Genomic DNA, 65,676 nt, shown 5'->3' with positions numbered 1-65,676 from the left:
CTATCCAATCACGGAGAATCACATCTGTTGTTGTAACTATCTATTGTGTTTTGCAAGCACTGGTTGAGTATGGCGAATACTCTGCCTATTGCGAACAACTGAAGGGATATGCTGTTTGATACGATCCACCAGTTGTTGAGATATACGGCCTACATACCTGGCATCACACCAATGTTTTTTACCATGGGATCCCCTCTAGGGTCAGCTCTCACTTTTCATCAGTTTCGACAAGAAACACAGTTTCATTGAATGACCCCTAGCTTCCTACCTCTTGTATATTTCCAATACTTGTATGATACATTTGCTACTATTGGGTCTGCAGCTACATGTAAGGATTTCCTTACACACCTTAATGGGCTCCATCCTGCACTCAAATTCACCTCCGAAATGGAGCAGTCTATCAAGCTCCCTTTCCTCGATGAGCTAGTTGAGAAATCCACTAATGGGCCCTCTACTTCTGTCTACTGCAAGCTTACTTTCACTGGTCATTAAATGTATTGGAATTCTTTCAGCTCCACACAGCATAAGATTTGCCTTATCGGCAACCTTGTAAATAGGCCCTGAGCCATTCACTCGCCATGCAGGCTTGGTGGCAAAATAGGGCGCATCAAAGCTATCCTGTGGGAAAAGGTATAGCTGGAGCAGGTCATTGCTCATTATATATCAGATAAACTCATGAACAGCCTAAGGCTGACACTTTTGGTCCTGAAACGTGTAAGCCTACCTCAAATTACTTTAGAAGGGTAAGGTTTCTTAAAGATTTAAGCAACAAATGAAGCTAGCCATTTCACGCTACTACTATGCACAAGTGGTATTCTTCACTAACAGGGTGCTGCCATCAAGCCAAAGAGATGTTCTGCCTACCACACAAATGAGTAATGTGGTATATGAATTTCAGTGTCAGTTTTAGTCCAGGTATGTAGGCTGTACATCCCAACAAATAGTGGATCGTCGTCAAATAATGTTCATAACAATCAGAGAACTGATCATATTTAACCAGCCCCTGCTGAACATAGGCCAGGATTTTCTGACTCTGTCGCAGGTGGGGCTTGCTGCGGGTGAGGCGGCGCCCCAGCCGGAAGTCCATTGGCTTGCAGCTGGACCAGAAGATTCTGACAACGGGCGGGTGTGGAAAATCCAGCCCGTAGTGTCTAACATTAGATGTGGTTCCCTAATTGGACAGCACTTCCTGAACAATCCAAAGTCTGCTAAGAATTACACTAACAATGAATTTAAGATTATCAGTCAGGCTTGCAATGTGGCTCACTTACGCTTGCTAGTGTTACATATATTAATATGTAGGGTCCTGTCCTCTGCAAGCAGAAGGAATATATCCAGGCATTGCACCTATTTCAATTAAACAAAAGCTTGGGGGAAAACTGCTCCCTGGTGCATTCCTCAGGGAATGTCCCAACCAATCAGAATTGGTTTGCCTTTTTTGAATTGAAACAAAAATTTGGGATAACCATTCCCTGGTGTGCTCTCCAGGGCAGCATCTTGACAAATCAGAGTCCACTTGCCAACCAATCAATATCTTTTTCTCATGCAGTACAAATTGTTGTTCCCTTTGAAATTTGGTATTATTGCATCTATCCTGATGAGTGCAAGACTAAAAGCTTTGACAGCATGTCTCTTTTTTCTTCAATACTCATGTTCTGTACGACCAACTTAGCATGGCTTCTGAGATATTGGTTGAGTTAGCATGGAAGTCCTAAGACCAAAGGGTGGTGGAAGGGGGGCATGAGTTGGCATAAGTTAACATTAACTTGTCATAGGAACCAAAGGGAGCTTTGGGGATGAGGGAGCTCATGAGTTGACATGATTTGGCACTAAGTTGACAAAGAGACTAAAAGGGGCCATGGGGTGGGTAGACAGGCATTGGTTAGCATGGAGGGTATGGAGGCTAAGGGGTTGGGTAGAGGGACATCGGTTGGCATGGAGGATATGAAAGGACATGGAGAGTGGGTAGAAGGGCTTAGATTAGAATTGAGGATATGAGAGGGGACAGGGGGTAGGTAGAGGGACATAGGTTGACGTTGAGGGTATGAGGGGCCATGGGGGCGGGTGGGACATGAGTTGGCCTGGGTGAGGCATGGGGCCTGTGTGAGGGGTGATGGTCTAACTACTTTTATTACAAATGGGACAAAGTCCTGGGGCACCGAGGTGAATCTTTTAAACATTCTGTCTTGACACTCAGCAGTGCCTGTGGCAGCTCCACACAGTTTCAGAGGATGGCGATCCAAAGTTCAGCATACACCCATGCTGCTGGATTGAAAATCGGGCCATTCGGGCTGTGTCTCCCGAGCCAGGAGATTTCCCCACCTTGGGAGTGAAAATTTGTGCTTTCCCATCTCTCCCCCATACCCAGGTTCCCCCTGGGAAAGGAGCCAGAATGCTTGTGGCCTTCAGCGACTGGAGGCCCCAGAGGAACTGGACTGCTCATCACAAACAGGAACCTCATCTTAATTTGATTGGCTGAGTTTCTTTCACAGATTTCAGTTTTTGTTAGAGTACATTAGTGGCGTATGCACTTCCTCTTATTTGGCAACCTTCTGGTTGGATCAAAATGAAGCAGAAACAGAGGAGGATCCCCCGCTTTAAATTAGGGATTGTTCACAACTGGCAAGAAGTGGAACAGAAGGATCTAAAATTCCTCAAATTTGAAAGTCATGTCAATTCCCCTTTCCCAATGGCACTTTACATTATGTTATCACAGGGTCTGGGGGAAGGTGTGCAGACGATGCCAACCACCGGGCCCGGGGCTGGGGGTGGTTTAGGGGGGTGCGGAGGGGGTTGGTGGGGGGTGGTGCTTTGTGTTTTAAACAGAATTTCTCGTTGTCCAGACAGGGCAGCCAGAGTTGCAGACCGGCTTAAAAAAATTGGAACTGTACCCTTCGCTTCCCATTTTTAAAAAAGCCAGTCCGTCAGTCTCAGTGTCAGTTTCACTGAGTTGCTGAGCTGCTGCTTCTGACCTTTGGGCAGATTCATGGGTTTGATTTTTTTTTTGAAAATCCTGCCAGAAAACCGAAGCTGCCTGAAGGTCAACAGCAGTGCAGCAGCTGTCAGGAGAGTGTTCTTGATTGAAAAACGGTAAGCAAAATCCCTCCAATTTTAGTACCAATTGGATGCTTTGTGTGTGTGCCGGCAGTGGCGGATTGCTGGAGGGCTGTTGGGGGAAAGGTAGGGGGCAGGTTGGTGGTTGAGGGGAAGTTGGAGGGAGGTTGGAGTGTGGGTTGTGGGGAGATTGGGGGGGTTGGTAGGAGGTTGGAGTGGGAGTTAAGGGGCATTGGAGGGGAGGATAGAGGGGAAGTTGGGGGAAGGTTGGAGTGGCGGTTGTGGGGGTGGTCTAGGGGCTTTGGTGGTAGGTTGGAATGGGAGTTAGGGAGCATTGTGGGGTGGTTGGAATAGAGGTTTGGGTGTTTGGGGGGGAGGTTGGAGGGGAGGTTAGAGGAAAGGTTAGAGCGGAGGTTAATGGGAGTTGGGGGGTGTTGAGGAAAGGTTGGGGGGATTGGTGGAGGTTGGAGTGGGGTTGGAGGGGGTATTGGTTGCAGCGGCTAGTGGGAGATTGGGGGAAGGTTAGCTACAGAGTTGAATTGTTTTGTAAATGTAGTGATTTCTCTGTAGCCACTTTCTTAACATCAGTTGATTGTTCTGTCATTAATCATCCTTAGAAAATCAGCATTGGGCCTCTAATTTCACCATTGCTACAGTCACTCTGCCTACTGCAGGCAAGTGTAATGAAAGAAAGACTAAACCTACTTTTATACAGCACCTTTCACGATGTCCCAAATCACTTTACAGCCAATTAAGTACTGCCAAGTTGTAGGCTCCAGTATTATGTAAACAATGTTATCAAACAGTGGAGCAAGTTCAAGGGGCCCAATGACCTATTCCTGCACATAATATATTTGCTGGTATGTCATTCTGGGTGGATGAGATGAACTGGGCTAGATGGGCTTTGTCATCCATAATTATTTTGTGAATAGAGGGTGGAATCATGTTTGGAGTTCTGTTTATTTTATTGCTAATGAAAGTTTACTGTGAGTGGGATTTGTAGGTTGAGATTGCAGGCTTTGTGGGGTAAGAGTATGAGATTACAGACAAAAGTGTGTACTAGGCTCATAGTGAATCAGTGGCCTGTTTTACACTGCACATATTCTCAAGACAATATCCATTGTCTTCATTCTTTCCTATTGTCTACTTACCTATTATCCCCTCTACCTTGGTGCTTATTATGAATTTTTGAGGCATTGAAGTATTGTGATAAAGTTGTATTGCAGAGTAGGTGTTGAAGATATATTGTAGTGAGAAGCAGTAATTAGCAGTCTTCAGACTGGCTGATCAAGAAAACATAATTATGAACCGTTCAGTCTTTGTCTTCTGGACTCTTCAAAGTTGTGTTGCACAGAGACACCTGAGGGCTCCAATGCCTTTTACTATCAGTGAAGATCTATGTTGTTCAATCATCCCATTTTGTTGCTTAGGAGTCATTTGATCTTTTTATCCTGTGAGATTATTGATAAAATAGAATCCAATTACACCCCTTGTATGAAATAATTATATTGAATAATATCATGCATCCAGGCAGAAGAAAGTCTGCTTTTACTTCTCCACAACGGAAGAGAACTTGTGCAGCTTATCTGGGTTGCAAGTATTGAATCTTTTGCCCAAATATGAATTTACTGTTACCGTGTCCATATGGTGCAGTATGCAGAACATGTTAATGAGGGCTGAGGTAGTCACCCAAATCAGTGTTATCATTCAGTGAAATAACTAATGGGATATTTTCCTGTCAAATTAGCAATATTGCATGATGCTGTTAAAGTAAAATTTGTACTTTCTGGTTTGTTTAATAGTCATAGTGGGATCACCTATTGGATGCACACAAACTAACACTGAATTACATCGTTGCTGCTCTTAATATTATTGACCTATGCTACATATATACTGTACAATATTTGTTACTAGATACCAACAATGGACATCATTTTACTAGGACCTTTCTGTGATTCTTTGGTGAATTTTGAAAGGGGAAAAAGCATCGTGCATAGTTGAGGGGGAGGGGGGTGTTGAGATGGTGAGGAATAAGGGACCCAGAAACGATTTCCATGATTTTTCTCTCCCTGGTCCCTGTCTTATTGTTAGGTTGAAAAAAAATGAACAACTCAGAAAAATACTCTTAATGCCTAAGATCCCAGCATCAAGCCTAAGGGCACATCATTACCAATAACTTAAAGCTTGAAAGAAAGACACTTCAGAATTTAAGGGAAAGCTGTGCTTGGGAGACACACACCAGCAGAGTGCAGTCCTCCAGTATCCCACCGACCCAGCGGCTTGGACTTGCCCCGCCCCCTCGCAACAAAGTTACAAGCAGAGAGTTCAGGTATTGGAGTAGCAGAGCCGGGTAAGCAGCAGCGCTCAGAGGTAGGTTTAAAGTGGTTTATTTGTAAATCCTTACTCGATTTTCTTTTTAATTGCAATTTTTCTTCTCCACATTTTTCTAGTGTTCATTCCTGATTTGGAAATGCCCGAGTTGATGAACAACGAGGTTTTCCTCGCCTATTCCACCTACGGCACCATCGTTCTGTTGAAAATGTTGTTCATGGGACCCCTGACAGGCTATTTCAGGATGACTCGTAAGGTAAGATCCAATAGCCAGAGTTAGAGGAACTGAGTTAAAATGGTAGCTAACTCCGCCCTTTTGTTCCTTTTAGCTGTCTTTAGAGGCATGTATTTCACAACTTTGAGAGAAACCTCTTAAACCGTGTCAGTGATTCAGGGAAGCTGCGAATTGAGGGAGATGTATGTGCTTATAAATGCACTTAGTTTAAGTGCAATATTTCTGGACCTGATTCTGTCTTGCTGCATTTCTATCAAGGTTAAGCCGACCCCCTGCTTCTTCTGTGCAACTTTGATTATCTCATTCTGCCCATGTGACGGACTCTGAACTGTATCTGCTGTTATCTCTGCTGTTAACTGTGCCTCCCGTTTCAGCTGATGCTATGCTCAATAGCTCCACCCTCCTGATCTCTGAACTCTGGGTGTCTCATTCAAGTTGCTGCTCTGTACTCCCACTAACTAGCTCTTTCCCGTTTCTAGAATTAAGCCCCTGCTTTCCAAATTCTGACACTCTTCTCCACTGCCCCCCAGATGCAAAAACGTCTTTGCTTGTTGCTGCTAAACCCTGGAGCCTCCCTTCTCCTGGTTCCATGACCTCAGCTGCCATCAAATGACAGTTGTCACCTCTTTCCAGCTGTTCAAAAATTCGGTTGTGATTCTAGTCTAACTACCTCTCTGATAACTAGATAAAAGCAAAATACTGGGGATGCTGGAAATATGAAATAAAAACAGGAAATGCTGGAAAAAACTCAGCAGGTCTGACAGCATCTTTGAAGAGAGAAACAGGTTTCATGCTTCAAGTCTGTATGACTCTTCAGGGTTGTGTGGACTCAAAAATTTAACTCTGTTGCTCTTTCCACAGATGATAATTAGTTTTCTTAATTTTCCCACATACTTGAGCCCACTGTAATGTGCAATATTGTCCAACCGCAGCGAGCTTTTTCTACCGCATGTTGCCAGGCCAATGTGATTCTTTTCTTGCTACCAGCACCGCCTCATCCTCTTCTCTGTACACTTACCAAGTTTGGTAAACCTAATGACCCTAACCCATGAAGCTGTACATTCCTGAACAGTCTCAGCACTCCCAAACCAGTACTTCCAACTCAAAGCCCCACTTGTTAGACCAGTTTTACCAAGGAGGGTAATTATTCTCCGCACCCAACTTATCCCTGAACTCCTTATCCTCCTTTACTCCCCCTCTCCAGTCCTATTACGCACTGCCCACCTTTATGATCATATTCTGGATCCTTTGTTTTCAAAACAAATCTAAAAATTGCATACATGTGTAAACCTATCTACAATGTCACTTATTTATATTTTTCATAGAAAAATTGCAAATTCAGGGAATCTGTCAAAATGGGTGTGTACACAAAAACATGGCCTATTTGGTTGCTCTGTATATCTGAAGCATTCTTGCTGCTATTTAAGCACAGTCAGTATTTTGCTTTATATTGAGTGCTTGAGCTAAAACTCCCATCTGCTGCTAATGTTGTGAATAAGTTAACATGTCCCCTTTATTGGACTTGTGTATTGTTCATAGTAAGTCATGACATATGCTGTTTAATGTTGAACAATATCAATATATAGGGTCAATATTTACATCTTTATAAATCCCGTTCCAATAGAGATGAAGTGACTTCCTTGCTAAGAAAGAGCTGTGTTTGACTTGGCCTGCCCCTTTATAGCCATTGCTATACATTCCTTGTGGGGGAAAAGCAATACCTGGATGTCCAAGGCCAATTAGAGATGAATTGCAGGTGCTTACAAAAGTTTGTATCTCAATTGCAGCTGCTCTTAAATTTCCAGCTCTTTTGGGCCTGGAACATTAAATTAATAAGCTTATCAAGAAGCTTGTTTTTAGTTATATTCACTTTATGATTCACTTTTGAGTGATTAAGGTGCTTGTGTGATTTACAGGTACCAAGTAAGAAATGTAAGTGCATAAAATCAAATTTTTAGGGTCATGGCTCAGACAGTAAGCTGTCGATTTAGGAATAGATCCTGGTGTTTTTCTGTGTTCTATAAACTGAAAACTGGATTTCTTCCAAGAGACAACAGAAATTTAATGCCAATTAAGATTTGCACGTCACAGAAATGGTTTATGCCTTGGAGACCAGTTTACACTTGTATCAGCGTGGCCTAGTCCATTGATAAATAACAACTTTATAACCTATTTGTGAACAGGTGTTTGCCAATCCTGAAGATGCCAGGGCCCACGGTGCAAAGGATGAAGAAGCCAAGAAAAAATATTTGCGGACTGATCCCGATATTGAGCGTGTGAGAAGGTGAAGCTTGATATGGTGTTGAAAAAAATGACTTTTATTTCCATTATGATGCTTTCCTGTTTTTCATGCCCAATTAATCTCATTTTGTGGACATCAAGCTTATTGCAAATGAATAGTTGTTTAGTGTCTATTTAGTATATATTCAATGAATACTAATTGCTTTGATAACGCTATTCATCAAAAAATATTTGATTATAATCAAACCTGTAGCTTGCGTTGAGTTATAAGATTGAAGAGTTGATGTTTTCTGCATTCAGCACAGGCATTTCATGTGTTTTATACGTGACTGAATAATGGTTGCCATTTACCTGTTCAACTTTTGGCAAATAGTTTTGGTTTATGACAGGCTTATTGAATACTAGTGAGTTGAATTTAAATCCTGTTATACTAGGTGAGTTGACCTTGGTGTTATGTTGGTCTCCACTGTAAGTTATGGGGTTTGTTATTTATGTGGCAGAAACTTGTACGTGAAAAATGATCAGAATTTCTCCCTCTCGTGACACCAGATTCACAAGTGTACGGCTTGAACAGAATGACCAGCGAGGCAAGTTTCTTATAAATCAAAATTGCTTTAGTGAATCACCCACAACCCCACAGTACAAAACCCAAAATTTAAAACAACCTATTTCCAGTTCCTGACACAAAGTCACCACGACTCGGATAGAACACAGGCAAAACATCACATCTGTCCTGAAACCTTAAGGGAAAAAACTCTCAGACCAATATTACCAAGATATGCTGAAATAAGTTACAAGGTACTGGCAAAAAACACCAAATTTTCACCTCAAACCCTCACAAAGCCCTCAGACCAATATCACTATGATTTGGCTGAACTTACAATCCCTAACATGGTTGGTCTGTCCAGTGTTGACTGTAGGCCTGAGTCAAGGTGACCAAACTTGACACTTCTTCCCACTGTAGCCCAAATGCTCAAATTTGCTCTGCTTTTATAGTAATTTAACTCATTCATGTTGAAACATATTTCCTGTTGTTCCAATGTTCATTTAGTTGATTCCACGCAAAGTCCAGACAAATGTCATCAGCTCCTGCTGGTTGAAACAATACAGAGTTTTCCATGGAAGATGTGTCCAGGCGAATATTATCAGTTCTTATTGTATGAGCAATTCTTCTGCTGTTTGAGATGGCACAGTAACAGTACCTGGCTCCAAAGTTAATGAAGGTTTGAATAACCCTATTCCAGTACTATTGTTTGTGGTGGTTGAATGATTCCATGAGTGTATTGTATTGATGATATGTCCTTTGTGCCATTGTATTGGGTGATCAGACTTCTTGATTGTGTTAGTCAATGTCCAAACCCTTTTGATGAGTCACTGTGTTTTCACTAAATGTCCGAATTAACCCCTTGCTGCCCAGCCCTGTAGTGCTGACTGCAGCTTATCTTTTTGAAATTTATAGTTCCAATCATGGGGTCAAAACATGTCCCTGGGGTTCGAAATTATATTCCATAAATTTCCCAGTTAGAAGGGATTTCGATCCTACATCACCCCCCTTTACTATCTCTTTTATACCTTAAATGAGATATTAATGCTTATGAATCTTCTGCAGTGATGAGGTATTGCAGGTCCCAGCCAAACCTTACATATTTTACAGAATCTCTACATTTAAATCCATCAACCCAAATTCCCCTTTAAATATCTCTTCCAATTTTAACTGTTTTGCCTTATGTTTTAATTTACATGATAGTAAAGTAGATATAACACCATAACTAACTGTACAATTACTAATACATGTGATACAATTCAAATCCAAGGGGGGCTTCGATATTGAGACCAATATCCCACCAAGGTGGGGTAGTTATCTCCCTGATCTCATCACTCATTTTACTATTCTCCTGTTGGAGATTATTATATTTTTGTGAAAGCTCCACTTCTGTTAAATGCTTGGGTAAAGGCAGGATGTCATATCCAAAATGAGATATTAGTGCTTGGTCACCATGTCTTTTGTCAACCATGGGTGACTGTAAGTGTTTCTTCCCCCTTAACTAAGTTACTTACTTATTTATCTAAGCAGTTATAATATCCCTTCTCTTTCTTTGCAATTTCATATAATCATACAGACATCTGGTTTTCTTACATCTGTCTTCTCAAACCACACAGTAAATATAATACAATAATGAATTGCACAGTACAGATCCAGGGATGGATCTGAATATCAGTGCCAAAATCCATCCCTAGTATCACTGCTCTCTCTGGGTTGAAACAGCTTTTCCATTGTAACTTGAAAGTAATCTCTGAATAATATCAGCTTAGATATTATACTCCTTTCGGTATGACACTCCCGACCTGCAGATCACCTCACTTTTAATATCATTAAAATTACATTATGCACAGTCTTAAAAGATCCTCCAGCTCTCCCTTCATCTGTATCCATCTTGTGGTTCATCACTCAAGGTTCTTGCAATTTTTGTGCTTTTGCTCACTCATCTTATGGTTTTCCACTCGGGGGTGGGGTCTTGCAATTCTTGTGCTTTTCACGTCACATTGTCCTAAATCCAAATAACAGCGTTGTTGGGCAGACAGATTTCTTGTAATATGTAATTCACTTTGTCCTCAGAAGAAACCTCTTTTCTATATTCGTACAAACCACATAGTTGGTTTGTATATGCCTTTTTTTCCCCCTAGAATCCCTTTGAATTTCAGATAATTTTCCCTCAAAATGTTTAGAGTACCAACCCATACGAATTAAAATTAATTAATCAATTTCTTGTGCCCAGACTTAGTGGTTTTGAAAAGTCATAAACACATTGACCAATGAATGCCAATCAGATTTCCCATACTCAAGCACGCTGTTTTGGGAATAACCAATGGCCTGAATGGGTTAAGACCAAATTCCTGTTGGTTTTCCTTTGGTCTTTAGTCCATGACTATTTTGTCGAAGCTACTGCAGATCTTGTTACTTGCAGTTTACTTGTTGAGAAGAACACAAAAGATCCATTTTGCTCAGAGCAAAATGAGTTAATTTGTTCAAACATAACGGACAATTGAGAAACTTAAAAATTTTGTTATGCCCAATACAAATAAATTTTAAAAAACAGAAACTTTCTGTGTTTTGAATTCTCATGATATATTTTATACACTTGCTCAGATTTCTTAACATTCTCCTCAGGCAGTATTTTAAATTACCCTTCCAATTGTTTAAAATTCCAAGCTCTTTTTTTTTATTTCCCCTACCTTTGGCAGTCTGAACACGTTCTAATTAGCAGTATCCAATTTCAAAATGATCCCTTTTCTAGGGACAAAATTCCCAAATCCGTAAACTTTGTAACAAGTTTCTAACCCAAAACCAATCCAATTAGGATTAGCCATGATCACTTCAAATATCCCAGATTCCAATCAACCCTAGCAAACATTAAAACTACTCTCGCCCTCGCTTTCGTGTGAATTTGTATCCGGATTAAAATTCCCACATGTTTATCAAAATACCCTAGAATCATGATTCTGGCCAGTAATCATGACTGGGCTCAAACATTGAACATTTTACTTCACTAATTGTACCTCCCTTTTAAAGTAGATATCACAGTTTCAGGAGAAATTTTAAAATGTACTCATCCACGCAAAATCTTTATCTCACACACATTCTCTTGCAATATTACAACTTTTGAAACACATTAAACAACCATCTGTTTGAAAACCACAAACGAAAACAGACTGCAAGAGGTTAAGCAACTTTGAATTGACACAGACACTGGCTTGCAGACACACAGAGAAATCAGAGACAAAGACCCACTCTCTCTCTCACTCAGCACAAGCGTATAACACAATTATATTTAACTCTTCCAACATCCACTCATTGACAGGCACTGGAGCACAGACACACAAACTCAAACAAGACACTCTATTAAAACGCACAGAAACTGAATCCACTCACATACACACAAGGTTTCTTTTACCGTTCACACAGCATTTTAACTATACTGTGGGTGTAACAACTTAATTTATTTCTTTCCCCTAACCGTTTTCCATGACCCTAAAGTTTCTCTTATATCTCACTTTAGCAAACAGCTGGAACATGGTCTTGCTGACAGAGGAGCTCACCTCTTCTCATCTCAGCAGGGACCAGTAGCTGTTGCTTGCCCATTTTCCCTTTTAAGTTCCCAATTCCCTTGCTTGCCCTGCATCTTATTTTCTATGACTCCTGAAAAGCCTTGCCACATTTCTCAGCACAATAAACTGTTCTAACCAAAAGGTCTGTCGCCTTTTCAGTCTTAGCTGCTTCTCCTCCATCCATTTTTGAGTGAACAGAACTTCTGCAAAAGGGACACTGTCCCCCTCCTTCAGTGAGCAGTGTCTTGACCTCTTTATTAGACAACTTCTCTACTTCCAAAGGCACCTTGTTCCTGTTCTGTTCCTTTACGAAATGGTAAGCCACCTCTATACCCTCATACTTCATCTTCAAGTCCTGAGCCTGTGCCTTGACCTCATAATATAACCTCTGAAACTGGTTTCTCTCTTCCTCTACCTTACAGACTTGGCCCTGATAGTAACTCTCAGTCTGTTCATGCTCTGACTGTTCTGTGGCCCTTTCTGTCTTTAGCTCCTCAAGTTCCTTCATCAAACGGTTAACCACCGCTTCTCTGTCTGAGGCTCGTTCCTCAGGATCTCAACTTCTTCTCTGAGTTTAATATTCTCACACTGACCTTTACAGTGTTGATGGTTGCATCCATACAACCACACTGCCTTTTCTATCTTTTGCCTTTGAGATGACTCAGTCCAGCCCCTGACCCATCCTAATGGATCCTCTGAATTAGCTATTTCCCTTAACCAAGCCTCACTTGGCTTTAGCTTCTCACAGACTTCAGTAACCTAATTTCCCTTGTCTTGAGAAGATCATTCTTCCTCCCCCACTTTGTCCACAGTGCCGTCTGTTACTCCATATCACCTACTGGTGTCCTGCCATGGTCTCCAATTGTGTAGGGGTTCCCTTTTCCCTCAGAGAGATGCCCATTGACACTAGATTCACAAGTTTATGGCTTGAACAGAATGCCCAGCAAGACAAGTTTCTTATAATTCACAATATCCTTATTGAATCACCCACAACCCCACAGTACGAAACCCAAAATTTAAAACAACCTATTCCCAGTACCTGAGACACAGTCACCACGACTCAGTTAAAACTTACAAAAACACAGGCAAAACACCATGTCCTGTCCTGAAACCTTAAGAAAAGAACCCTCAGACTAATATCAACAAAATAGGGCTTTCTTCAGTTTGAGATTCCACTAGGGCAACAGTGGAATGAAAACTTTGCTTTATAGAATTACTACAAGCCTGTGGGCTGCCTCTCACTGAAAAGTCACTGCCATCATCTTGAAGATATCTGAACATTTACAGGCCATTTAAATCTCAGATAGCTTTGAATATGGAGACAAATTTATCTCTGCAACTCCATAAGGTGGCAAAACGTGCAACAGCTTTGTTTCATCATATATTTGTCGGCCTCAGGTGAAAGCATAGCCACACCTCCCTACATCACTTCCATGCAGCTGCTGCAAATGTGGCACTATTTAATACACATCCCGCACTTATATAAGATCTTTTTATTATGTTCAAGACGCTTCACATGGTGTGAATTTTTCTTTTGACACCCAAGACAAAAGAGACATTAGGACAGGTGACGGCAGGATCGAATTCCACTCCAACTGGGAAATTTTTGGAATATAATTTCAAACCCACGGATATATGTTTCGAACCCGTGATTGGAATTATAAATTTCAAAAAGATAAGCTGCAGTCAGTGCTACAGGGCTGGGCAGCAAGGGGTTAATTCGGACATTTAGTGAAAACACAGTGACTCATCAAAAGGGTTTGGACATTGACTAACACAATCAAGAAGTCTGATCACCCAATACAAAAGACACAAAGGTACAACAGACATATCATCAATACAATACACTCATGGAATCATTCAACCATCACAAACAATAGTACTGGAATAGGGTCATTCAAACCCTCATTAACTTTGGAGCCAGGTACTGTTACTGTGCCATCTCAAACAGCAGAAGAATTGCTCATACAATAAGAATTGATAATATTCGCCTGGATACATCTTCCATGGAAAACTCTGTATTGTTTCAACCAACAGGAGCTGATGACATTTGTCTGGACTTTGTGTGGAATCAACTAAATGAACATTGGAACAACAGGAAATATGTTTCAACATGTCTGAGTTAAATCATTATAAAAGCAGAGCAGATCTAAGCATTTGGGCTGCATTAGGAAGAAGGGTCAAGTTTGGTCACCTTGACTCAGACCTACAGTCGACACTGGACAGACCAGCCATGTTGGGATTGTAAGTTTCAGCCATATCTTGTTGATATTAGTCTGAGGGTTCTTTTCTTAAGGTTTTAGGACAGGACATGGTGTTTTGCCTGTGTTTTTGTAAGTTTTAACTGAGTCGTGGTGACTGTGTCTCAGGTACTGGGAATAGGTTGTTTTAAATTTTGGGTTTCGTACTGTGGGGTTGTGGGTGATTCAATAAGGATATTGTGAATTATAAGAAACTTGTCTTGCTGGGCATTCTGTTCAAGCCATAAACTTGTGAATCTAGTGTCAATGGGCATCTCTCTGAGGGAAAAGGGAACCCCTACATAATTGGAGACCATGGCAGGACACCAGTAGGTGATATGGAGTAACAGACGGCACTGTGGACAAAATGGGGGAGGAAGAATGATCTTCTCAAGACAAGGGAAATTAGGTTACTGAAGTCTGTGAGAAGCTAAAGCCAAGTGAGGCTTGGTTAAGGGAAATAGCTAATTCAGAGGATCCATTAGGATGGGTCAGGGGCTGGACTGAGTCATCTCAAAGGCAAAAGATAGAAAAGGCAGTGTGGTTGTATGGATGCAACCATCAACACTGTAAAGGTCAGTGTGAGAATATTAAACTCAGAGAAGAAGTTGAGATCCTGAGGAAACAAGCCTCAGACAGAGAAGCGGTGGTTAACCGTTTGATGAAGGAACTTGAGGAGCTAAAGACAGAAAGGGCCACAGAACAGTCAGAGCATGAACAGACTGAGAGTTACTATCAGGGCCAAGTCTGTAAGGTAGAGGAAAAGAGAAACCATTTTCAGAGGTTATATTATGAGGTCAAGGCACAGGCTCAGGACTTGAAGATGAAGTATGAGGGTATAGAGGTGGCTTACCATTTCGTAAAGGAACAGAACAGGAACAAGGTGCCTTTGGAAGTAGAGAAGTTGTCTAATAAAGAGGTCAAGACACTGCTCACTGAAGGAGGGGGACAGTGTCCCTTTTGCAGAAGTTCTGTTCATTCAAAAATGGATGGAGGAGAAGCAGCTAAGACTGAAAAGGTGACAGACCTTTTGGTTAGAACAGTTTGTGCTGAGAAATGTGGCAAGGCTTTTCAGGAGTCATAGAAAATAAGATGCAGGGCAAGCAAGGGAATTGGGAACTTAAAAGGGAAAATGGGCAAGCAACAGCTACTGGTCCCTGCTGAGATGAGAAGAGGTGAGCTCCTCTGTCAGCAAGACCATGTTCCAGCTGTTTGCTAAGGTGAGATATAAGAGAAACTTTGGGGTCATGGAAAACGGTTAGGGGAAAGAAATAAATTAAGTTGTTACACCCACAGTATAGTTAAAATGCTGTGTGAACGGTAAAAGAAACCTTGTGTGTATGTGAGTGGATTCAGTTTCTGTGCGTTTTAATAGAGTGTCTTGTTTGAGTTTGTGTGTCTGTGCTCCAGTGCCTGTCAATGAGTGGATGTTGGAAGAGTTAAATATAATTGTGTTATACGCTTGTGCTGAGTGAGAGAGAGAGTGGGTCTTTGTCTCTGATTTCTCTGTGTGTCTGCAAGCCAGTGTCTGTGTCATTTCAAAGTTGCTTAACCTCTTGCAGTCTGTTTTCGTTTGTGGTTTTCAAACAGATGGTTGTTTAATGTGTTTCAAAAGTTGTAATATTGCGAGAGAATGTGTGTGAGATAAAGATTTTGCGTGGATGAGTACATTTTAAAATTTCTCCTGAAACTGTGATATCTACTTTAAAAGGGAGGTACAATTAGTGAAGTAAAATGTTCAATGTTTGAGCCCAGTCATGATTACTGGCCAGAATCATGATTCTAGGGTATTTTGATAAACATGTGGGAATTTTAATCCGGATACAAATTCACACGAAAGCGAGGGCGAGGTAGTTTTAATGTTTGCTAGGGTTGATTGGAATCTGGGATATTTGAAGTGATCATGGCTAATCCTAATTGGATTGGTTTTGGGTTAGAAACTTGTTACAAAGTTTACGGATTTGGGAATTTTGTCCCTAGAAAAGGGATCATTTTGAAATTGGATACTGCTAATTAGAACGTGTTCAGACTGCCAAAGGTAGGGGAAATAAAAAAAAAAGAGCTTGGAATTTTAAACAATTGGAAGGGTAATTTAAAATACTGCCTGAGGAGAATGTTAAGAAATCTGAGCAAGTGTATAAAATATATCATGAGAATTCAAAACACAGAAAGTTTCTGTTTTTTAAAATTTATTTGTATTGGGCATAACAAAATTTTTAAGTTTCTCAATTGTCCGTTATGTTTGAACAAATTAACTCATTTTGCTCTGAGCAAAATGGATCTTTTGTGTTCTTCTCAACAAGTAAACTGCAAGTAACAAGATCTGCGCAGTTTACTTGTTGAGAAGAACACAAAAGATCCATTTTGCTCAGAGCAAAATGAGTTAATTTGTTCAAACATAACGGACAATTGAGAAACTTAAAAATTTTGTTATGCCCAATACAAATAAATTTTAAAAAACAGAAACTTTCTGTGTTTTGAATTCTCATGATATATTTTATACACTTGCTCAGATTTCTTAACATTCTCCTCAGGCAGTATTTTAAATTACCCTTCCAACTGTTTAAAATTCCAAGCTCTTTTTTTTATTTCCCCTACCTTTGGCAGTCTGAACACGTTCTAATTAGCAGTATCCAATTTCAAAATGATCCCTTTTCTAGGGACAAAATTCCCAAATCCGTAAACTTTGTAACAAGTTTCTAACCCAAAACCAATCCAATTAGGATTAGCCATGATCACTTCAAATATCCCAGATTCCAATCAACCCTAGCAAACATTAAAACTACCTCGCCCTCGCTTTCGTGTGAATTTGTATCTGGATTAAAATCCCCACATGTTTATCAAAATACCCTAGAATCATGATTCTGGCCAGTAATCATGACTGGGCTCAAACATTGAACATTTTACTTCACTAATTGTACCTCCCTTTTAAAGTAGATATCACAGTTTCAGGAGAAATTTTAAAATGTACTCATCCACGCAAAATCTTTATCTCACACACATTCTCTCGCAATATTACAACTTTTGAAACACATTAAACAACCATCTGTTTGAAAACCACAAACGAAAACAGGCTGCAAGAGGTTAAGCAACTTTGAAATGACACAGACACTGGCTTGCAGACACACAGAGAAATCAGAGACAAAGACCCACTCTCTCTCTCACTCAGCACAAGCGTATAACACAATTATATTTAACTCTTCCAACATCCACTCATTGACAGGCACTGGAGCACAGACACACAAACTCAAACAAGACACTCTATTAAAACGCACAGAAACTGAATCCACTCACATACACACAAGGTTTCTTTTACCGTTCACACAGCATTTTAACTATACTGTGGGTGTAACAACTTTAATTTATTTCTTTCCCCTAACCGTTTTCCATGACCCCAAAGTTTCTCTTATATCTCACCTTAGCAAACAGCTGGAACATGGTCTTGCTGACAGAGGAGCTCACCTCTTCTCATCTCAGCAGGGACCAGTAGCTGTTGCTTGCCCATTTTCCCTTTTAAGTTCCCAATTCCCTTGCTTGCCCTGCATCTTATTTTCTATGACTCCTGAAAAGCCTTGCCACATTTCTCAGCACAATAAACTGTTCTAACCAAAAGGTCTGTCGCCTTTTCAGTCTTAGCTGCTTCTCCTCCATCCATTTTTGAATGAACAGAACTTCTGCAAAAGGGACACTGTCCCCCTCCTTCAGTGAGCAGTGTCTTGACCTCTTTATTAGACAACTTCTCTACTTCCAAAGGCACCTTGTTCCTGTTCTGTTCCTTTACGAAATGGTAAGCCACCTCTATACCCTCATACTTCATCTTCAAGTCCTGAGCCTGTGCCTTGACCTCATAATATAACCTCTGAAACTGGTTTCTCTCTTCCTCTACCTTACAGACTTGGCCCTGATAGTAACTCTCAGTCTGTTCATGCTCTGACTGTTCTGTGGCCCTTTCTGTCTTTAGCTCCTCAAGTTCCTTCATCCAACGGTTAACCACCGCTTCTCTGTCTGAGGCTTGTTTCCTCAGGATCTCAACTTCTTCTCTGAGTTTAATATTCTCACACTGACCTTTACAGTGTTGATGGTTGCATCCATACAACCACACTGCCTTTTCTATCTTTTGCCTTTGAGATGACTCAGTCCAGCCCCTGACCCATCCTAATGGATCCTCTGAATTAGCTATTTCCCTTAACCAAGCCTCACTTGGCTTTAGCTTCTCACAGACTTCAGTAACCTAATTTCCCTTGTCTTGAGAAGATCATTCTTCCTCCCCCACTTTGTCCACAGTGCCGTCTGTTACTCCATATCACCTACTGGTGTCCTGCCATGGTCTCCAATTATGTAGGGGTTCCCTTTTCCCTCAGAGAGATGCCCATTGACACTAGATTCACAAGTTTATGGCTTGAACAGAATGCCCAGCAAGACAAGTTTCTTATAATTCACAATATCCTTATTGAATCACCCACAACCCCACAGTACGAAACCCAAAATTTAAAACAACCTATTCCCAGTACCTGAGACACAGTCACCACGACTCAGTTAAAACTTACAAAAACACAGGCAAAACACCATGTCCTGTCCTGAAACCTTAAGAAAAGAACCCTCAGACTAATATCAACAAAATAGGGCTTTCTTCAGTTTGAGATTCCACTAGGGCAACAGTGGAATGAAAACTTTGCTTTATAGAATTACTACAAGCCTGTGGGCTGCCTCTCACTGAAAAGTCACTGCCATCATCTTGAAGATATCTGAACATTTACAGGCCATTTAAATCTCAGATAGCTTTGAATATGGAGACAAATTTATCTCTGCAACTCCATAAGGTGGCAAAACGTGCAACAGCTTTGTTTCATCATATATTTGTCGGCCTCAGGTGAAAGCATAGCCACACCTCCCTACATCACTTCCATGCAGCTGCTGCAAATGTGGCACTATTTAATACACATCCCGCACTTATATAAGATCTTTTTATTATGTTCAAGACGCTTCACATGGTGTGAATTTTTCTTTTGACACCCAAGACAAAAGAGACATTAGGACAGGTGACGGCAGGATCGAATTCCACTCCAACTGGGAAATTTTTGGAATATAATTTCAAACCCACGGATATATGTTTCGAACCCGTGATTGGAATTATAAATTTCAAAAAGATAAGCTGCAGTCAGCGCTACAGGGCTGGGCAGCAAGGGGTTAATTCGGACATTTAGTGAAAACACAGTGACTCATCAAAAGGGTTTGGACATTGACTAACACAATCAAGAAGTCTGATCACCCAATACAAAAGACACAAAGGTACAACAGACATATCATCAATACAATACACTCATGGAATCATTCAACCATCACAAACAATAGTACTGGAATAGGGTCATTCAAACCCTCATTAACTTTGGAGCCAGGTACTGTTACTGTGCCATCTCAAACAGCAGAAGAATTGCTCATACAATAAGAATTGATAATATTCGCCTGGATACATCTTCCATGGAAAACTCTGTATTGTTTCAACCAACAGGAGCTGATGACATTTGTCTGGACTTTGTGTGGAATCAACTAAATGAACATTGGAACAACAGGAAATATGTTTCAACATGTCTGAGTTAAATCATTATAAAAGCAGAGCAGATCTAAGCATTTGGGCTGCATTAGGAAGAAGGGTCAAGTTTGGTCACCTTGACTCAGACCTACAGTCGACACTGGACAGACCAGCCATGTTGGGATTGTAAGTTTCAGCCATATCTTGTTGATATTAGTCTGAGGGTTCTTTTCTTAAGGTTTTAGGACAGGACATGGTGTTTTGCCTGTGTTTTTGTAAGTTTTAACTGAGTCGTGGTGACTGTGTCTCAGGTACTGGGAATAGGTTGTTTTAAATTTTGGGTTTCGTACTGTGGGGTTGTGGGTGATTCAATAAGGATATTGTGAATTATAAGAAACTTGTCTTGCTGGGCATTCTGTTCAAGCCATAAACTTGTGAATCTAGTGTCAATGGGCATCTCTCTGAGGGAAAAGGGAACCCCTACATAATTGGAGACCATGGCAGGACACCAGTAGGTGATATGGAGTAACAGACGGCACTGTGGACAAAATGGGGGAGGAAGAATGATCTTCTCAAGACAAGGGAAATTAGGTTACTGAAGTCTGTGAGAAGCTAAAGCCAAGTGAGGCTTGGTTAAGGGAAATAGCTAATTCAGAGGATCCATTAGGATGGGTCAGGGGCTGGACTGAGTCATCTCAAAGGCAAAAGATAGAAAAGGCAGTGTGGTTGTATGGATGCAACCATCAACACTGTAAAGGTCAGTGTGAGAATATTAAACTCAGAGAAGAAGTTGAGATCCTGAGGAAACAAGCCTCAGACAGAGAAGCGGTGGTTAACCGTTGGATGAAGGAACTTGAGGAGCTAAAGACAGAAAGGGCCACAGAACAGTCAGAGCATGAACAGACTGAGAGTTACTATCAGGGCCAAGTCTGTAAGGTAGAGGAAGAGAGAAACCAGTTTCAGAGGTTATATTATGAGGTCAAGGCACAGGCTCAGGACTTGAAGATGAAGTATGAGGGTATAGAGGTGGCTTACCATTTCGTAAAGGAACAGAACAGGAACAAGGTGCCTTTGGAAGTAGAGAAGTTGTCTAATAAAGAGGTCAAGACACTGCTCACTGAAGGAGGGGGACAGTGTCCCTTTTGCAGAAGTTCTGTTCATTCAAAAATGGATGGAGGAGAAGCAGCTAAGACTGAAAAGGCGACAGACCTTTTGGTTAGAACAGTTTATTGTGCTGAGAAATGTGGCAAGGCTTTTCAGGAGTCATAGAAAATAAGATGCAGGGCAAGCAAGGGAATTGGGAACTTAAAAGGGAAAATGGGCAAGCAACAGCTACTGGTCCCTGCTGAGATGAGAAGAGGTGAGCTCCTCTGTCAGCAAGACCATGTTCCAGCTGTTTGCTAAGGTGAGATATAAGAGAAACTTTGGGGTCATGGAAAACGGTTAGGGGAAAGAAATAAATTAAAGTTGTTACACCCACAGTATAGTTAAAATGCTGTGTGAACGGTAAAAGAAACCTTGTGTGTATGTGAGTGGATTCAGTTTCTGTGCGTTTTAATAGAGTGTCTTGTTTGAGTTTGTGTGTCTGTGCTCCAGTGCCTGTCAATGAGTGGATGTTGGAAGAGTTAAATATAATTGTGTTATACGCTTGTGCTGAGTGAGAGAGAGAGTGGGTCTTTGTCTCTGATTTCTCTGTGTGTCTGCAAGCCAGTGTCTGTGTCATTTCAAAGTTGCTTAACCTCTTGCAGCCTGTTTTCGTTTGTGGTTTTCAAACAGATGGTTGTTTAATGTGTTTCAAAAGTTGTAATATTGCGAGAGAATGTGTGTGAGATAAAGATTTTGCGTGGATGAGTACATTTTAAAATTTCTCCTGAAACTGTGATATCTACTTTAAAAGGGAGGTACAATTAGTGAAGTAAAATGTTCAATGTTTGAGCCCAGTCATGATTACTGGCCAGAATCATGATTCTAGGGTATTTTGATAAACATGTGGGGATTTTAATCCAGATACAAATTCACACGAAAGCGAGGGCGAGGTAGTTTTAATGTTTGCTAGGGTTGATTGGAATCTGGGATATTTGAAGTGATCATGGCTAATCCTAATTGGATTGGTTTTGGGTTAGAAACTTGTTACAAAGTTTACGGATTTGGGAATTTTGTCCCTAGAAAAGGGATCATTTTGAAATTGGATACTGCTAATTAGAACGTGTTCAGACTGCCAAAGGTAGGGGAAATAAAAAAAAGAGCTTGGAATTTTAAACAGTTGGAAGGGTAATTTAAAATACTGCCTGAGGAGAATGTTAAGAAATCTGAGCAAGTGTATAAAATATATCATGAGAATTCAAAACACAGAAAGTTTCTGTTTTTTAAAATTTATTTGTATTGGGCATAACAAAATTTTTAAGTTTCTCAATTGTCCGTTATGTTTGAACAAATTAACTCATTTTGCTCTGAGCAAAATGGATCTTTTGTGTTCTTCTCAACAAGTAAACTGCAAGTAACAAGATCTGCGCAGTTTACTTGTTGAGAAGAACACAAAAGATCCATTTTGCTCAGAGCAAAATGAGTTAATTTGTTCAAACATAACGGACAATTGAGAAACTTAAAAATTTTGTTATGCCCAATACAAATAAATTTTAAAAAACAGAAACTTTCTGTGTTTTGAATTCTCATGATATATTTTATACACTTGCTCAGATTTCTTAACATTCTCCTCAGGCAGTATTTTAAATTACCCTTCCAACTGTTTAAAATTCCAAGCTCTTTTTTTTATTTCCCCTACCTTTGGCAGTCTGAACACGTTCTAATTAGCAGTATCCAATTTCAAAATGATCCCTTTTCTAGGGACAAAATTCCCAAATCCGTAAACTTTGTAACAAGTTTCTAACCCAAAACCAATCCAATTAGGATTAGCCATGATCACTTCAAATATCCCAGATTCCAATCAACCCTAGCAAACATTAAAACTACCTCGCCCTCGCTTTCGTGTGAATTTGTATCTGGATTAAAATCCCCACATGTTTATCAAAATACCCTAGAATCATGATTCTGGCCAGTAATCATGACTGGGCTCAAACATTGAACATTTTACTTCACTAATTGTACCTCCCTTTTAAAGTAGATATCACAGTTTCAGGAGAAATTTTAAAATGTACTCATCCACGCAAAATCTTTATCTCACACACATTCTCTCGCAATATTACAACTTTTGAAACACATTAAACAACCATCTGTTTGAAAACCACAAACGAAAACAGGCTGCAAGAGGTTAAGCAACTTTGAAATGACACAGACACTGGCTTGCAGACACACAGAGAAATCAGAGACAAAGACCCACTCTCTCTCTCACTCAGCACAAGCGTATAACACAATTATATTTAACTCTTCCAACATCCACTCATTGACAGGCACTGGAGCACAGACACACAAACTCAAACAAGACACTCTATTAAAACGCACAGAAACTGAATCCACTCACATACACACAAGGTTTCTTTTACCGTTCACACAGCATTTTAACTATACTGTGGGTGTAACAACTTTAATTTATTTCTTTCCCCTAACCGTTTTCCATGACCCCAAAGTTTCTCTTATATCTCACCTTAGCAAACAGCTGGAACATGGTCTTGCTGACAGAGGAGCTCACCTCTTCTCATCTCAGCAGGGACCAGTAGCTGTTGCTTGCCCATTTTCCCTTTTAAGTTCCCAATTCCCTTGCTTGCCCTGCATCTTATTTTCTATGACTCCTGAAAAGCCTTGCCACATTTCTCAGCACAATAAACTGTTCTAACCAAAAGGTCTGTCGCCTTTTCAGTCTTAGCTGCTTCTCCTCCATCCATTTTTGAATGAACAGAACTTCTGCAAAAGGGACACTGTCCCCCTCCTTCAGTGAGCAGTGTCTTGACCTCTTTATTAGACAACTTCTCTACTTCCAAAGGCACCTTGTTCCTGTTCTGTTCCTTTACGAAATGGTAAGCCACCTCTATACCCTCATACTTCATCTTCAAGTCCTGAGCCTGTGCCTTGACCTCATAATATAACCTCTGAAACTGGTTTCTCTCTTCCTCTACCTTACAGACTTGGCCCTGATAGTAACTCTCAGTCTGTTCATGCTCTGACTGTTCTGTGGCCCTTTCTGTCTTTAGCTCCTCAAGTTCCTTCATCCAACGGTTAACCACCGCTTCTCTGTCTGAGGCTTGTTTCCTCAGGATCTCAACTTCTTCTCTGAGTTTAATATTCTCACACTGACCTTTACAGTGTTGATGGTTGCATCCATACAACCACACTGCCTTTTCTATCTTTTGCCTTTGAGATGACTCAGTCCAGCCCCTGACCCATCCTAATGGATCCTCTGAATTAGCTATTTCCCTTAACCAAGCCTCACTTGGCTTTAGCTTCTCACAGACTTCAGTAACCTAATTTCCCTTGTCTTGAGAAGATCATTCTTCCTCCCCCACTTTGTCCACAGTGCCGTCTGTTACTCCATATCACCTACTGGTGTCCTGCCATGGTCTCCAATTATGTAGGGGTTCCCTTTTCCCTCAGAGAGATGCCCATTGACACTAGATTCACAAGTTTATGGCTTGAACAGAATGCCCAGCAAGACAAGTTTCTTATAATTCACAATATCCTTATTGAATCACCCACAACCCCACAGTACGAAACCCAAAATTTAAAACAACCTATTCCCAGTACCTGAGACACAGTCACCACGACTCAGTTAAAACTTACAAAAACACAGGCAAAACACCATGTCCTGTCCTGAAACCTTAAGAAAAGAACCCTCAGACTAATATCAACAAAATAGGGCTTTCTTCAGTTTGAGATTCCACTAGGGCAACAGTGGAATGAAAACTTTGCTTTATAGAATTACTACAAGCCTGTGGGCTGCCTCTCACTGAAAAGTCACTGCCATCATCTTGAAGATATCTGAACATTTACAGGCCATTTAAATCTCAGATAGCTTTGAATATGGAGACAAATTTATCTCTGCAACTCCATAAGGTGGCAAAACGTGCAACAGCTTTGTTTCATCATATATTTGTCGGCCTCAGGTGAAAGCATAGCCACACCTCCCTACATCACTTCCATGCAGCTGCTGCAAATGTGGCACTATTTAATACACATCCCGCACTTATATAAGATCTTTTTATTATGTTCAAGACGCTTCACATGGTGTGAATTTTTCTTTTGACACCCAAGACAAAAGAGACATTAGGACAGGTGACGGCAGGATCGAATTCCACTCCAACTGGGAAATTTTTGGAATATAATTTCAAACCCACAGATATATGTTTCGAACCCGTGATTGGAATTATAAATTTCAAAAAGATAAGCTGCAGTCAGCGCTACAGGGCTGGGCAGCAAGGGGTTAATTCGGACATTTAGTGAAAACACAGTGACTCATCAAAAGGGTTTGGACATTGACTAACACAATCAAGAAGTCTGATCACCCAATACAAAAGACACAAAGGTACAACAGACATATCATCAATACAATACACTCATGGAATCATTCAACCATCACAAACAATAGTACTGGAATAGGGTCATTCAAACCCTCATTAACTTTGGAGCCAGGTACTGTTACTGTGCCATCTCAAACAGCAGAAGAATTGCTCATACAATAAGAATTGATAATATTCGCCTGGATACATCTTCCATGGAAAACTCTGTATTGTTTCAACCAACAGGAGCTGATGACATTTGTCTGGACTTTGTGTGGAATCAACTAAATGAACATTGGAACAACAGGAAATATGTTTCAACATGTCTGAGTTAAATCATTATAAAAGCAGAGCAGATCTAAGCATTTGGGCTGCATTAGGAAGAAGGGTCAAGTTTGGTCACCTTGACTCAGACCTACAGTCGACACTGGACAGACCAGCCATGTTGGGATTGTAAGTTTCAGCCATATCTTGTTGATATTAGTCTGAGGGTTCTTTTCTTAAGGTTTTAGGACAGGACATGGTGTTTTGCCTGTGTTTTTGTAAGTTTTAACTGAGTCGTGGTGACTGTGTCTCAGGTACTGGGAATAGGTTGTTTTAAATTTTGGGTTTCGTACTGTGGGGTTGTGGGTGATTCAATAAGGATATTGTGAATTATAAGAAACTTGTCTTGCTGGGCATTCTGTTCAAGCCATAAACTTGTGAATCTAGTGTCAATGGGCATCTCTCTGAGGGAAAAGGGAACCCCTACATAATTGGAGACCATGGCAGGACACCAGTAGGTGATATGGAGTAACAGACGGCACTGTGGACAAAATGGGGGAGGAAGAATGATCTTCTCAAGACAAGGGAAATTAGGTTACTGAAGTCTGTGAGAAGCTAAAGCCAAGTGAGGCTTGGTTAAGGGAAATAGCTAATTCAGAGGATCCATTAGGATGGGTCAGGGGCTGGACTGAGTCATCTCAAAGGCAAAAGATAGAAAAGGCAGTGTGGTTGTATGGATGCAACCATCAACACTGTAAAGGTCAGTGTGAGAATATTAAACTCAGAGAAGAAGTTGAGATCCTGAGGAAACAAGCCTCAGACAGAGAAGCGGTGGTTAACCGTTTGATGAAGGAACTTGAGGAGCTAAAGACAGAAAGGGCCACAGAACAGTCAGAGCATGAACAGACTGAGAGTTACTATCAGGGCCAAGTCTGTAAGGTAGAGGAAAAGAGAAACCATTTTCAGAGGTTATATTATGAGGTCAAGGCACAGGCTCAGGACTTGAAGATGAAGTATGAGGGTATAGAGGTGGCTTACCATTTCGTAAAGGAACAGAACAGGAACAAGGTGCCTTTGGAAGTAGAGAAGTTGTCTAATAAAGAGGTCAAGACACTGCTCACTGAAGGAGGGGGACAGTGTCCCTTTTGCAGAAGTTCTGTTCATTCAAAAATGGATGGAGGAGAAGCAGCTAAGACTGAAAAGGTGACAGACTTTTTGGTTAGAACAGTTTGTGCTGAGAAATGTGGCAAGGCTTTTCAGGAGTCATAGAAAATAAGATGCAGGGCAAGCAAGGGAATTGGGAACTTAAAAGGGAAAATGGGCAAGCAACAGCTACTGGTCCCTGCTGAGATGAGAAGAGGTGAGCTCCTCTGTCAGCAAGACCATGTTCCAGCTGTTTGCTAAGGTGAGATATAAGAGAAACTTTGGGGTCATGGAAAACGGTTAGGGGAAAGAAATAAATTAAGTTGTTACACCCACAGTATAGTTAAAATGCTGTGTGAACGGTAAAAGAAACCTTGTGTGTATGTGAGTGGATTCAGTTTCTGTGCGTTTTAATAGAGTGTCTTGTTTGAGTTTGTGTGTCTGTGCTCCAGTGCCTGTCAATGAGTGGATGTTGGAAGAGTTAAATATAATTGTGTTATACGCTTGTGCTGAGTGAGAGAGAGAGTGGGTCTTTGTCTCTGATTTCTCTGTGTGTCTGCAAGCCAGTGTCTGTGTCATTTCAAAGTTGCTTAACCTCTTGCAGTCTGTTTTCGTTTGTGGTTTTCAAACAGATGGTTGTTTAATGTGTTTCAAAAGTTGTAATATTGCGAGAGAATGTGTGTGAGATAAAGATTTTGCGTGGATGAGTACATTTTAAAATTTCTCCTGAAACTGTGATATCTACTTTAAAAGGGAGGTACAATTAGTGAAGTAAAATGTTCAATGTTTGAGCCCAGTCATGATTACTGGCCAGAATCATGATTCTAGGGTATTTTGATAAACATGTGGGAATTTTAATCCGGATACAAATTCACACGAAAGCGAGGGCGAGGTAGTTTTAATGTTTGCTAGGGTTGATTGGAATCTGGGATATTTGAAGTGATCATGGCTAATCCTAATTGGATTGGTTTTGGGTTAGAAACTTGTTACAAAGTTTACGGATTTGGGAATTTTGTCCCTAGAAAAGGGATCATTTTGAAATTGGATACTGCTAATTAGAACGTGTTCAGACTGCCAAAGGTAGGGGAAATAAAAAAAAAAGAGCTTGGAATTTTAAACAATTGGAAGGGTAATTTAAAATACTGCCTGAGGAGAATGTTAAGAAATCTGAGCAAGTGTATAAAATATATCATGAGAATTCAAAACACAGAAAGTTTCTGTTTTTTAAAATTTATTTGTATTGGGCATAACAAAATTTTTAAGTTTCTCAATTGTCCGTTATGTTTGAACAAATTAACTCATTTTGCTCTGAGCAAAATGGATCTTTTGTGTTCTTCTCAACAAGTAAACTGCAAGTAACAAGATCTGCGCAGTTTACTTGTTGAGAAGAACACAAAAGATCCATTTTGCTCAGAGCAAAATGAGTTAATTTGTTCAAACATAACGGACAATTGAGAAACTTAAAAATTTTGTTATGCCCAATACAAATAAATTTTAAAAAACAGAAACTTTCTGTGTTTTGAATTCTCATGATATATTTTATACACTTGCTCAGATTTCTTAACATTCTCCTCAGGCAGTATTTTAAATTACCCTTCCAACTGTTTAAAATTCCAAGCTCTTTTTTTTATTTCCCCTACCTTTGGCAGTCTGAACACGTTCTAATTAGCAGTATCCAATTTCAAAATGATCCCTTTTCTAGGGACAAAATTCCCAAATCCGTAAACTTTGTAACAAGTTTCTAACCCAAAACCAATCCAATTAGGATTAGCCATGATCACTTCAAATATCCCAGATTCCAATCAACCCTAGCAAACATTAAAACTACCTCGCCCTCGCTTTCGTGTGAATTTGTATCTGGATTAAAATCCCCACATGTTTATCAAAATACCCTAGAATCATGATTCTGGCCAGTAATCATGACTGGGCTCAAACATTGAACATTTTACTTCACTAATTGTACCTCCCTTTTAAAGTAGATATCACAGTTTCAGGAGAAATTTTAAAATGTACTCATCCACGCAAAATCTTTATCTCACACACATTCTCTCGCAATATTACAACTTTTGAAACACATTAAACAACCATCTGTTTGAAAACCACAAACGAAAACAGGCTGCAAGAGGTTAAGCAACTTTGAAATGACACAGACACTGGCTTGCAGACACACAGAGAAATCAGAGACAAAGACCCACTCTCTCTCTCACTCAGCACAAGCGTATAACACAATTATATTTAACTCTTCCAACATCCACTCATTGACAGGCACTGGAGCACAGACACACAAACTCAAACAAGACACTCTATTAAAACGCACAGAAACTGAATCCACTCACATACACACAAGGCTTCTTTTACCGTTCACACAGCATTTTAACTATACTGTGGGTGTAACAACTTTAATTTATTTCTTTCCCCTAACCGTTTTCCATGACCCCAAAGTTTCTCTTATATCTCACCTTAGCAAACAGCTGGAACATGGTCTTGCTGACAGAGGAGCTCACCTCTTCTCATCTCAGCAGGGACCAGTAGCTGTTGCTTGCCCATTTTCCCTTTTAAGTTCCCAATTCCCTTGCTTGCCCTGCATCTTATTTTCTATGACTCCTGAAAAGCCTTGCCACATTTCTCAGCACAATAAACTGTTCTAACCAAAAGGTCTGTCGCCTTTTCAGTCTTAGCTGCTTCTCCTCCATCCATTTTTGAATGAACAGAACTTCTGCAAAAGGGACACTGTCCCCCTCCTTCAGTGAGCAGTGTCTTGACCTCTTTATTAGACAACTTCTCTACTTCCAAAGGCACCTTGTTCCTGTTCTGTTCCTTTACGAAATGGTAAGCCACCTCTATACCCTCATACTTCATCTTCAAGTCCTGAGCCTGTGCCTTGACCTCATAATATAACCTCTGAAACTGGTTTCTCTCTTCCTCTACCTTACAGACTTGGCCCTGATAGTAACTCTCAGTCTGTTCATGCTCTGACTGTTCTGTGGCCCTTTCTGTCTTTAGCTCCTCAAGTTCCTTCATCCAACGGTTAACCACCGCTTCTCTGTCTGAGGCTTGTTTCCTCAGGATCTCAACTTCTTCTCTGAGTTTAATATTCTCACACTGACCTTTACAGTGTTGATGGTTGCATCCATACAACCACACTGCCTTTTCTATCTTTTGCCTTTGAGATGACTCAGTCCAGCCCCTGACCCATCCTAATGGATCCTCTGAATTAGCTATTTCCCTTAACCAAGCCTCACTTGGCTTTAGCTTCTCACAGACTTCAGTAACCTAATTTCCCTTGTCTTGAGAAGATCATTCTTCCTCCCCCACTTTGTCCACAGTGCCGTCTGTTACTCCATATCACCTACTGGTGTCCTGCCATGGTCTCCAATTATGTAGGGGTTCCCTTTTCCCTCAGAGAGATGCCCATTGACACTAGATTCACAAGTTTATGGCTTGAACAGAATGCCCAGCAAGACAAGTTTCTTATAATTCACAATATCCTTATTGAATCACCCACAACCCCACAGTACGAAACCCAAAATTTAAAACAACCTATTCCCAGTACCTGAGACACAGTCACCACGACTCAGTTAAAACTTACAAAAACACAGGCAAAACACCATGTCCTGTCCTGAAACCTTAAGAAAAGAACCCTCAGACTAATATCAACAAGATATGGCTGAAACTTACAATTCCAACATGGCTGGTCTGTCCAGTGTCGACTGTAGGTCTGAGTCAAGGTGACCAAACTTGACCCTTCTTCCTAATGCAGCCCAAATGCTTAGATCTGCTCTGCTTTTATAATGATTTAACTCAGACATGTTGAAACATATTTCCTGTTGTTCCAATGATCATTTCGTTGATTCCACACAAAGTCCAGACAAATGTCATCAGTTCCTGTTGGTTGAAACAATACAGAGTTTTCCATGGAAGATGTATCCAGGCGAATATTATCAATTCTTATTGTATGAGCATTTCTTCTGCTGTTTGAGATGGCATAGTAACAGTACCTGGCTCCAAAGTTAATGAGGGTTTGAATGACCCTATTCCAGTACTATTGTTTGTGATGGTTGAATGATTCCATGAGTGTATTGTATTGATGATATGTCTGTTGTACCTTTGTGTCTTTTGTATTGGGTGATCAGACTTCTTGATTGTGTTAGTCAATGTCCAAACCCTTTTGATGAGTCACTGTGTTTTCACTAAATGTCCGAATTAACCCCTTGCTGCCCAGCCCTGTAGCGCTGACTGCAGCTTATCTTTTTGAAATTTATAATTCCAATCACGGGTTCGAAACATATATCCGTGGGTTTGAAATTATATTCCAAAAATTTCCCAGTTGGAGTGGAATTCGATCCTGCCGTCACCTGTCCTAATGTCTCTTTTGTCTTGGGTGTCAAAAGAAAAATTCACACCATGTGAAGCGTCTTGAACATAATAAAAAGATCTTATATAAGTGCGGGATGTGTATTAAATAGTGCCACATTTGCAGCAGCTGCATGGAAGTGATGTAGGGAGGTGTGGCTATGCTTTCACCTGAGGCCGACAAATATATGATGAAACAAAGCTGTTGCACGTTTTGCCACCTTATGGAGTTGCAGAGATAAATTTGTCTCCATATTCAAAGCTATCTGAGATTTAAATGGTCTGTAAATGTTCAGATATCTTCAAGATGATGGCAGTGACTTTTCAGTGAGAGGCAGCCCACAGGCTTGTAGTAATTCTATTAAGCAAAGTTTTCATTCCACTGTTGCCCTAGTGGAATCTCAAACTGAAGAAAGCTCTTCCGGCTTGTGTTGTAGTCTGAGTATTGCATTAACTTTGCCGCCATTCTTTGCTGTTCAGTCCCATTAAGCACCTTGCTGATCTCCAGTTTGCAGGCTGGATGAAATAACTCCATCTGAAATTTGGAGCTGTCCTTTGTATTTTCAGACCCTGAGAATCCTGCTTGTTATTTTCTTTGCAGGATTTTCAATTTTAAAAGGTTCAGGTTAAGTTATTTTGAACTTGGTATTTTCAACCAGCATTTTTAAAACTGCGTTAATTTGCATAGATTGCCAAGTCAACCATTACTCGGTGCCTTAAGCATACATTAGCTGGATGAATGATATTGCATACCCTTGCCAATGGGTGCAGCTTGCAAGCATGCGGTCTATTCATCTCCTAATTGGCCACAACTGCAAAGTGAAATGTCACACAGGGCTTGCTTCTAGTCATTTTGCAGCTCATCTGATCATTCTGCAGCCAAAGTGATTGGACATTACCTATAAGTGACGTGGATGATCAAAGCCAGGGGTATGATCTTTTGGATCCATCACTAAATAGGCATTGGCTATGTTTGAAGCTCTTGCGAACAAGTATGTAAACAGGAGGTAACACAGGTTCCTTAGAGGAATTTTCCAAAGAGGGTTTCTTGAGCTCTATGGATTAGACACTGATTTTAAACCAGGCAGACATGGCAAGCCTTCCACTTTAAGGAGTAGGTTCCGCAAGGTGAACTTTGCCTAGTGTCAGGAGAGACAATTCTGGACAGGGCCAGCAGTTAGGCCTGATTAGTTGGTCTGATGGTGTATGTTAGACAACATTCATTCAACTGTGTGTCCACACGTCTTGCATGAACAAAAGTGAACCAGACTTGGAAGCAGTACTCTGCAATAGAATAATTCCAGAGTTTCTCGGTGTCTGTGTATTGGCTTCCCAAGTTGAACCAGCTAGTCTGCTGATCAAGTCCTTGTCCAACCAGGATTGAGAGCATTTGAAGGGATAATTTTAAGCAGGTTCATTACCTGGGCAGAGTTTAAATGCTTCATAATTGAAGGCAGTGGTTTGCATTTGTCTGTGATACATTTCACTAATACTAATAAGGGCAAAATTGATATTGTATTTTCTCCAATAAATGGGTAGTAGTAATGATAAAGAACAAAGGAGCTTCTTGAACTACTTTGGTTATTAATAGCTTTTTCATACTTGACAGGAACTTTAATTTTTGAATATAGGTGATGGAATTTATTAACTAATATTCAAATGTTTAACATAGGTAAACAAACTCCACTTTCTCTAAAACCAATTACCCAAGTATGATGTGTGCTAATATTCTAATTTATTTAAAAGAATATTTATACTTTGGTTTGGAACTTAGAATGAGTGGGTTGTCTTATGAGGAAAGGTTGGACAGACTGGGCTTGTTTCCACTGGAGTTTAGAAGAGTGAGGGATGGTTTGATTGAAGTATATTAGATTCTGAATGGTCTTGACAATGTGGAAGTCAAAAGGATGTTTCCTCTTGTGGGTGAGTCCAGAACTAGGGGGTGCTGCTTTAAAATTACAGGCTGTCCTTTTAGGACAGAGTTGAGGAGAGATTTTTTTTGATGGTTGTGGGACTTTGGAATTTTCTGTCTCAAGGTGGTGGTGGTCATTGAATATTTTTAAGGCAGAGAAAGATTCTTGTCAGGCAAGGGAATCAAAGGTTATTGGGGTTAGATGGGAATGTGGAACTCGACACACAAGGTCAGCCATGATCTTATTGAACTGTGGAGCAGGCTCGAGGGGCCGGTCTGTTCCTGTTCAGTTCTTATGTTCTTATGAAAGCATCACACAACATTGTCCTTTTTTAATGGACTTTATTAATGGTCCAACAGTGAAACAATCTATAGGCTTGTAAACAAGCTGTCTTGAACAAACCTGCTCCCAAAACACATCTTCTAACCTCGTCCAATACTATTTTGCCTAAATACTTTCTGGATATACTTTTAGGAATTACTCAGAGTCATAAAGTCCTATGTGTTTGTGATCACTATATGAAAGGAGTTTTTTTTTAAGAAGTCCATATAAAGCAAAGCCAACGACAAACAACTAGCTAAAAACAGTTGAGATGAATAACATAACATTCTTTATACCAGTTACCTTATTGCACAGTACATTCTTTCTGCAGTTGTTTAGGCTTCAAGCTTGAGAACCTGTCGACTCCCCAGACTATTTAAATCTACATTTTGCCAGTGTGATGATTCTGCAATCCAGTATTAAATCTAACTTTTCATTGATGTATCAATTCTATTTTCCAGTATTAAGTTGCACTTTGGTAATTGATTTCATATTTCTTCAGTGTTAAGAATGGAATTGTTAACTTCTGTTTGTACAAAGCAATTCTTAGTGTTTGATGCTTGTTTCTGCTCCCTGTAGATGTCATCAGAATGACCTGGAGAACATAGTTCCATTCATGGGAATCGGTCTGTTGTACACCCTCACTGGCCCTGACCTGAGTACAGCTTTACTGCACTTCAGAATCTTTGCTGGCTCTAGGATCTTCCACAGCATCGCTTATCTGGTTCCTCTTCCCCAGCCATCTCGAGGTTTGAGTTGGATGGTTGGTATGGGAGTGACCTTTTCAATGGCTTATAGAGTGTTGAAGATAGTAATGCACCTTTGAGTGGAAGTAACAGTTAGTAACACAGCATTCTATTTGGCAAACCTTCTTTGTTCATTCTGCTCTTATTCTTTTGATGTGTAACCTCACTAATCATGTTGAAGTAAAGAAAATATAAAATTTGTTTTTAATTGTTGAAAATGAAGGGGTGAGGGAAGTAAAAGCAAAAAACAAACTCTCCAAATTAGGTTTAATTTTATGTGCGTGTGTGGGAACAGCCAGTGACAAATGTTTGTCTTTTCAGTGGAAAAACTTGTTTGGGGACAGGTTTCAACCAGAACGATTTGAAGATTGTTAACCAAATACAAAAGACCCCACAGGAATTCAAATAGTAGAAAAAATCCAGCGCAAACTAACTTGAATGTGAAGTACCCCTTTTTATATGTGTAGCATTTTGCCTTCCTGTTCTTTAAAAGGGTTTTACTGTGCAAATGTGTAACTGACAGCGCAGTTTTCGTGGTAGTGTGTTGAACCAGTTTTTAACCCTTGCCTGTTACTGCTCAGTACTTTACAGGGGAGGTGGCCAGAAGCATTGACTGGCACCAAGAGATGGCAGCTGAGGGAATGATCATGGGTGTGGTGCTAGTCTGCAGGGGCTAGTCCTGATGGTGTTGATGGACAGCAGGAAGGGAGTGTCAAAAAACATGTACAGGACCTGGTGGATGGATAGGTAATGACAGACAGGTGGCCAGGCTCTTGGCAAAGGTGTCAAATAGCTTAGATATTTTTCAATCTTGCTTTCACAGTTGTCATTATATCTTAGAAACCATCAGTTAGCAAAGCTTTATGTCGTGAGTGCAGAGGTCTTAACTTTCAAGTTTAGTGGGTACAGAGGAGATTGTTTTGATCTGATGCTTGGAGAGTATGAATTTCGGATTAAATAGGCCTGTTTGTATAATGTGACGCAACAAGTATGATCCCAAAAATTGTGCTGTGGCTAGGCAGAGTTTTTTAAAATGTAACAAAAATCCTGCATGATGTTGTTTTAAAAAAACTGTTATACTCACATACATGTTGCTGCTGGTCTGTTCACACTTTGCATTCAAATGAAATCTATTTCATCTCTTAAATTTATGCATCGCTAATAAATAAATATGTACAGTGCACTAAATCTTCACGTTTCTTATGGGTGCATGACGATTACAAGATAATAGCTGGTCAAAATGTTTAAAGCATTGTAGTAAGTATGGGAGTTTGAGGGTTTCCATGGTAAAATCCTGTTCGTGAAGCTGTTGTCACAGGTTCATCTAATATGTATCTGAACCCAATGGTCTTGATGAATGGAGAGAGATCCCGCTAAGAAAAGTGTTCTGTATCTGCTACTAGTCGGTGGATTTACACAGTGTAGTTCAGGCCAACCAGATGATTCCAGCATCTGCTGTGCTTTTAGCTGGGGCTGGTTACCTACACTTGGCTTTAACCACACTCTTTTCCTGCCCCTTCCTCCATCATAACCCCATAGGGAATGAAAGATGGGGTGAGGATTCCTGGTGCTGCTTACCTCTGTTAGGAGTGCATGCATGCAAATGTTGGACAAGGACAGGATTGAATGTAATGTCCCTACTGTTGTACTGCTTACTCATGGGACTAATGGCCCACTTGTGCCAGCAAGACAACATCATTGATACAATCCCCCTGCAGGATGGCAAGGAATAAAAACAAATGCACTTAAAACATCTGTTCAGTTATAATTGACCAATTTTGTTTCAGGTCAAAGCTTGTTTATTGATTTTTGGGTTGGTAATGAGTTCTGCTAATTTTAATAGCTACTTGCATTTTTTTGCTTTAGAGGGGAATGCATATTTTGTACTTCTCTCAATTTTTCTTCCAGAAATACATCTCTCAATGTATTCCACTTTTTGTATTAATAAACACCTGAAGCAAACCTGTATTGTTCTTGTGTTTTAATAAACCAGGACCTACTTTTTAGTTGAATATACTTGGGTATCAGTGGGGAGAAAAAAGTCAGACTACCAATGCAGTTAATTTGACACACAAGATGTATTATGGGGTATAGAGGGGTGGGTGAAACAGATGGTTTATTATGAAGAGAGGTGATGGTGAATTATTAAAAAGCTGAAAGCATTGTCTGAATGAGTTTTGATTTGCTGAAGATGCCAGAATTTATCCTAATTTATTCTTTCACTTAAATTTGAATGTTTCCATGTCAATATTGTTAAGATATGGTGGTTGGCAGGGTTTATTCCCATTAAACAATTTGTGATAATGGTAACTTTTTTATCCCTCAATCAACATCTCAGGGGAAAAAAAAAACCCGGTCATTACCACATTGCTGTTTGTTGGAACCTACTGCCACCTTTTCATACATCACAACAGTGGCTACATTTCAAAAGTCCTTCTTTGGCTGTAAAGCACTTTGAGATGTCCAGTGGTCATGACTGGTGCATTATAAATGCAATTTTGTTTTTAAATGGAAAATGTTAAGATATAGAGATCAAAGATGCAGTTCCAGGAATGCCATCTGATGTTCAGTGAAGTATTGATAAGATTGCCTGTGAGCTGTTACTTAGTTTTATTTGTAAAGGTATTGAGGTTCAGTGAAAAGCATTAAGAATAATACAGGGTATGACTCTGAAGACTGGCTGAAAAAGCTGACAGAGTTTTAGAAAATTTGGTTCTAAAGTTTTTAAAAATCTTGCATTATTGGGTTAGAACTCAGCAGTTTAGTGTGCTGAGTTAGGAGAACAGCACAGAGTACAATTACAAACTGATGAAATGTGGAATTAATGCTACTTGAGTAGCCTCTTTGTTTTTGAACTGTACAGCCATAAGAATGTTGCTATCCCAGTCACCAGAGAAACCAACTGAGCAAGACAGGTGAGGAAAAAAATGAGCCAGAGTAAGAACAGAAGCAGAATGATATTGTGGGATGGAATGAATGGTGACCATATAAAGGTGAGTAAGAAATAGCTGGTGTTGGAAAGCCTCATGCCAGCTGACTCACCAGGAGTTGGGGCAACCAACAGGATTGAGAAGCAAAGAATGATGGGTTTTTGGAAAGCTGTTTGAAATATTTGTTAAATTGTACTGTCCCTATATTATAAGGAATTGCAGTTTAGTCTGGCAGTGAAACAATAATCCATATCGGAGGAGGTGGTGAGAATTAATTCCCTGAAAGCTTACCTAGGCATTGTGACTGCAGGTCTGAAGCTGGGACCTAGCCTTGAGAAGCTGATGTGGATTTGGAATTGGGCCCAGTGTTGCACAGAAATCCTGTTGGTATGGAAGTAATGGTAAATTGTGACACTGAGACTTTTCTGGGACTATTTCACCACTAGTGCCATTTCCCCCCATCTTCTCCTTGTGACCCTGCGCATTCTTTCTTTTCATATGACAATCTTTTTCTCTTTTGAGTGAACCGGTCTCCATTACATTCTCAGGCAGTGCTTTCCAGACCTGAACCGTTCGCTGCATGGAAATGTTTTCCCTCATGTCGCCTCTTCTTCACTTGACAATTAGTTTAAATCTGTGCCCTAATGTTCTCAATCCTTTCACAAATGGGGACAGTTTCTCTCCACCTACTCTGTCCAGATCACTCGTGATTTTGAAACCTCTATCAAATCTCCTCTTGGCCGCCTTTCCTTCAAGGAAAACGGTCCCAACTCTCCAATCTATCTTCATAACTAAAGTTCCTCATTCCTGGAACCATTCTTGTGAATCTTTTCTGTACTCTTTTCAATGCATTCACATCTTTCCTAAAGTGTCGCGCCCGGAACTGGATGCAATACTCCAAATGAGGCTGAACTAGTGTCTTCTACAAGCTCAACATAATCTTCTTGGTCTTGTACTCTATGACTCTATTAATAAAGCTCAGGATACTGTATGCTTTATTAACCACTCCCTCTTAACCTGTCTTGCCACTTTCAATGACTTATGCACATATACACCCAAGTCCCTCTGCTCTTGCACCCCTTTAGAGTTGTACCCTTTATTTTGTTTTGTCTCTCTGTGTTCTTCCTGCCAAAATGAATCACTTCACATTTCTTTGCATTGAACTTCATCTGTTACTTGTCCGCCCATTCCACCAACTTGTCTTTATCCTTTTGAAATTCTACACTATCCTCCTCACAGTTCACAATGCTTCTAAGTTTCATATAATTCATACATTTTGAAATTGTGCCCTATGCACCAAGGTAAAGATCATTAATATATATCAGGAAGAACAAGGGTTCCAACACTGAACCCTGGGGAACTCCACTACAAACTTTCGTCCATTCTGAAACACATCCGTAAACCACTGCTCTCTTTCCTATCACTCAGCCAATTTCATATCCACGTTGCTACTATCCCTTTTATTCCATGAGCATTTTAAAAAAAATTAATAAACTTTGTTTCTTATTAACATGTCTCATCTCGTGTGACATTGTCACATGAGGGGGACATGTTAATTTTAATATTTCTCTTTTTTGACTTCTTATCTGTTAGCAAACTCCTTGAGACAGCACTTTGCCTCAGGGAGCAGTGCGTGAAAGAGCGCACTTTGACAGATGGGGATACCCCTGCACCACCCCCCCCCCCACAGGAAGCGTGTAGCTTTAATTGGCCCGCCCACTCAAAATAGCGGCAGGCGCTGTTTCGGCGACAGGGGTCGGCTGCCAGCCTGCTGCCGAGCTGGTGGGGCCCGCTCACCTATCGAGGGCTAAATTCTGCCCATTTCTCAGCTCTGCCCCCTGCCTCCATGCATAAATCTCCTTTTTGAACCCTATTCAGCTCTACTCCTTTTACCACATTTTTAATATTTATATGCCCATAGAAGACTTTTGGATTCCCTCTTATGTTAGCTACTAGTCTCTTCTTACTCTCTCTTTGCTTCTCTTATTTGCTTTTTCACTTCACCTCTGAACCTTCTATATTCTTTTTGGTTCTCCGTTATATTTTCTACCTGAAATCTATCAGAAGCATACTTTTTCTTTTTCATCTTTAATCTCTATCTCTTTTGTCATCAGGGTGCTCTGGGTTTGTTTGCACTGAGCTTCTCCTTTGTGGGAATATACCTTTTCTGTGCCTTAACTATCTCTCCTTTTAAAGCTAGTCCATTGATCAGCTATTGTTTTTCCTGGCAACCTTTGATTCCAATTTATTTGGCCCAGATCCATTTTTACCCCATTGAAGTTGGCTTTCTCCTAATTAATATTCTTAATCTAGGTTGTTCTTTGTCTCTTTCAATAGCCCAATCTAAGCCTTATGATACAATGACCATCATCCTCTAAACATTCTTTTTATACTTGATCCACTTGGCCCACCTCATTCCCAAGAACCAGGTCTAGCAGTGCCCACTTTCTTGCTGGACTGGAATCATACTGTTGTAGAAAATTTTCCTGAATGCATTCTAGGAACTCTTATCTCTCTCAGTGCTATCCCAGTCTATATACTTGATACAAGTATATAATACAACTCACCAAGACTCCTTTGACAGCACCTTCTAAACCCGCGACCTCGCCCAAGGGCAAGGGCTGTAAATGAATGGGAACACCACCACCTGCAAGTTCCCCTCTAAGTCACTCACCATCCTGACTTGGAACTGTACCACTGTTCCTTCACTATTGCTGGGTCAAAATCCTGGAACTCCCTTCCTGACAGCACTGTGGGTGTATCTACAACAGATTGCAGAGGTTCATGAAGGTGGCTCACAGCTGTCTTCTCAAGGGCAATTAGGGATGGGCAATTGATGCTGGCCTAGCCAGTGATGCTCACGTCCCATGTATGAATAATAAAAAAAATTGGATAATTAAAGTCCCCCATTAAAACTACTTTAAAATTCTTCCACCTCTGTAATTTACTGCAAATTTGCTCCTCTCCATCCACTAGTTGGCGGCCTATAGACTACACAGAGCACCTTTTATGTTCCTTAGCTCCAGCCAAATGGATTCTGTCCGTGACCCATTTGGGCTATCCTCTAGCACTGCCATGTTCTCTTTGATCAACACCATCACCCCTCCCTCTTTTCCTTTCTTATCTTTCCTGAACACTTTGTATCCAGGAGTATTTAACACCCATACCCGTCCTCCTTTGAGTCAGGTCTCTGTTATAGCCACAGCCTCATATTTCTACATGGCAATCTGTGCCTGTAACTTATCAATCTTATTTACAACGCTCCATGCATTCACATACATGCACAGTAACCTTGCTTTAGACTTCTGCTGTTGCTGGCGCTGGAGACAGTGTTTCATCATTTTCTCTATATCACTCTCTATACCTGGCCACCAGATATAACTTCGTGTGAACATCTTCATTTTCAAAATACCAGGATGCGCACTATGAAGTTCGTTCAGTAATGGCTCTCTACCATACACAGGGATAATGACTCTTGCTCTCTATAACAAGATACCATCTTGACAACTCAGTTCGTTTCTACGTACAAAAAATGGTTTTAATTCTTTAGGGACTTTTACACGACAATCCTTGTAATACCTGTTCACGGACTTGTGCTAAAATTGGATCCAGATTTGTCTGATTCTTTCTGTCTTGCGCAGACTGGTGAGGAGTCCAGGAAATTCAATGCAAGTACCTCTTGAGGTAGTAGATTGTGTGTAATACTATCTGGTAAAGGGAGTTGACTGAGGGTATCTGCATTTGATATACGCACACCCGGACGGTGCATAAAAGTGTACTTGTATGCTGATAAAAATAAAGCCCATCTTTGAATTCTAGCAGAGGCTATCGATGGGATTGCCTTATCTTCACTAAACCACCGTAACAGTGGCTTGTGACCTGACACTGTGGTGAATTGTCGACCATGCAAATATTGATGGAACTTTTTTGCTCCAAATATGATAGAGAAATCCTCTTTTTTTCAATTTGTGAATAACCTTTCTCGGCTGCAGAAATAGTTCTGGATAGATATCCTATTGGTCTTTCAGATCCATCCTCCATCTTGTGTGATAAAACTGGTCCTACTCCGTAGGGAGATGCATCACAAGGGAGTATCAATTCCTTAGATGGGTTATAATGCACTAGCACACATGATGAGTGTAGAAGTTTCTTGACACTTGTGAAAGCTTCCTCTTGCCTTCTGTGGTTCTTCTTCAATGATAAGTGTGAAGGGGCTAATACTGTAGATAGATTAGGCAAGAACTAACCATAATAATTTACCATGCCCAAAGAAGACTTGAGCTCTGTGACTGTTGCATCCTCTGCAATGGTGAATATATCCAAATAATATTAAAAAAATCATGTGTATACTTCCTGTATACAAACTTTTATTGTCTAGTGTCACTACTTCCTGCGTGAACCTTTTCCATTGTATTCCTATGCCCACAATTAATGGAAATTGCCTCCTTCAGCTCTCTGCATGGAATTGCACAATCTGGTCAACAGGTGGTGCTGCACTATCTTTGCCCAAAATTGTCCAAAATGTTTTCTGAAAATAGTTCAGTTGGCATTTTGCTTGGTAGATATTGGCAAATTCACTATCTTAGCAATTAAACAAAATAATAATTCGTGCATCTGATTTCACTAATGTTTAGGGATGAAATTAGAAATTTATCCACTGAATTTTACTTGACTGTCTCAGCTTCTCTTCAAAACCCCAGGCTTGACAATGATGCTTTTGTCCAGATTTCTGATGTGGTCATCTGAATGTTGACTGTGTGGCCTGAGCACAGTTTGGCTAAATTTCCAGGATTTGTTAAGATGTTTGCATCAGCTGTGCTGCTGGAATAGATTTTTTTCTTATGATTCTGGCAACTTCCATTGTTTGCCAAATTATTTGAAGAAGAACTAGACTGGAACTTTCAAAAACCTTTCTTTAGATGAGATTTATGTTGGATTTCTTTTTCAAAACAGAAGTTTTGTGTTGTTTAAAAAAAAATAGCACATACCGTTTGCACACCGGTGTAGCTTATTTTTGTGTTCTTCGGAAGATGAATTCAACCGAGATAGATTTCCTCATGTTACTTGCTCAATTTCCAAAGCAAACATGATAGTTGAATTTTGAAGCTGACTTGTTATTTTACCTCTTTTTTTGAGTTAGGACAAGTAAATTCTGAATGTTAACATCTGCAAGATAGAGATTCTATTTGCTAGCACCAGTAAGGCAAAGAAACAGCAATAGAAAGGGAGTCTTTACTCATTCCAAATTCTAAATGTGTGTTGAACTTTGAAAGTAAACAAAAGCTGCAAGGGAATCAAATGGGAAAATACGGTGGGAAAAGGGGGAGTTGGAGAGGAAAAGTAGTGCAAGAGATGTGCTACATCTCTTTTTTTGGAGGAGTGAGTGAGGAAGAATTGATGGAATATACAAGATGAGATGAGTGAGGGACAATAGAGGATAGGAGTTCTGATTGGTTTTAAGTGGATAGATAGGGTGACTAATGAAAAGATAATGAGACTAAAGGATAGATGGTAAAAAAGGAGCATGGTGCTGGTGGGGGATGTATGAGAACTGGGGAGCAGCTGAGAAGGGAATGAAGCCACTGAGAAAGATTATCCCCCTATCCTGGTAAGGTTTGCACTCCAGTTGATGGTAATGCACAAGCATGTGCTGGGTGGGGGTAGGAATTGGCCATGCATTAGGGAAACCTTGTATAAAGTGACCGTTCCTCTGCAGCTGAGATAGTTCAGGCGCAGCCACATTGATATGATTGGAGTCGGGCCTCTAGCTTATCAGCCCCCTCAAGCAATGCAGAGGCTTGAAATTGCCAGCAAATGCTCCTGAATTTTTCACCCCTCGAGTACAGACTGCAAAATAATGAGTGTTTTAGTGGACTGCAGAACAGTTGGATGACTGGCACGTTGTACAATCTCCTTGCTAAAGCTGGCCATGGAGCAGTCATTGGTGGAGGTGCTCACAGCCCCTTGCAATGTCAGCATCCTGGTTTGGACCAGTCTTCCAATGATTCAAGCTAACAGTGCAGCCTTGCAGTGCAGGTTAGGAGAATGCCTGTGCCTGAGCTGAGAGCACAGCATGCAGTCCAATAGGCAAAGCTGCTGCCAATCAGTCAGGTGGAGTGGGGGCAGAGGTGGCTGGGGTTTCAGGCAGCCATGCAGCGCACTCATCTCTGGGCATCCAAGAAGTGGCCAGCATTCTCCGGGATTCATTAAGGGGCCTTCAGACTTAACCAAGAGAGATTCTTAGAACACCCATGCCAACCCCCCATGTGCCTCTCTCTTTCATCCTGCAGGTGGAGTAGATCACAAGCATGGAGCCAGGTGACCTAGCTGTATGCCACATGGCATACAGAGAGCGGAGATAAAGGAGAAGTGGGCTATTGAGGTGGGCAGAGGGAGGACCAACAACCTCAGGAAGAATAGATGGCTGGGGCTTCTTCACATGCCACTGAAGAGCCACAGCAAGCTGTCGCTGTTCGGTGCCTATTTAGACCCAGGGTCTATAGATGCTGCCTTTCATTCCTGTAAATGATCGAGAACCAGTGTCTTCAAAGACTGCGCATGTCTAGGGAACTGGTCGGTCACATCTGCCACCTGCTGCAGGATTTGGCGCCATGGGGACATGGAGGGCATCCATCGCCAGTGGCCGTTAAAGTGACAGTGGTGCTCAATTTTTACACCAGTGGCTCTTTCAGGGCTCCACAGATGACCTCTGTGGGGTCTTTCAAGCCTCCACCCAGAAATGCATCAATGAGGTCACGGATGCCATCTTTGCGAGGGCACACAACTCTGTGCATTTTGCCCAGGACCGGGACAGTCAAGATGCAAGAGCGATTGGATTTGCCCAGACCTTAGGTTTCTCGCAGGTGCAGGGTGCCACCGAATGCACTCAGGTGGTGCTCAGATCTCGGTCACAACAAGGGGTTAACTATGTCAGCTGCAAGGGCTTCCATTCACTGAATGTGCAGCTGGTGTGCAAGCACCCCAAACACATCCTGCAGGTGTGTACACGGTTTCCAGGGAGTGTGCATGACTTCTACATTCTCAGTTGGTCACAGATCCCTGATGTCTTCCAGGGTCCAGAGGGGCTGTAGGGATGGCTCCTCAGGGACAAGGGCTACCTGCAGAGGCCGTGGCTGATGACACCCATGTGGCAGCCTCAGACTGCAGCAGAGAGAGGGTATAATGAGGCTCATGCTGCACCTTGCACCTTGGTGGAGCAAACCATCAAGATGCTGAAAATGAGGTTCCGGTGCCTGGACAATTCTGGTGGAGACCAGCAATATAGTCCACGGAGGGTGTCACACATTGTCGTCGTCTACTGTGCCCTTTACAACCTGGCGCTGCAATGGGGAGAGGAGCTGACTGAGGAGGGGATGGAGGAGCTGGAGTCTCCTCCGATGAGGAGGATGTCGACGGAGATGAGGTTGAGGAAGTCCTTGAAGGCAACGAGGCCATTGCACTGGGCAGACGAGGCAGGTGCGCCCGGGAGCCCCCATAGCTCCTAGATTTGTGGAGGATGATGACAACATGCAGTGAGGCGACACCATAAATCCTCATATTGCATCTGTGAATGTTTGACTCCAGTCTGGCTGATGACAGCGTGAATACCCTCTGTGATTATGCTCCTGTCATGGAAACACAGTGGAGGCCAGAATAGTCGCTCAATTCCAGGAGGATGATGACATGCAGTGAGGACACTCCATAGATCTTAACATAGCTTCTGTGAAGGGCTTACTCTTGTCTGGCCGAGGGCAGCTTGCTTATGCTCTGTTGTCAGGATCAGTAGCTTTTGCAACTCAGACACTGAAACAGTCTGTACCTACATGCAGAATAACCTGGGGATAACATTCAGACTTGGGCTTTGCACTACACAAGACAAAGCAATGACCATCTCCAACAACAGAGAACCTCACCACCTTGATGTTCAATGGCATTACCATCACTGGAAACCCTGCCATCAACATCCTGGGGGCTAAAATTGACCAGAAACTGAACTGGACCAGCCATATAAATGTGGCTATGAGAGCAGGTCAAAGGCAGGGATTTCTGCAGCGAGTAACTCACCTCTTGACTCCCAAAGCCTGTCCACAATCTGCAAGGTACAAGTTAGGAGTGTGATGGAATACTCTCCACTTATCTGGATGAGTGCAGCTCCAACAACAGAAGCTCAACACCATCCAGGACAAAACAGCCCACTTGATTGGCACCCCACCTACCACCTTAAATATTCACTCCCTCCATTTCCATCACTCTGTGGCAACAGTTTGCCCCATCTACTAGATCCACTGCAGCAACTTGCCAAGGCTCCTTCAATAGTACCATTCAAACCCATAATCTTTTATCATCTGGAAAGACAAGGGCAGCAGATAGATGAGAACACCACTTCCTGCGCCTCACACAATCTTGACTTGGAACTATTTTGCCAGCTTTCACTGCCATAGAGTGTTTATAGCAGAGAAGGAGGCCATTCAGCCCGTCATGTCTGAACTAACTTTATGAAGGAGCAATCCACCTAGTGCTACCCTCCTGTCCACCTGCAAATTCTTCCTTTTAAGAATAATTGAATTTAATATCGATAATAATCCAATTCCTTCTTGAATGCCTCGATTGAACCAGCCTCCACCACTCACTCAGGCAGTGCATTCCAGATCCTAACCACTCGCTGTGTGAAAAAGTTTTTCCTCATGTTGCTATTGCCTCTTTTACCAGCTACAATAAATCTGTACCCCCTGGTTCTTGATCCTTTCACCACTGGGAACAGTTTCCCTCTATCTACTCTGTCGAGGCAGATCCTGGAACTCCTTTTCTAACAGCTCTGTGGGTGTGCTTACACTGCATGGACTGCAGCGGTTCAAGAAGGCAGCTCACATGCTCAAGAGAAATTAGGGGTGGTCAATAAATGCTGGCCTTGTCAGTGATTCCCACATCCCATGAAAGAATGAAATGTGTGTGACTCAGAACTTTCAAAATGGAGTTTCATTTAGTTATAAAAAGCAAAAACAGAATTACCTGGAAAAACTCAGCAGGTCTGGCAGCATCGGCGGAGAAGAAAAGAGTTGACGTTTCGAGTCCTCATGACCCTTCGACAGAACTTGAGTTCGAGTCCAGGAAAGAGCTGAAATATAAGCTGGTTTAAGGTGTGTGTGTGGGGGGCGGAGAGATAGAGAGACAGAGAGGTTGGGGGGGGGGGGGGTGTGGTTGTAGGGACAAACAAGCAGTGATAGAAGCAGATCATCAAAAGATGTCAACGACAATAGTACAATAGAACACATAGGTGTTAAAGTTAAAGTTGGTGATATTATCTAAACAAATGTGCTAATTAAGAATGGATGGTAGGGCACTCAAGGTATAGCTCTAGTGGGTTTTTTTTTATAATGGAAATAGGTGGGAAAAGGAAAATCTTTATAATTTATTGGAAAAAAAAAGGAAGGGGGAAACAGAAAGGGGTGGGGATGGGGGAGGGAGCTCATGACCTAAAGTTGTTGAATTCAATATTCAGTCCGGAAGGCTGTAAAGTCCCTAGTCGGAAGATGAGGTGTTGTTCCTCCAGTTTGCGTTGGGCTTCACTGGAACAATGCAGCAAGCCAAGGACAGACGTGGGCAAGAGAGCAGGGTGGAGTGTTAAAATGGCAAGCGACAGGGAGGTTTGGGTCATTCTTGCGGACAGACCGCAGGTGTTCTGCAAAGTGGTCGCCCAGTTTACGTTTGGTCTCTCCAATGTAGAGGAGACCACATTGGGAGCAACGAATGCAGTAGACTAAGTTGGGGGAAATGCAAGTAAAATGCTGCTTCACTTGAAAGGAGTGTTTGGGTCCTTGGACGGTGAGAAGAGAGGAAGTGAAGGGGCAGGTGTTGCATCTTTTGCGTGGGCATGGGGTGGTGCCATAGGAGGGGGTTGAGGAGTAGGGGGTGATGGAGGAGTGGACCAGGGTGTCCCGGAGGGAGCGATCCCTACGGAATGCCGATAAGGGGGGTGAAGGGAAGATGTGTTTGGTGGTGGCATCATGCTGGAGTTGGCGGAAATAGCGGAGGATGATCCTTTGAATGCGGAGGCTGGTGGGGTGATAAGTGAGGACAAGGGGGACCCTATCATGTTTCTGGGAGGGAGGAGAAGGCGTGAGGGTTATGTTAGGGATGCATAACCCTTTCAAATCTACAACTGATTGTACAATTTCCTCATCATTTGGGTGTCATCATTAATTATGCAAAAAGTTAAATAATGTCTTTGACTTCTTATGAATGATTCCCCTCTTTTCCCACTCTTAGTTTGATTGTAGCAGAGGTTTGAATTTTAAAAAATGATGGATTTGCCAATTCAGTGTGGATGATGAAGAATTAAACAGACAGGATTTCTTGAGTTAAATAAAAGGGGCTCATTTCATTTGCTGAAACCAACCCAGGTAAAAATATTAAAAATGTAAAAATACGTCCTCAGTTCCGCAAAATGTACACGTATGTACACACAGGAACCAAGCATAAAGATAATACAAGTCACAGAGTAAAGGAGATTAAGGTTCAGAAAGGAAAAAAAAAAGGACAAATATGAGTTCACTGGTTGTAGATTTGGAGGCTGGTGTTCTGAGGCAGTTTTAAAGTCAGAGCTGAAATGTCCCTCTTCTAGAGATGCTGTGTAGAAAGTGAATGACATGAAGCGATATCAATGTCTATAATGTTAATGGAAATTATTTTTAAAAATAGAGTTCTAGTGGTGTCTGTGTGTGTCTTAATTGGATTAAAGCCAGCTCGTCTGGGTGCTTTGATGTATAGTAGTTTTGAGATGTTAATTAGGTAAACGTAAGGAGGGCAGAAGGTAAAGTGTAAATTTGCATTTGTTGAAAGAAACCATTCAAGACTGTGGGTGAAACCTTACACCTAGCTAGAAGATGCCAAGCAATGTATTTTTTTCACAACAAAAACAGAATTACTTACCAATAAAATTGGTGGGATGAAAGGATGTTATTGTTAGAAGAGGTAAAGTTAACAGCCTAGTGATACAATGGAAAATTTACATTCAAAGAGAAAGATATGTATAAAGGAGAAAGGAGATTGTGTGTAAGGGAAAAGCATTTTAAGATCCAACAAGTGTGAGAAGCCGCCAGCCTGTAAGCCTCAAGCTGCTTTCTGCAAGGACCCAGGCTGAAAGAATCTCATTTTGAATGTGACTGTCCAGGTTGTGTTTTGCCAGGTGTCTCTTTAAATCTATGAGATTCACTGTTGCCTTAATGAAGGTGTAACTGAGAGTCAGATTAATCAGGGGATTTTTGTAGTTATTATAGTAGTAATGTTGTAGATGTATGTACTTACAATCTTTCTTGTATTAATAAATGTTCAATTTAGTTTTGTTAAATCCTCTTGAGACTCGATGGTCTTATTACTATTGAATTCAAAGCCTGCATCTTGAAACACACAAGTTGCAAAAATGGGTTATGAAAGTTGTTTCAAGTTTCCCTCTGGGATTTGAACAACACAGCCTTTACTATTGGCTGTGTTATAATAGTGAAGTATATCAGTAGAATTTCCTGTTTGCTATGACACAGTCCAATCTGGCAAAACAGGGCCCAACCTTAGAGGAGGGAAAGAGAGAGAGCAAACAGCTCCTCCTCATGGCTGATGGTACATTCTGCCAACCCAAGTTCAAGTTCTCACATAATGAGTTGTTTCATGTGACCTCTTTCCATCTTGCCAACAGAAGTTCTAATAAGTCCACTGTATATCCAGAAAGGTAGCTTTGATTAGCTCAGGCCTCTATCATTGTCTTAGCCATTGTGTGTTATGGCTAAGGTGATTAATTTTAATATCCAAGCAATTAACTTCTGAATAGTTCGCTTTTCTAGGGTTGAATACTGTGAATCTTCATTTTTGATAAGGTAGGAAGGAAGTGGCTCGCTGTGCTCCAGGGAAGCCATTGCCTCCTGGTGGGCTTTTGTAAACTTTTCATTTCCACAGCAAGAAAATGGGATGTGGCTACATAGTAATGTAAGTTGGCAGCCATCTTTAGTTTCAGTTAATGTCCTTGTTTTGGTTAAAATCTGTCTTAAAAAGATCCAAGGTCTGTCTCCAGCCGATGAATTAAAAATTAATATTTGACATAAGCATGTCTTTGTAACAATCTATTTGAATTATTTAAAGTGCATAGATAGAATGCTTATTTTGAGAACTGTTAAATATTACTCCATTTTTTAATTTGCTTGCAGCTCAAGACTTCCCTCTTTGGCTGTACTCTTGTTTATCTCCCATGAGATTCCCTGTTTCATGCTTGTATCTGCTGTTCAGGCTTGCCCACTTCTCTGCTTTGCCAAAGACCATCACATTTCCTGTGATCCTGAACCTGTGCTCTTGCATTAGCTGTGAATTGGTGGGAGGCTAGGAATGAACAAACTTGACTTATCATCGTTCCTTCACTGTTGTTGTGCCAAAATCCTAGAACTCCCTCCCTAACAGCATTGTGGGTGTACCTATGTCAGATGGACTGTAATGGTTCAAGAAGGTGGCTCAACACCACATTCTCAGGGGGCATTTATGGATGGGCAACAAATCTTGCATTGCCAGTGATGCCCGCATCCCATGCAAAAAATTATTTTGGAAATTGTAGTATGGTTGTGTAGCAGTTATATTACTCAACCAGAGGCATGGTCTTATTAACTCAGAGAATTTGTGTTTAAGTTCCACTATGGTAATATGAGAATTTGAATTCAGCTATATCAAATAAAATAATATGGAAACAAAAATCTGGTACCATAGATCCATAGATCATGGCGTATAAGTTGATCTGATCTATAGGATGGCCCTATTTTCTTGGCACCAAAAATCATACTTAGATCTATAAGTTGATGCCCCTTTTCTGCTAACACATGCTAAAATTGCATTAAGACTCAGCCTCAATTTTTCACTTCATAAATGCACGTTTTACTCACATTATAAGTCGGCACATGGGATCAAGCGGGCGAAATGAGCCATGTTGCCAAAAAGATGCACGTGAGATTAAGACGTGCCCACACAGAGCAGACCATGCATGGTGAGTGACAAACATAAACGGGTCGCCCTGTAAAAAGAATGAAGCGTGAAGCTGGTTTTGTGCTAATGCCTTGACATTGCTAACGTGTCAAATAACTGCTGCAGCGAAAGAGTTTGGTATTAGTGAAAAACTGCTGTAAGAATGGAAGAAGAAACCCGCCCTGAAGAAGATGCCTGAGACCAAATGTACCATGAGAAAGGGACCAGCCGCTGGTCTGATCTTGAGAAGCATGTATCGGAATGGGTCTTCGAAAATTGTCAGAATGGTTACATTGTCACTAGAAATGCAATGCATATCGATGTGCTGAAGTGTACCAAATCAAACCCTGAGTCCAGCGAAGATTTCAGAGCAACAGTTAGCTGGTGCAGCTGCTTTATGGATCTAAATTGTCTATTGTTGTGGCAGAAGACCAAGGTTGCTCAGAGACTAGAAGACCTTGATGCCAAGATTACTTTACGTGGATGCAGAAGAAATGAATTTGACAGTTTTAAAAATATTTGGATTGTGCTTTAAATGTATCCTTGTAGAATTAATTTATTCAATAAAATGTGTCACACTGGTTTAATTTGAATTACCCATATGATGTTTTTCTTCACATTTCAAAATGGCGACCACACACACCAATACTGGTGGTTCACATTTTATACTTGGTGCATAAGTCAACCCCCATTTTTGGAAGGATTTTTTGAAGCTTCAAAGGTAAAGATATATATTGCAATCTCCGGCATCTATTTTGGAACATATCTTTGGTGAAAGACAAAATATTCTGGATGCTGAAAACCTGAAACAAAAATAGACAATGCTGGAATTACTCAGTGAAGGTCAGACAGCAACTGTGAAGAGAGAAACATTTTGTATGAAAGGTCATTTTTACTTCACATTGGTAAAACATCTTTTGATAGATTTTGAAATGCAGTGTTGAACTGCCCAGAACTGTTCCCAATACTCCAGATGTGGCCTGCCCAATGTTTTGTACAAATTCAGTATCATTTCCTTGTTTTTATATTCACTAACACAATGAATAGAAAGAGGAAAAGATATGCATTTATATAGCATATTTCAACATCAGGACTGACTTTTACAGACATCAGAATAATTGTAGCACAGACAGAGGCCGCTCAGCCCATCCTGTCTGTGCTGGCTCTCCAAACAGGAACATTTCATTTCATGCCATTCACCCACCTTCCTCCTGTGGCCCTGCAAATTCTTCCTTCTCAAATGATAAACCAATTTCCTCTTGAATGCCTTGATTGAACCTGCCTCCACCACACCTTGAGTCAATGCATTTCCAGATCCTAACCACTCGCTGCGAGAAAAAGATTTTCCTCATGTTGCCACTGCTTCTTTTGCCAATTACCTTAAATCTGTGCCCTCTGGTTCTCGATCCTTCCACATGGGAACAGCTCCTCCCTAGCTACTCTGTCTACAAATCCTTGTGATTTTGAATACCTCTCTCTAATCTCCTCTCAACCTTCTCCACTCCAAGGAAAACAGTCCCAACTTCTACAAACTATCCACGTAACTGAAGTTCCTCATCCCTGGGACCCTTCTTGTGAATCTTTGCTGCACCCTCTCTAATGGCTTTACATCCTTCCTAAAGTGTGGCACCCAGAGCTGGACACAGTATTTCAATACTCATTTAAGTACTTTTGAAATGTCATCACTGCTGCAATGTAGGGGCAAAATATAAAACACAAAATTTCATGTGTGTCTTGTTATCTCCATTACAAACTTTAAGGGTCTATTTTCCACACCCTTGAGTTTTTACTCTTTCTTTACTCTATTAGGAAGCTTAATGTTTAGTGTATACTTGCTGTCATTGATCTAAATGCAGGACTTCATCTTCACCTTTTCATCCACTCCAATAATTGATTGTGGTCCTCCTGAGATCTTTTGTATTCTTTCTCAATATTTGCTGTGCCTTGGGTTGCCAACTGTGATTAAATGTATTCCTGGAGGTTTCATCACGTGACTTGCTCCCCGCCCCAGTCAGCCAACACGTCCATCCTTATGCAACACACCAATTGGAAAGCAAAAAGACGCTCAACCCAATTGGATGGTGCTTGACTGTCAGCCAAGCAACCTTCCAACCACCGCCTCCAACCACACCACCACCCCCGTCATTTTCAATATTTTAGTACCTGGTAAAAATTTTCAAAGAAAATTAGAAAAAGAATATTAATGGCCCTATTAACTTTTTGTCCAGGGTTGCATACAGCAGTGTCCTGGAGGCTGACCTTCAATTCCTTAAGACTCCAGGCCAATCCTGGAAAGATGGCAACATAGTATTTGTGCCCCTTAATTTTATATCATGGATAAACTTTAACATCATTCATCGTGTCTCTATCCCAAACGTATGGATGGAAAGCAAACAAAAAAAATCCCAGCATCGACCCTGAGGACACGCCTATAACTTGAAGCTGGGAGAAAAAAATCTCTCCTCTGTTTCATGGGATGCTGCAGTTGACACGCCCCAGCAGAGCCAGTTCTTCAGTATCACGTCGACTTACCCCACACACTCTCAACGAAGTTACGAGCAGAGAGTCCGGGTATCGGAGTAGTAGAGCCGGGGCAACAGCAGCGCTCAGAGGTGGGTTAATATGAATATGCAACAAGGAAGGAACAAATCGTTCTTTAATTGTCGAATGCAATCCTTCCAATTTGCTTGTTTTCGGTGTCTGTGTGAAGGTTTAAAGTGGCTCAGTGTTTTTATAAATTTCCTGCTTTTCTGGCTACAGTTCAAAAGTACTTCATTGACTGCAAAGCCCGGTAGTCGTGAAAGGTACTATATAAATAGTTTAACATATATTAAACTTTATTTTAGAAAACTTTTTTTTAAATTCTATTTTTTCCACATTTTTTCTAGTGTTCACTCCTGAAATGTTCGAGTTGATTGACAGCGAGGTTTTTCTCGCCTATTCCACCTACGGCACCATCGTGCTTGGCCTAAATAGCCAAGTGGTTATGGTACTGGGTTTATAACCCCAAGATCAAGAGTTCAAATCTCACAATGGCAAACCATGCAACAATGTAACTTCATCTGAAACAGATGGAAACGGGTTTGTACTTGCAAGAGTTTGGCTGTGATGTGCTCACTTTCTTGCTTGGCCTGAATAGCCAAGTGGTTATGGTACTGGGTTTGTAACCCCAAGATCAAGAGTTCAAATCTCACAATGGCAAACTATGAAACAATGTAACTTCATCTGAAACAGATGGAAACAGGTTTACTCAAAAAGAGTATCAAGAGTTCAAATCTCACAATGGCAAACTATGAAACAATGTAACTTCATCTGAAACAGATGGAAACAGGTTTGTACTCGAAAGAGTTACGGCACCATCGTTGTGCTGAAAATGCTGTTCATGGGACCCCTGACAGACTATTTCAGGGTGACTCCTAAGGCAAGACTCAACAGCCAGATTTAGAGGAACTGAATGAAAATGGCATCTAGCTCCCCCGCCCCACTCCCAAAATCACCCTTATTGCTCATTTTAGCTATTTCCTAAAATTGGATTCTGGCATGGGTTTTGCATGCTGGGACAGCACCAGGCACATCTAACTTGAAGCTGCAATATTGGGCCACCCAGCTCTTCTTCGGCAGTTCATCTGGAGTGAGGATAACTTGCTTCCACTCTGTTGCGATGGGTTTTGAGATAAGTCCAACGTGCAATATGTAGACTCGGTCAAATGCGGGTTTTGTTTGAAGGATCGGGTAGATGGGTTGTCTAGGGGTTTGTGCACTCTCTCCAATGCCGCGACATCATCTCTGCACAATGAAGCCTTTCAATGTGTTTAGTACCTTCCTGAATGAATCTTCTCCATTTTGATCACTCACACAAGCCAGGGACTCCCGTGAGTTGATGGGAATATTTGATCTCTTCAGGAATGCTTTGAGGACATCCCGGAGGCATTTCCACTGACCTCCTGGGAGTTGTCTGCCCTGCCTGAGTTCCAATGTGAACTGCTGCCCGAGAGGCCTGGTGTCATACAAGTGGTAAGTCCTGCCCAGCAGAGCTGGTTTTGAGTGATTAGCGCTTGATGCTGGACATGTTGCTTTGGGCGAGGACTCTGCTGTTGGATTATCTTTTTTGCCACTGAATTTGCAGGATCTTGTAAAGGCAGCAAAGGTGGTATTTCGCCAATGTTTTGAAGTGCCTGCTGCAGGTCATCCAAGTCCCTGAAGTACACTGGCTTGTGGGGATTAATGCTATCCTGCAAACCATGGCCTTAGTCTCAGGTTTGAGATCCTAGTCCTTAAATACACTTTTCCTCAGCCAGCTGAATGTTGAACTGGTATGGATGTTGCTGGCAAGGGCAGGCATTTATTGCCATTCCCCAACTGCCCTTGAAAATAAGGTTTTTTGTGGGGGGTTGGGGGGGCACCTTCTTGAACCACTGCAGTCTGTGTTCTGATCAATTATCATATTTCGTGCCAGAGCTAAAACCTCCATCTGCACCTTATTTATGCATATATTAACAGATCCCCTTAGTCTTTTTTTATTCTTTCATGGGATGTGGGCATTGCTGGCAAGGCCAGCATTTGTTGCCCATCCCTAATTGCCCTTGAATTGACTTTGCTAGGTCATTTCAGAGAGCAGTTAAGAGTCAACCACATTGCTGTGGTTCTGGAGTCACATGTAGGCCAGACCAGGTGAGGATGGCAGATTTCCTTCCCTAAAGGGCATTAGAGAAGTGGACTTCCGGTAATGTTGTTCATGGTAAGGCAGATCATACACAGTTTTATGATGAACAATCTATTAAATAGGGTCAATATTTACATCTTTATATGTCCCCGTTCAATTTGGGTGAAGTGACTTGCTGGGGTGGAGCTGTGTTTGACCTGGCATGTCCTTTTAAAGCTGTTGCTATCCACTGCTTGTGAGGAAAAGTTCTACACAGGTGCAAAAGGTCAGTTAGAGACTAATTGCAGGTGTTTAGGAAAGTTTGTACCTCGATTGTAGCTGCTCTTAAAATCTCAGCTCTTTTTACATAAGGACATAACAGTATAAAAAAAATAGGAGCATTAGTAGGCCATTTAGTCCCTCAAGCCTGCTCCACCACTCAGTAAGATCATGGCTGATCACCACTTTATTGTCTGATCCCCTTGATCTTTGATTCCCTTGTAGATCAAAAATCTGTCTAACGATGGGGCTGGAAGATTAGTTTATTAAGTGAATAAGATGCTTATATGTTTAGCATGCACCATAAGAAATGTATGTGCAATACGGTTGGATTTTTATGGTGGTGATTCAGACAGTAAGTTGTCTTCAGAAATGGATCCCGGTGAGTTTCTGTGTTCTATGAGCTGAAAACTGGATTTCTTCCAAGAGACAACAGAAATTTAGCGTAAATTAATATTTGCACGTCACAAGAAATGGTTATACTCTGGAGACCAGTCTGCTTACATTTCGGTATGGCCCAGTCCACCAGCAAATAACAATTTACAACCAATTTATGAACAGGCATTTGTCAGTCTTGAAGATGCCAGGGCTCATGGTGCAAAGGATGAAGAAACCAAGAACAAATATATGCAGATTGATCCCAGTGTCGAGCATGTGAAAAGGTGAGGCTTGACATGGTGTTGAAAAAAAAAGTGACTTCATTGTAACCATTCTTATTTCCATTATGTTGCTTTCCTGTTTTTCATGCCCACAATTAGTCTCATTTTGTGGACATCAAGATGATTGCAAACTCATAGTTGTTTAGCACCTATTTAGTATATATTCAAGGAATACTAGATGCTTTGTTAGCATTATTCATCTAAGAAATGTTTGATAGACTATAATAAAGCATGTAACTTACATTGGATTATCAGGTTGAAGGATTGAAATCTTTTACATCCTGAACAGGCGTTTCATGTGTTTGATATGTAGGTAAGTTCTGGTTGGCATTTTCTGGGTCCCTTTTTGGTAACTTGTTTTGGCTGGTGGCAGACTCTTGAGTGAAAAGCAGTGGAATTGAATAATAGTGAGTTAAATTAGTTATACTAGTTGAGTTGGCTTTTGTGTTAAGTTGGTCTCCACTGAAGGTTATGGGGTTTAGTGTATATGTAGGAGAAACCAGTACTTGTGAAAAATAACCACTGCCATCTGCCCTAATGCCTTCTCCTTTGGCTCAGCGTGATTTATTTTCTTTTGTCACTGCTGTGAAGCACCTTAGGGTGTTTCACTGTGTTAAAGGTGCTATATAAATGCAAATTGGTGCAGCAGCTATGGGAAGGTGTGGCTATGCTTTCCTCAAGAAGCTGACAAAGTTGACTAGCTGTTATAATTTTTGAACTTCGTATGGAGTTGAGAGGTAAATATGGATGCTATTTCCATGGGAGAAGCTATTTGAGGTTTAAACAACCGATAAATGTTCAGGGATCTTCAAGATGGTAGTGACTTTCCAGTGAGATACAGCCCTTAAGAGTGATGTGCCCTTCATGCTTGTAATAATTCTATTAAGACAAATTTTCATTCTGCTATTGCCTTAGTGAAATCTCAAACTGAGGAATGCTCTTCTGACTTGTTTTATAGTCTGGGTATTGTATTAACTTACCGCTATTCCTTGCTGTTCCATCCCATTAAGCACCTTGCTGATCTCCAGTTTGCAGATCGGATGAAATAACTCCACCTGAAACCCAAAGCTGTCCTCTGTATTATCAGACCGAGGAAAGGATTTTCAGATCCGGCCAGGGGCTCGGAGAGAGATGGACAGGGCCTAGAAATGCTGGTGCCGGCTGGCATGCCAATTTGCTGCACTGTTCCTGTCTGCCGTTTTGGAGGAGGTGGGTTTGGGGCCGACAGGTCTACTCTCCCCATGAGGTGGGTAGCCAATTAGGCTCGTTAAGAGCCTTATTAACTCTAAAAGAGGCTGACTGAGGATGTTTTCCAAACTGGTGGGGATGGATTAGGTGCCTGGAAGTGGGCACCTGGAGGTGGGGAACCTGGTGGCAGACACCTGGTGTTGTGGTGCCAGCGATCCAGGGAGGTTTTGTGGCCCTTCCTCCTTCCCTCACTGACTGGATGCAAGAGCAGACACATCCGAGAGTCCTGCTGGCTTTTTAAATGGTTTTTATTACATCATTTTTTGACTTTCAATTTTAAATTTCATGCCTTTTTTTTGGAGTTTTGTGTCTTCAACAGGTTTTTTTTTAACCAGTTTGTATTTGCATAGACTGTCAAGTCAACCTTGCCCTTAACCATTCAATAGCTGAGTGGAGGACATTGTGTATATTAATTAGGGAACCAGGTAGCCCTTGCCAATGGACACAGCCTACAAGTGCATGGCCTATGGGGACGCTGTGGCATTGTGGTATTTTCACTGGACTGGTAATCCTACACCAGGAACCCAGGTTCGAATCCCACCACAACAGCTGGTGAAATTTAAATTCAGTAAAAAAAAAATCTGGAATTAAAAGTCTCATGGTGACCATGAAACCATTGCTGATTGTTGTGAAAACCCATCTGGTTCACTAATGCTCTTTAGGGAAGGAAATCTGCCATCCTTACCTGGCCTGGCCTACATGTGACTCCAATAATGTGGTTGACTCTTAAATGCCCTCTGAAAAAGGGGCAAGTTAGGGATGGGCAATAAATACTGGAAGGCACATCCCATGAACGAAAGAAAATATATTTTCTTACTGTCCACAGCAGCAAAGCAAAATGTCACAAAGGTCCCACTTATAGTCATTTGCAGTACAGCTGATCATTCTGCAATTAAAGTGGTTGGACTTTACCTACAGGTGGCTCAAAAGATCAAAACCAAGGATCTTTACTGTGTGATCCATCACTAAGTAGGCATTGGTTATGTTTGAAGTTCTTTCTTGCGAACCAGTAAATCAACTGGAAGTAACGTCCAGGCTCCTTAGTGGAATTCTTTAAACAGGGCACCTTGAGCTCAGATCGTGGATTGAATGCCAGTTTAAACTAGGTAGATGCGATAGATTTTGCACCTTAAGGAGCAGGTTCTGCAAAGTGGCCTCTTGCCTAATGTCAGAGGGAGAATTATGAACAGGACCATCATTCAGGCCTGGTTGTTTGGTCTGATAATATCTAATATACACTAGGATGAAATTTTACGGTCCCCTGCTCATGGGTTTGAGGGCAGGGGCTTGCAATGCAGTATGTGGCCTGCACAGGAGCCTACCTGCCCGCCCTTTCTCCCATTTTACAGGGGCGGTGGAAGTGTTGGGAAACCCATCTGCCCTTGAACCTATTGAGGCCCTTAAGATTTTTTTTTCGATCATGGGATGCGGGCGCCACTAGCTAGGCCAGCATTTATTGCCCATTCCTAATTGTCCTTGAGAAGGGCAATAAATGCTGGTCTGACCAGTGATGCCTACATCCCATGAATGAGTGAAAAAAAAAATGGCAGGGGAGGCCCACACTGGTTGGATAGCCTGGCAGCTTTTGCTGCATGGGCTGGTGTCAGGCAAGGGGTGGGGAGAACTGCTTTAGGGATCTCCTGTGCCTACCAGAGGCATTCCTCCTACAAGGTCATACACCCAGCCACCAACACCCCCCCAACCCCGGCTAATGAAACCCAGTCCCCCATTCCCTTGCTGGGCCTGCCAGCCAGGCCCCCCGAGTACCCCTGGACCTACCTGAAATCCGGCATCCATAACTATCTACTCTTTCAGCTCTGACTGTAGCCTTAGCAGTAATCACTGCTCGAGCCTGGTGCTGTTGGGCCTACAGAACTACTGGCCAACCTGATTGGTCAGCAGCCCTCTAAGGTGGGACTTCCTCCCCAAAGAGGGGCAGAAGTCTTGCCCTCAGACAACAAATGCCCTGTGGAGCATTAATTGACTGTGGAGCAGCCGGGATCGGTGGGGTTGCATTCTCTGTTTACTCTTCAGGAGGTGGGGCAGTGACCCCCACCATCTGAAAAGTTCTGCCCCTGGTTTCATTCAACAGAGGATCTCCTAATCCTGTGCGAGCAGAGTTGAAGCACACTGGGGAGCAGCACTTGAAACAGAATAATACATGGCAATCCTAGAGTTTGACTCTTTGTGCTTTGTGTTCCTAAGTTGAAGCAGCTAGTCTTCTGATCAAATTGTTTCTTGCCCAACAGGAATGAGGACACTTCAAAGGCTAATTTAAGAGACTGAGCCCTTGTGCAGTGATTAAATGTGGTTTGCATGCCTCTACTATTCATTTCAGTGTTACTAATACTAAACTGGAAGATTAATATTAGATTTTCTCCAATAATTGGGTTGTAGTCACGATATGAGAAACAAACCTGGCAAGGTTTGGAGCTCTTCAATCAAGACTTTTACCATTTTTAGTATATGTAAGTATGGGGAATTCATCATTAAGCAATGATTAAAGTGGTTGATACAGATTGTAGACATATAAACACCATCTGTTTTTTCTAAAACCAATTGCCCAAATTTGTTGTATGTCATTTCACCAGTTTATTAGAGTTTTTAAAGAATATGTTTATATTTTGGTAAGGGACGGTAAACGAAGGCACCCCACAATATCATCCTTTGTAATGGGCTGAATTGATGATATTCATCAGTGAATCAGTCGGCAGAGTTCTGGGACCAGGTTATTTTGAATAGGCCACACGTTGATCTGAGAGACCTGCCCAGAAAAAAAATCTAACCTAGGCCAGTGCTATTTGCCTGACTACAGCCCCACTCTTAAAGCCCCACGTGTTGTGATCACTGTACTAATAGAGTCCATGTAAAACAAAGCCAATGGTCCTATAACTGATTAAATACCAGCTGAGGAGATGAATAATATAACATCCTTTGTACCAGTTACCTTATTGCACAGTACATTCTTTCTGCAGTTGTTTAGGCTTCAAGCTTGAGAACCTGTCGACTCCCCAGTTGCTTTAATTCTACATTTTGCCAGTGTGATGATTCCGCAATCAAATATTAAATCTAACTTTTCATTGATGTATCAATTCTATTTTCCAGTATTAAGTTGCACTTTGGTAATTGATTTCATATTTCTTCAGTGTTAAGAATGGAATTGTTAACTTCTGTTTGTACAAAGCAATTCTTAGTGTTTGATGTTTGTTTCTGCTCCCTGCAGATGTCATCAGAATGACCTGGAGAACATAGTTCCATTCATGGGAATCGGTCTGTTGTACACCCTCACTGGCCCTGACCTGAGTACAGCTTTACTGCACTTCAGAATCTTTGCTGGCTCCAGGATCTTCCACAGCATCGCTTATCTGGTTCCTCTTCCCCAGCCATCTCGAGGTTTGAGTTGTTTAGTTGGTATGGGCGTGACCTTTTCAATGGCTTATAGAGTGCTGAAGATAGTAATGCACCTTTGAGTGGAAGCAACGATTGGTACCACAGCATTTTTTTCAATTTTTCCCCCATGCCATGCTTGCATTTATTGAAATCTGTTGTGATTAAGCGATTAAAATGTGTTTAATTATTGAAAATGAAGGGGTAAGGGAGGACAAAGTGAAAAAACTTGCCCTTTAAGCCACATTTAACTTTTTGTGTGTATGTGTGACTAGCTGGTGGCAATTTTTTGTCTTTTGTTCAAGTGAAAAAAAAACCTGCTTTTATATTGTAGTTTTTGGGACTTGGGTATTTGTTGACCAGCTCCTAGAGTTCATACTGTTATATCAGTTATATCACTCGTGGATGTGGTTTTACTTGTGGGGCCACAGAAAATGGATTTAATGCTAAGTCAACAATTGGCTTACAACTGGTAAGCTTACGAAATTCAAATCGAGTCCATCCAGTATCAGCACATGTATAGTTCGAATCTGGCACCAGAATGAGTCAGTATTCATAGGTTAAGAGCTAAGGTTGAAGCCTAGTCACCTAAAGGTGCAGAACTTGCTTTTTGGGAACCTGACCCCCTAATGTGTCCGATATTTAAAATGTTTTCATTCTTTGCTGCTTTGGTGATTCACTTTGCAGGAAGATAACGACTGTGTGAGGTTCCCTTGCGAAAACCATACTTTCACACACCTATGACTGCATCTAGGATCAGAAAAGTCACCTTAATGTAAATGTGGAGAGCAGAGGCAGGGATCCTATTTTCCCACAAACCAAATGACAGAGACAGCAAATGCACAATAGTTAAAAACGTAGTACCTTGTAAACGCTAGTGCTGTTGATGGTTTGTCATTTTAGCTTGGTTGTGAATTTATATTCCTAGCAACAACCTCCATTGTCAGAAATTGCCATAAAAATAGTGAACTTGGATGAGTGTACTATGAACCCTCAATTTAAATACTAAACGATCCTTCTCAATTTGAATAAAAACAGTTGTGGCACAATTTGTTGGATTAACACTGGTGTTAGTTTAGCCAACTCAAATTTGTTATTCTAACAATGTACAAAACACCTGGCAATTCACGTAGTATTATAAGAAGCTAGTGCAAATTAACTTCTATATGAAGCATTTCTTTGAACTTTTTTACAGGTAGCCTATTGCTATCCTGTTCTTTAAAGGAGTTTACAGTGAAAATGTCTAACGGGCAGGTAGTGCAGTTTCAGTGGTAGTGTTACTGACAAAGCTTATGACCCTCAGTGTTACTGCTCAGTACTTTAGAGGGGAGGTGGCCAGTATGCTCTCTGTTACTTAGAGATGGCAGCTGAGGGAACAATATGGTGTGGTGCTGGTCTGGGCTGGTAGTGGTAGATGGCGGCGTGGCCCCGATTGGGTTCACGCCCACCCCCACACAACCCCCCCAATGGAGGGAAATTTCTGGCCTTAGTGGATCTCTTGAAAATTTATACATTTACTAATGAACAAATAATGTGCACAGTATACTAAACCTTCCACATTTATTATGAGGGAATGATGATTACAAGGGAATAGCTGGTCAAAACGTTTGAAGGAGGTAAGTATGATAGTTTCCACAGTAAAATTCTGTTCATGAAACAATTATCACAGGTTCCTCTACTACATGTTAGAAATGCTGAGAACATAATGGTCTTGGTGATGAGTGGAGGGAGAACCTGATGAGTAGAAATGTTCTGTAACTGTCACAAGGTACGGTGGGTTTACATAATAAGTAGTTTAGGCCATCCTAGATGATGCCTGTATCTGACCTCTGTTCCACTCTTCTTCCCTCCCCCCCCCACCCTCCGCTAACCCTCCTCCATCCCCAACCGAAGGAAAGAAAGATGGGCCTGGATTCTTGCTGCAGATCACCACTCAGCAACTTCTGTTAGAAATGCTTGTGTGTGAAAATTGAGCCAGGATGGAATTGAATGTGATGTTACCATGGTTGTATAGCTGCTAGCACTCGTGGTTAACATGAGTGAGGGAGGATGGGACTGTCACCCAACAGAATGGCCGGAAGTAAAAACAAACAATGCTTAAGGCATCTATTCAGTTGTAATGGAACAATTTTTTACTTAAAGTCAAAACTTGTTTATTGGTGTTGTGGGTTGCGAATGAGATCTGCCAATTTTAATAACTATTTAAATATTTGTTTTAAAGGGAAAAGTGTTTTCTGTACTTGCAACAATTTTTCTTACAGTCACACATCTCTCAATGTATTCCACTGTTTTCGTATTAATAAACACTTGAAGTAAATCTATTTTGTTGTGGTCGTCTTTTAATAAACTGGGCCCTACCTTTTTAGCTGAGTTTACTTGGGTACCAGTGGAAAAAATGTCGGACTGCAAATTTAGTTCAACACAGGGTTCTTAAGTGGCAATGGTGGATGGGCTTATTATGAAGAGAAGTGATAGTGAGCTATTAGAAAGCTGAAAGCATAACCTGATTCTGAATTATGATTTGCTAAAGATGCTAAAATTTATTCTAGTGTAATTAGTTTATTGATTGTATTTCACTTAATTTTTAATTTGTTTTACCCAACTCATGGTGGTTGGCAGCATTCTATAACAGTGTCCACCAAACCCCCATTAAAACATTTGTGGTAATCATTTAAACAGAAAACTTTAGGATAAAGAAATTGAAGATAGGTTCCAGGAACAAGCTCTAATGTTCAGTGAAGCATTGGTAAGATTACCTGTAGATTATTACTTAGTCTTAATCACAAAGGTACTGAGGTGTTGGGATTCAGTGAAAAGAGTAATAGTATTTTCTCCAAAAATGTCCAGAAACTTTGATCTGCTACCTGGCATTTTTAAAATGGAATTGTACTTCCAATGGATATAGTACAAACTGTTCAAAGGAGGTCTCATACCACTTGAATGCTGTGTGTCCTGGGCTGCTTGCACTATTGAATTTCTGCTATAATTGATGGGGATAAGCTCGATTAAATTCAAACAAAGGTCCCAGAGTTTGAAATTATAAAGTTAGCCTGCAATTGTCCCTGATGGTTCATCTAATAGCCTTGAGTGGTCAAAATAATGTCCGCTAAATCAGGTCCAGGAGAATTGCTAGTGGGCAGTTTTCAAATTCCCATTTCATTATCTGAGTATCTCTTGTAGTTGTTTTATATTGTTGAGTAGTGGTGAATTTCCCCAACATGAGTAGTGTCTGTGTGAAAAAGAGGGCTTTACATTTATACAATATATTGTTGTGTATTCTTGTCTAGTCTTCAAGGAGTGAACTGTGGAATTTTGAGTAAAGCTTACTGAATTTTTCATAAAGTGCCTGTTCCCTAACACCTTATTTCAATAAATTACTTATGAATTATGGTTTGAGAGTTTAGTTTTACTATTATTCTCCTTCATAAGATATTGCATCCTCTGCAACAGTCAATATATTGAAATCATTAAAAAAATCTCTTGCACACATATGTGGCCTTCCTATGTTCAAAGCCTTACTTCCTATCATTACTATTTTTATATCATCCTTTATATTCACGTTTATAATAGAAATTATCTAATTAAAGTCATCGTCTGGAATTGCACAATAAGCCACCAGGTACGTGTACATTTTCTTATCCCAACAAATTGTTCAAAGCGGACTAAAAGTTGCATCGCAGTTTAGCCAGGCCATAAACAAATACAAACTAAGCATCAGGTTTATTTCTGGAGGGACAGAATTGACAAGTAGGGAGGCAATGCTAAACTTGTGAACCTTGGTTAGACCATGTTGGAGTACTGTGGAGTTCTGGTTGTTATATTATAAAATGTGTTATGGCAGGTGGATGGTAAATGCCAAGCTGCTCAAAACCCAGAGGGGAACTTGAAGCAGCTGCTACAACTATTTGCAATTTGTATTTATTTCGAGATGCGGCCTTTGAATTCAGTAAAAAGGCCACCGAGGCTTAGAGGTTTTTTTTACAAAACTAAATTAAACATTTATTAATAAAAGAAAAGATTGCAAGCCCGTACATATGTCTACAAATTACTGCTATAATAACTTCTAAATCCCCTAATTTATCTAACTCCCAGTTACACCTCAGTTTAGGCAACAGTAAAACATACAGATTTAAATAGACCCAGGCAAATCACAGACCCAGGCAAAGCACACACCCTGGGAAGTCAAATTCAAAGGGAGCTTTTTGTCAGCTTTGGTTCCTTGTAAACAGCTAATTTGAGCCTTTTTCTACTTGTGTTAGATCTTAAAAATGCCCCTCCTTGCAGACTGCCTTCTCTCCTTTATACATATGTGCTCCATTGAGTGCAAATCCCCATTGTTTCACTGAGTCTTTGGACTTTACCTCTCTAATAATAAAAATCTGTCATAGTACCAAATTTGCCAGTGATCTTTGGGAAAAATAACCTTAACTTCTAACTAGGTGAAACATTTCACCCCCTCTTTGGAATTCAGGCTACTGTGATTTATTTAAAAATGCGAATGTTCCCTTTACACCTCACGTTCTAAAACTTCCTCCATGTTTACCTAGCTTCTCCTTACATCAAAGCCTTCAGACCAGCTGTCTCTAATTCAGTTAAGTCCCACACAAACAGACACACACACACATCCATGGACACAGACCGTACTATAACTCGACAATAAATTCCAAATAATATAATGAAACTTATATATTCCTGACAAAAGGATGTATAGGCAGTAGAGAGGGTGCAAAGAAGATTTACAAGGATGATACCAGAAATGGGTGGGTATACATATTGGAAAAGGATTGCCAGGCCAGGTCTCTTCTCTCTTGGGGAAAAAAAAGGCTGAGGGGTGACCCAATAGACATTTCTAAAATCATAAAAGATTTGATAGAATGGATACAGAGAGAATGTTTCCTCTTGCGGGGAAGAGCACAACTAGAGGCCATCATTATATGTATCAACACCTAAAAATCCAATAGGAAATTCAGAAGAAAATCCTATATCCAAATAGTACCACAGGGAGTGGTTGAAGCGAATAGTATAAATGTATTTAAGGGGAAACTGGACAAGCATAAGAGAGAGAATGGAATAAAGGGTTATGATGATAGATTTAGATGAGAAAATATGGGAGGAGGCTCTAGTGGAGTATAAACATCAGCAGAGGTGGCTGGGCCAAATGGCCTGTTTCTGTGTCGTATATCCATGCTCTGAAAACATTTTAGTTGATTTTTTTCAGTAACTGAAATTGCTGATGTCTCCAAAGGTTTCAACAAAGTAAGTATCGCTGCATCCAATTTCACCAACATTTAATGATGAAATTATAAATTAATCTGTTGAACTTTTTTTTCGTATTTTAATGCCTTCAATTTTTTTACCTAAATGTCTTTGCTTCTCTTCAAAAGCTGGGCTTTGCTTTGATAATTTTGCCCAGATTTGTTTCACTGCTGAATTTTGACTGTGTTGTCTGAGAACATGGAGTGTGGCTAATTTCCCAGGGTGCATTGGTATTGTTGCATCAGCCACGTATGAAGGAATGTCTTTTCTTGAGATTCTAGAAGATTCTGATTGTTTAGAAATCATTTGAGGAAAGGTTAGAGCTCAAATTTCAAAAGCTTTTCATGAGGTAAGATT

At 41.0% G+C, this 65,676-nt stretch overlaps 2 protein-coding genes across 3 annotated transcripts; both read left to right on the top strand.

The window, feature by feature from the left end:
* The first annotated feature begins 5,280 nt into the window (after positions 1 to 5,280).
* LOC121286296 (microsomal glutathione S-transferase 1-like) lies at positions 5,281 to 35,887 on the top strand. 2 transcript variants are annotated; one of them, XM_041203352.1, is made up of 4 exons: positions 5,281 to 5,404; positions 5,505 to 5,641; positions 7,804 to 7,904; positions 33,759 to 35,887. In XM_041203352.1, exons 2-4 carry the CDS (start codon positions 5,525 to 5,527, stop codon positions 34,003 to 34,005), a joined length of 465 nt encoding a protein of 154 aa, XP_041059286.1. In that variant the 5' UTR covers positions 5,281 to 5,404; positions 5,505 to 5,524; the 3' UTR covers positions 34,006 to 35,887. The 2 variants fall into 2 exon arrangements, with proteins under 2 accessions (XP_041059286.1, XP_041059287.1); XM_041203353.1 differs by having other exon boundaries at positions 5,287 to 5,424.
* A 16,863-nt stretch (positions 35,888 to 52,750) lies between these two features.
* On the top strand, positions 52,751 to 62,371 carry LOC121285972 (microsomal glutathione S-transferase 1-like). Its single transcript, XM_041202966.1, has 4 exons — positions 52,751 to 52,807; positions 53,195 to 53,269; positions 55,331 to 55,431; positions 59,900 to 62,371. Exons 1-4 carry the CDS (start codon positions 52,751 to 52,753, stop codon positions 60,144 to 60,146), a joined length of 480 nt encoding a protein of 159 aa, XP_041058900.1. The 3' UTR covers positions 60,147 to 62,371.
* The last annotated feature ends 3,305 nt before the right edge of the window (positions 62,372 to 65,676 follow it).

The sequence above is a fragment of the Carcharodon carcharias genome, chromosome 13 (assembly GCF_017639515.1).
Source record: "Carcharodon carcharias isolate sCarCar2 chromosome 13, sCarCar2.pri, whole genome shotgun sequence".
Classification (NCBI taxonomy): Eukaryota; Metazoa; Chordata; class Chondrichthyes; order Lamniformes; family Lamnidae; genus Carcharodon; species Carcharodon carcharias.
Note: the sequence above shows the minus strand (reverse complement) of the source record. Positions and strands in the feature narration are given on the sequence as shown.

Bases quoted from the DNA above. Each gene is read 5' to 3' on its own strand.
- LOC121286296 (XM_041203352.1), top strand. From the start codon at position 5,525: ATGCCCGAGTTGATGAACAACGAGGTTTTCCTCGCCTATTCCACCTAC. The intron at 5,642-7,803 runs GTAAGATCCAAT...ATTTGTGAACAG, and splicing joins ATTTCAGGATGACTCGTAAG to GTGTTTGCCAATCCTGAAGA. The intron at 7,905-33,758 runs GTGAAGCTTGAT...TGCTCCCTGTAG, and splicing joins GATATTGAGCGTGTGAGAAG to ATGTCATCAGAATGACCTGG.
- LOC121285972 (XM_041202966.1), top strand. From the start codon at position 52,751: ATGTTCGAGTTGATTGACAGCGAGGTTTTTCTCGCCTATTCCACCTAC. The intron at 52,808-53,194 runs GTGCTTGGCCTA...TGTACTCGAAAG, and splicing joins ATTCCACCTACGGCACCATC to AGTTACGGCACCATCGTTGT. The intron at 55,432-59,899 runs GTGAGGCTTGAC...TGCTCCCTGCAG, and splicing joins AGTGTCGAGCATGTGAAAAG to ATGTCATCAGAATGACCTGG.